This window comes from Echiichthys vipera (genome assembly GCF_963691815.1).
Source record: "Echiichthys vipera genome assembly, chromosome: 17".
Taxonomy (NCBI): Eukaryota; Metazoa; Chordata; class Actinopteri; order Perciformes; family Trachinidae; genus Echiichthys; species Echiichthys vipera.
In genome coordinates, this window is record NC_139842.1 from 25913660 (window position 1) to 25985748 (window position 72089).

The 72089-nt window shown below is 40.6% G+C and overlaps 3 protein-coding genes across 4 annotated transcripts; 1 reads left to right on the forward strand and 2 right to left on the reverse strand.

Annotated features, from left to right (window-relative positions):
- Window positions 1–355: 355 nt before the first annotated feature.
- On the reverse strand, window positions 356–11198 carry tnnt1 (troponin T type 1 (skeletal, slow)). Of its 2 annotated transcripts, XM_083932097.1 has the most exons (12): window positions 11147–11196; window positions 10813–10830; window positions 7389–7409; window positions 6856–6877; window positions 6688–6748; window positions 5875–5991; window positions 3563–3640; window positions 3256–3369; window positions 3067–3176; window positions 2018–2108; window positions 1153–1193; window positions 356–1069 (listed from the first exon to the last, which is right to left on the reverse strand). In XM_083932097.1, the coding sequence occupies exons 5-12, from the start codon at window positions 6739–6741 to the stop codon at window positions 1024–1026; spliced, it is 651 nt and encodes a 216-aa protein (XP_083788223.1). In that variant the 5' UTR covers window positions 6742–6748; window positions 6856–6877; window positions 7389–7409; window positions 10813–10830; window positions 11147–11196; the 3' UTR covers window positions 356–1023. The 2 variants fall into 2 exon arrangements, with proteins under 2 accessions (XP_083788223.1, XP_083788222.1); XM_083932096.1 differs by lacking the exon at window positions 7389–7409 and having other exon boundaries at window positions 11147–11198.
- A 9832-nt stretch (window positions 11199–21030) lies between these two features.
- On the reverse strand, window positions 21031–36377 carry pih1d1 (PIH1 domain containing 1). Its single transcript, XM_083932113.1, has 11 exons — window positions 36305–36377; window positions 35013–35095; window positions 32986–33043; window positions 32653–32841; window positions 30306–30367; window positions 28263–28344; window positions 27970–28066; window positions 27078–27104; window positions 25931–26009; window positions 23044–23187; window positions 21031–21151 (listed from the first exon to the last, which is right to left on the reverse strand). The coding sequence occupies exons 2-11, from the start codon at window positions 35088–35090 to the stop codon at window positions 21116–21118; spliced, it is 852 nt and encodes a 283-aa protein (XP_083788239.1). The 5' UTR covers window positions 35091–35095; window positions 36305–36377; the 3' UTR covers window positions 21031–21115.
- A 715-nt stretch (window positions 36378–37092) lies between these two features.
- On the forward strand, window positions 37093–55599 carry LOC310959336 (uncharacterized protein). Its single transcript, XM_083930641.1, has 8 exons — window positions 37093–37519; window positions 39873–39998; window positions 48294–48474; window positions 48588–48868; window positions 51015–51195; window positions 51309–51589; window positions 54908–55088; window positions 55202–55599. Exons 1-8 carry the CDS (start codon window positions 37223–37225, stop codon window positions 55471–55473), a joined length of 1800 nt encoding a protein of 599 aa, XP_083786767.1. The 5' UTR covers window positions 37093–37222; the 3' UTR covers window positions 55474–55599.
- The last annotated feature ends 16490 nt before the right edge of the window (window positions 55600–72089 follow it).

The following is a 72089-nucleotide window of genomic DNA, read 5'->3' on the forward strand; positions in this document are numbered from 1 at the left end:
CTGACAGCACTGAATCTGTTTGCTTTATGTCTCTTGTGCTACTATAACTACATTTCAGTGTGTTATAGACATAGACTGTACAAATAAAATAAATAAATAAGTCACTGTGACCGCCTCCCCTGATGTGGTCTGTAATAGACATGGACATACAGCAGGATAAAGTGAGAATACCATTACCTTCCTGTATCTGACTACAGCAGCAAATCGCAAATTCAGAACGGAACAGTGAGAGAAACTGTATCTAATGTAATACCGCCTTAGAGGTATACTTACTTCTTTCCCTGTGTTATATTTTTTACGGATAGGATAGACTCTGAACACAAAAATTCAATAAAAAATGACAATGTGGATGATCCAATAGGACAGCATTGTAAGGCAGCAATGATTGTTTATTAAGAGTTGAGCGTTTGTGGTCAGTTCCTTTACAGGTGACTCAGGTGACAGTCATGTGGCAACACTCTTCCAGAGAGACACTTTTTGGGAACTCGATGCAACATAAATCCAGACCTAAATAAGGACAGTGATTACAGATATTTCCTCTATGCATGAGAGCCTCAAGTTTGCTCTTATACACAAGTTTTCTTCAAAAACACTAGCTTTTGCTGTAAAATTAAAAAAAAATTGTAGTACCGTACAGCAGCTAAAACATATCAGTGACCAATTTTGGATCAGATCATAAACCCTCCACACTGAGTGCATGACATTTTATTATCAATACATCTGATCAGGAAGCATTTAATATCTTTCACACACACACACACACACACACACACACACACACACACACACACACACACACACACACACACACACACACACACACACACACACACACACACACACACACACACACACACACACACACACACACACACACACACACACACACACACCACAGGACAGGCCCACAGAGCAGCTCTGGCACTAGAAGACGATGGAGAGGAAATGTAGGATCCCTTCATTCCTATGCTGCCCCCACTTTTTCTCATCAATGTGTTTTCTCTTTTTCTTCTTTTCCCTCCTTTACTTCCAGCGACCGCCCACCTTCCCTTTGCCGTGGCCTTTTTTACTGTGCGAGCGAGAGAGGAGGACAGAAAGTAAGTCAGGATGTAACAGGGATATGCAGTTTATTATATTAATTTAACTACTCACAATTTCTGAGCATGTTGAATTCTGTTCAGCAGCACGGTGATCTGCAGGAGGCAAACCAAAGGAATTCAGAGGTTACGGGGAGAAATTGAAATCATTAGGAAACACATCAGTACTGCAGTACTCAATTTTTAAAAAATATTTATAAAATCTATAAAAAGTCAGAATAAAGTGAGCCCAAGCTAACATCTTCAAATAGTTTCACCAACAAACAGAAACCCAAAGAAATGATTGAAGTCACATTTCTCTGTGATTTCCCTTTTTCAAAACTCTTCCCAGGTTTTCTTACCAACATGCAGCTCATCACAACAGTTAACCTAACCTTCAAAATGCACCAATGCGACCTCAACACTTGATACACACCTCAGAATTAACTCTTGTACCAGAAACACTGAGAACATTTATCCCCCAAGAGAAACACTTTGTAACTCATTATATTATGACCTCATGAAACACTAATAATAGGTATCATTACAATTTGAACCAAGATTCCATTACAACTTCTTTATTACCTGGCTTGTGCTACCTCACAGTATGTCACAGACATGTTTTAGAAATGCTGCAATACCTCAATGTCACTCACTGTTTTTGTGTGTGTGTGACTTCTACAGAGTAATTACACACAGTGCACGCAATGAAAAGCAATGTAACAATGAAAACGCAGTGCAAAACATATTCTACTAGGCCCTATACATACTTGCACAGAACAGCTACAGATACATAGACTATAGAAGGACTATAAAGTGTGAACAGTGAGGTTCTGGAAAAATCCCATTCAAATCTGCATCAGGTGCCCGGTGGTGTAGTGGTTAGCACTGTGGCTCAGCTGCTAACTGTTATTATCCTGACCGTTTGTGTCTGCAGTCACCTCATATTTCTGGTGCTTCATGTTCTCCATGAAGTCAAACTTCTCAGACTCCAGCTCGTAGATACAGTTCCACATCTCCTGAGCCTGTTGCCTGGGAAACACAAAGACAGCATATAGAAAGGATTTGGACCTTTATTGAGTTACCAGCTGTGACAGCGACGGTATTGTTTTCACCTTGTGAGTCTGTGTTTGTATGTGTATCTAACTAAGTCTACCTTTGGGGACACAATTCAGACTCAAGACCAGTTCATTGGAGACAAAAGCTAATCTGAGGTCAGTGGGTAGAATAGGGTTAGGGTTAAGGTTAGGGTAAGGCAAGTAGTGGTTATGGTTATGGTTAGGGTAAGTCTACAGGGAATTAATGTAAGTCTATTTAATCAGAGGTTTAGTGCTGCAAGAGCGCTCCGGCACGTTTTACTCCAAATGATAAAAACAGAATAGTTTCATTTTGAATAATCTGTGTGATATTTACACAGTTTTTTTAAAGCACTTCAAGATCAGACCATTATTCAAGTTTATGTCATTCAAGAAAGACGATTTAAACAAATAGTTGGTTATCATTTTGACATTTAAGATGATCAACTCATGAACTAACATGAAAGAAAACACTCCACCTTAACGTTTTTGGTAGCTGTCAAAAAGCAGTAAAAGCCTGAATGATAATGGCGTGCGTGCATGCGTGCGTGCGTGGGTGCGTGCGTGCATGTGTGCGTGGGTGCGTGCGTGCCATCATAGCAAAATGTGGTCCTGGAGACTGTATTACTGTAGCGGGAACCACCACAGAGGAGGTTTGAAGTGTCAGAGAAAGCCAAAGCTTGTGTGACTATGGTTGCTGAGCAACTGTCGGGTCACTGCTTGGGAAAGGTCAATTAGTAAAGGCCATCCTGAATCCATCTTTGCTCTTTTTTTAACAAAAATCTACAATAGGATATACTATATCAATAAATGAATTAGTTGCATCGCCTGCCAGGTTATCAGTACTCATTTTGAAGCTGCTGTGACAGAGTAACATCATCAGCAAGCTGTCAGGAGACAAATTGAAGACTCACTTGAGCGCATCTTCCCTCATATTGTCGATGTTTAGCGACTGTCGTCTCTCAGACAGAGTCTTCTTCTTGATCTCTCTGCCTGTCAGACGCTTTCCCTTCCTCGACTCTGCCTGGGACAGAACACACACAGCCCACAGTCAGCCTGTGTTTCATCACTGTGATCATAATGTCCTGAGAACAGCAGCAGACCTTGGTCAGGAAGCCTCCAAAGTTCGCTCCCATGCCAGACAGCACTTTCTTCTTCTTGAGGTCATCATCAGCCTTCTTCTTGGCTTCCTCTTCCTCCTTTCTGTGACGTTCCTCCTGCCAGACAAAGATGGATGCTCAAATGTTGAATTGTGATGTTATGCACCTGAAGAGGTTTTATGCTGTGTCTTGTATTGAGAAACTTTTTTTTTATAAATGAACAGTGGTATCACAACAATGTGAGCCTGTTTACTCTCGGCAATAAATTTGTACATTTCTGTGAGTAGGAGAGTGTTTGTGTGTGTGTTACCGCAATCCTGTTCTGTCTGTCCTTCTCCTTCTCTGCTCTAACCCTCTGGATCTCAGCTCTCTCTGACCGACGACGCTCCTAATGGAAAGCAAAGCAATGAATCCAAAAATAATTTTAGCGCAATTAATTAAACATGAAGCAATTTTTGGATAAAAAAACAAAATACATGAAATCGCAATACAAAAGGGACTTTTGTATCTCATTTTTTAACTTATACGAATAAACTGACAAATATGTTTGCAACATCCATCCCTCACAGTCATACAGAAGTATTATCAGCAAATTGTACTTATAAAGGTCTTGCATGTAACATTTTACATGTATTAATCACTTGAATTGCCAATATGTGAACATAGAACAACAGTCCTTCCCCGACTTTCTCAGTTGCCTACAGTATAACAGCCTGTGGACTGACTTCTATCTATGGTTCCTATGAAGGGTAAGGAAACTCCAAAGGATGAGACGTTTTGCAGCAGTGGCCTGAAGATGGACCTAAGGTTGGAGACTCGGGGCGGTTCAGAATCAGACACCCGGTGCCAGGGTTTACATTGGCTGAGTGCCAGCTACTGCAAAGTGTGTGTAGTGGGGCACAGCATGTGTGGACTCAGGGTTGTGGTGGTACAACAAAACCCTTTTGTGCCGGTGCAGATAAAAAACCAAGATGAAACACTAACGTGAAATTTATTGTAGTTTAAGCTGGCTGATGTTAGCTAATGTTAGCTTACTTGCCAATGAGACGAATTGCTAGATAGCTGAAGTAGCAAAATACCGTCTTGTATGGATAATGTCAGCTAATTTATCATGACTCCCAGGGCTGATCTGGCTGGCTTATCACTTGCAAATACTTTTTCAGCTAACGTTTCAAAGCAATCATTGCCAGATCCATGCAGCTTAGCTAAGTTACAGCTACCTGGCTAATGTTAGCTTGCTTGCTAACTTTAGCTCATCAGAACCTAAGCTGGCTGCAACTTGGCTGGGCAGCATTAATTGGCTGGCGGGTTTGTGGCGTTGGCTCATGGAGTGATTTGCAAACAGCGAGGTAGTGTTATTGTAAATTTGATTGCAATTCATTTTACAGCATTATACAAATCGGGTCATCCCTATGTTCCTCGACCGTTTTTCCCAAAAAGGGTCCTATGCTCCCCAATCACATAAGCCTCTGCCTTCACTGATTTAATTCAGCATTTTGTTAGGGTTAGGGGTAATGGCTAGGGTTAGGATCAGTGTCAGGGTTAGGGGGTAGTGTTAGAGTCTACATAGGCCTATTTGCTGTGTAATTCAGTACTGATTGTGAAAAAAATAACAGGCTGGGGAACATAGGATCCTTTTTAGGGTCCTAGGTTCCCTGGTCACATACAAAGCGGGGAACAGAGGAACCGGGGAACATAGGACCTGAGGAACACAAGACCCAGGGAACATAGGTACGCTCCCATACAAACATGATGCCCATAAATTTAGTTCAGTGTCACTGTTTTGGCTAGTACTCACTCACTGCTATGGAGGGTGCGAGCAACGGGATGCTGACTGCAGTTCAGTCACTGGTGTCACTTATAACAACTGTTTTCTGAAAGTTACACAGAGAACCTTTTACTTATGAAAAAGTACACATTTTGCAAATTGGTACCTGTGACTGATATATTATCATGGTCTACTGTATTTGACATGACTACCCCCTAGTGATCGGGCCCCTCAAAATGGTTAGGAAATAAATTTGAGGGGTTTGTGAGATGATTAATGGATCAGTAAAGAAGAAAAATGTTTCTGCATCACAATTGTTTTTAAACTTCTCAATAGTCTTTGCTTTTTCAGTAAACTATTGGAGGTCTTGGGACGTCAAACAGTTACTTCAATGAAACCATCTACAACATAAGAAGTCTAGAGTGGAAATGTTTCTTTGATGGAACTGCTTATAACTCAAAGACATCTGCAACATGACAGGAAGCCCTGACTATACAGTGTAAGGGGCCACGAGCCAAAATGGTGGGGGACCTCTGATTTTTAAACTTACCATGGACTTAGTAGATCATAACTTAATATGTAAAGCACAGTAGTAACAATTTACACACAATAACTTAAAATATAAGTATTATATTAATATAAAGAGATTGAAAAAATTAAAGTAAAGTAGGTACTTGTATAGTACTTGATTAAATGCATATAGCAGCTCTTAACCACTGCTGTGAAGATACAAGCAGTAAACCATTTTCTCCTATTGCTGGCCAACTCCTGTTTCCACTGGATCATATGTTTAGTGTCCCATTCATGTTTCTACACCAGGAATCCAGAAAGTGTTAGCCTCTCTGTGAACATACGATTCGATCCTTGAGGCCGATGAGTTCTTCCTCATCCTTCTTCCTTTGATCAAAGTGGACATCGATCAGAGTATGCAGCTCCAGTAAGTCCTTCTCCATACGCTTTCTGTGGATGTCCTGGTGGAGAAAATGGAGTGATTATGGATATCTCTATCAAATTCACTAGGTTTGGCTCAACTACGAATGATCAGGGGTGTAAGAAGTATTAACATCAAAATGTTCTTAAAGTACAAAAAGTAAATAGGGTACTCACTATGTAGGATGGCCCGTATCAGAATACTATATTATTAGATTCAAATTATTGTTAGATTAAAGGTTAATATGGAGAATGAGCAGAACACCACCATCTAGTGTCTAAAGATCGTAGTCGCAACAACAAAAAATTATGACCGAGTGAAACGCCCCATGGGTGTATTATTTTAAAAAAATATATAGCTTTTAATATAGATTCTACATATTCAACCTTTAATGTGAATATCACTTTAATGTTGCAGCTGATAAAGGTGGGGCTTATGTTATTTGTGTAATGTAGAGTAGAAATATAAAGTAGCATTAAATTAAATTACTTGAGTAAAGTACAAGTACCTCAAGTACAGTGTGCTTAAGTACAGAAGTTGTAGTTGTAAATAGTAAATTTTCACCACCTTTACTTACGTATGTAACTTAAGTTACGTAACAAACATACATATTTTCTTATAATGTAGTTTTTATTCAAATCACAAAGCAAAACAGGAGATCTCTACAATCGGAACAGGACACAAAAAGGAAACAAAAGGGAAACAGATCTGGTTTGGTCCCCTTCTCAGGACTTACATCAAAATCCACCCTGTCCCCCTCAGGAATCTTAGGAGGGGCAAGTTGAGGCATCAAAGGTCTGAAGAAAATAGGAAGGAGAGAAAAGTTTGATCCAGAGTGATCAAAGATCCAAATAGGGGAATGTGACATTTTTGAAACAAACATAATCAAATACTGTGAACATACTTGGGTTTGGGGCGCTCCTCCTCTGTTGATGGAAGAGAGAAAGACAAGCAAAAGTAACGATTATATGATTGGACAAAAGTGTTCCCCCTAAGCACGTGGAAGGACGGTTTGGAAATCTGAAAGTTGTTAATGAAGTTATTAATGTGACTGAAAGCACAGCAAGCACAGGACTGACAAACAGTAATTAAGCAGTTTTTTATTAGTTATACTAGAAAAAAAGAACAAGGACATAATTTTTAAGTTATATGTTCCATACTGTCCAGGGCCTGGGTGAACGTCTATCATTCTGACAACATCTATTCTGTTTCTAAAAGATAAGACGGATTATAGTGTGGAAGGTGCAGCTGTAATTATTTAGGAGACCAAATTACTCCAGAAAATATTGCTTAAACTCTGTGGCTGCAAATCATTTCAATAGGTTAGATCATTTGGGGTAAAAAAAAAAAGAAAAAAAAAGCCAATGGGGTTTTGATTGTTTTTTGAAAATCAGGACTTTGAGCTCTTTAGAGAACCGCACGTGTACGTTTTCTCACCTTCCTCCTGGGCGTCTTGATCTGACGGACCAGCCACATGAAGACAGAATGAAAGATGGAAGGATAGTCACAAATATAACACATGGAGCAACAACGGAGTCATTGATGATGGGGGACAAGAACACATGAGGAAAGCAAGGGAATGGTAAAGGCAAGATGGAGGAGAGAGAACAAGGAAGAAAGGATGGAAAGAAAAACAGGGAAACAGGTGAAGGTGGAAATAGAAATTATACGGGACGGAAGGTAGCACAGAGTGGAGAGGAGAATGAAATACATAGAGAAATAACGCATGATGACGTAAAGAAAAAAGACGTAAAGGAAGGAGGAAATCCACACAGCGGATAATAGAGGAAAAAATGGAAAAACAAAGTGACAAATCAAAGATAGGGGGAAAAACTCATGAGGAGATAAGAAGGGAAGAGGTGTGGATGATTGAAAAAAAGTCCCAAGTTAATATACTGATACTGATACTGCATCAGCAGCAAGCTCAAAGAAAGAGTCAGACATTTTGATAAGCTGCTTCACTTTCTTGCCGAGAGTTAGATGAGAAGATGTCGTTTTGTGGAACAATCTGCCAATATTCATTATAACATAATGCACATACGGATCATTTTGTACATGCAGATGGCTTTTCACTGATTTCTCTGAGGTGGGATTATTCTAATTTGTTGAGTTCAAGGGTGTGGCCAAATGATAATAATCTTACTATATAGAGAGCCTCTTACCCTCCAGGACCATGGGTTTAATGGTCGTAAGTGCATTGAAAATCATTACCAGTCAACTATTTGTACATATATTTGCCCAAATGTGTGATATAAAACATAGTGATCCTGCTCACCCAGGTTAAAGTGGTTCTCGAGGACTTCCTCTAGAACTAAAACTCACATCTGGTATGTGCCTGGGTGTAATTACAAATGTCAGAAGCTGCATACCAGTATTTGATGATGATATTTGCACTGGTCATTTTACAATAGGCATGAACATGAACATGTCTCTTCAAAAGTTAGCCAAGACAGCTACAATTGTGTCATTCTTTATGACCTGAAGGTGCTCCACTGAAAATGTACAAGTAAAAGAAGCAGAGCTAGGACATATTCCACCATCTCACAAATGTACATCATTCAGTAGGCACGGAGCAACATCACCATTGGTTTGGTGTTCCTGGTACAGTATTCACTCTTCTTTCAGCTGATTTATCTGTTGTCAGCCAATTGAATGGGCATTGCTTATCACTGCCATAGATATGAGGCAGTATGGTCCTACTCTACCGCCTAGTTGACTCAGTAGGCTGTTGATCATAAATTCTATTGGTAAGCTTGATCACCCATCCGCGTCACTCTCAAGGGGGTTGAAAAGAGGAGAAGTCACTGCGCCATATCGTGCTATCTTTTCAGGGTACAACACGTGCAGTAAAATCTGGTCTGCAATTACCGAAAGGATCAACAGCAGGCGCACTATCGTGGATCGTGGGGATGATCGATTTGTCTCACTGAGGCGACCACAGTCAGCCTTGGGTCGGAATATATTGTATCTTATGCAAAATAAACATATGTATATACCTTTCATCCTTTTAAGTGTTACCAAAAAGTTCTGTCTGACTAAGTACAACCAAAGAGCACCTGAACAGAAACCATCTTTTTATTACTCACGCCATCTACTGTTACCCTCCAACAGTGCAGCTCTACTTAGATTGCGCATTTGTCATACCCCAAAGCTCAGAGACGTGTCCCAGCCTCTTTCAACCAGCCTTGCTGGCTCTCAACTGCTTGACAGTGGCATTATAAGATGCCAAAATGTAAAGTGCGACGTGGTAGGGAATATTAACTGACTGAAAACTCTGTTTAAAGAGGAAGGTTAGGGAGGTTGATGGTTCAAACACACGTGAAACCAAAAGTCAATTGACTTTAAAAATGTTAACTTTATTACATAACCCTGTGAATGCTCTCATTTGTCCAGGTCATCGTTATCCCCAAAGCAGTTTCAGTCAAAAGCAACTGGACTTGGTTATTTGTCTAGGGAGACGTTTCACCTCTCATCCAAGAGGCTTCATCAGTTCATGTACGCATCTGACCAGGCTGGGACTTATTACATAACATTCTTTAGTATTTTAACCCACAATCTTTTCCTAAACCTTAATATGTATTAGCATCATGAATCCATCCTGATCTCGTGAGCTCCAGTGTATTTTACTCAGTCTGGTAACGTGCAACGGAGAAAATTTGTAGAAGTTTGCCAAGCGACCGAACCAATCAGCGTTGGTTTTGAGGTGGGTTTAAGTCTGATGAAACACATGCAAATCTGACCTGATCTAGACACATTTTCAGACAGAGGTAGCCCTACTTCTTTCAGCCGCTCACTAATGCTTCTGCGGAAATTGGGCCTTTGATCAGTAAATTCACGTTACACAAACGGAAAATATCCTTTACCAACATGTTGTTTACTTTTTGAGCTTGGCCTTGACACTGTTAGTATGTCATAAGCTTTGTTAATCTGATTGGTTGATTTGGCCCGACTGTGACCTACATAGGTTGGGTTTATCCATCAGCAACCGGTATTTTCACCCCTTTACTTCCCAAAAGTTCTTCGAACTAGAGTTCCCACATGGATATGCTGAGCGAATTAGAATCATTCAAATCAATCCATCTGGCGGAGTCAGGTTAACTACAGAGCTTTAAAAAGTGACACCAAAGGGTGCTGACCAATTTGAAGGTCAACTTTACCATGTGAATAACAGCCTTCTGAACCTACTGGTATCTGTAGCAGGCTCCTAACCCACAGCCATTCAATGGAGTGAAAATTTCCGAAGCAGAGGCCTCTTTTAGCTTTATTTTGGTCTCCAAGATTCCTAGTCTTTAACTCTGTTTTCAACTTCGTCCTCTTTGGTGCTGGGCACGTAGTGTACCTTTATCCAGCTGCCTGCTGCTGCTGGTTGAGGAGAGAAATGTTTGAAAACCCAAACAACGCACTCCATGTTGCACTTACAAGCGCTCCTTCACAGAGCACCTGACCATTTACCCCTTTTTGATATAGAAAATATGATGTGCAGCTTTAAATATTAAGAAAACAACTGATTTTGGAATAAAACATTCGACCAAAAGCAGACAATTTCCTAAAATGATTCACATTTGATTTCTGTGTATAGCAGGCAATGACAAAGGCAGTCAAATATTAAACACAATCAATAGAAATTACATGATTTTATCCTTACATGTGGAAATGTACTGTACGAGTAATGGCAACTTAATTTACTTTAGTATTAAAATACAATGCAGGTCAAATATGTATCTAGACTTTCACATCTGCTGCAAACAGACTTCTTCTATTCAACAAATAAAGATATCTAGATATATTCCACCTGCATTGGATTATAGAGCTGGTCATAAATGATGAAGTGTGTGCGATGGCGGGCATGCTGTCTCCGTACCTTGGTACTCTTGCTGCTCTGGTAGCCCGAACCAGCAGTGTCAGCCAATGGGAGAGCAGGATAGGAGAGAAGTTAATAGGTCAGAGTTAGATCAGTGTCACCCATAGGTCACACAGTTATGAAGAAGACAGGCAACAACTGCCTGGCTCTTTGAGAGCCTATTCAGACAAGACATTTGATCATAATGACAACCTTTCAATCTGTCTCACTGTCTCAGTTTTGTGTTGTCTTTTGAATACATTTGACCAAACCAGCGTTTATCTCCAGACGTGCTCTATGACAGGCAGCTGTTCTTAATGTCTGCTTTGCATTCTGGAAGTCTTCCTGACCTTACCTCTTCCATCCTCCTCCTCCTCCTCAGGCTCGGCCTCCTGCTCCTCTTCAGCCTCTGGGAGAAAGGACACCCAGAGAATCGAATATATGTCTCATAAAAGGCCAAATTATTGTTGTTTATTGTGCTTGTGAGAGGCAAAAAGTATGTGACAAATATGGATGCATCCTACTGAACTTACCTTGCTCCCTGAAAAGATGAGGAAAAGGAACAGAGAAACATTTTTATGTGTTAGCATCACAGTAAAAATAAACATTTACACAGAAATAAACCACTGAAGGGTGCTCTACTCACTCGTACTCCTCTTCTACATCTGACATGGCTGCTGTAAAGAGAAACAAACGACAATCACAACAGAAAGATCATGAATTAATCAGTAGAGCAAAACTAGACACCCATAAGGAGAGGAGCACTGATGCAATGACATAAACATGAATAATGTATAAAGTGGCTATTCAGACAACTTGATTGGCCACAGGTGATAAATACCATATGGTGAATACAAATACCTTTGGGTTTTAGACTGTTGGTCAGACAAAACAAACATTTTGAAGGTGTCACTTTGGCTTCTGGGAAATGATCACTTGCATCATTGAAAGAGTAATGGAAGATTCAACAACCCAGCACAGTGACTCCCTGGTTGATTCAATCAGGAAGTTTATCCAGTAACGTTTTCTGTTAGCCTAGCTCCCGGGCAGTGGTGCTAAAGTGGCCAGTTCAGTAAACGTCACCCAGGCGGACATATCTCCCTCCCCCCAACGTCACATCCATGCCCTTTTTTGGTAAGAGGAAATGAGGAGGAGTCAAGTTTGCGCGGAACGGGTGCACTCACACTGCTTAAACGTACTAGGCTTTAGCTGAAAAAACGGTTTTGGCCCGGTACCTCGAAACCTGCCCCTAGTGGACACTCAGAGAACTTGGATCAACCAGGGAGTTGTTGTGGTGGGGGCTTGGTTCTATATAGTTTTGCTATAGCTAGCCCTTAAAGTTTGCTCAAATGCTGTGGGCAGGACTTAGATACTTATATAACAAAACATGTCAAGTCTCCTGACTGCTTTGTGCTCTCTAAGGAATCTCTATCTGTGTATGTGCGGATGTACAGTATAGGGCTTTTCACACAGATTCCACAACTGCCCCAGAAGGGAGGAACAACGGAACGACAGCTTTTTGATCATTCATACAGACCAAGCAAAGGCGGCGTAAGTTAAAGTGGCGTCAGCATCTAGTGTTTGAGTGAGCTGATCTGCATATTAATCAGCCACTCAAGCCGACCAGACCCACAATACACTATACATTACAGTAGCACAACTGTCCATAGAGAAGGACAGAGACGGACTGCAGCACTCTGCACACGCTTGTCTTTAAAAGAGGGAGAGAAAGGACAGAGGGCACTTAAGTAAAGTGGTATGTGCCATTTCATACTTGCACATACCACTTTACACTGTTTTTACAGGAAGTGCTTTACAGGAAGACAATTAAGTAAAAGCACAGAGAAATTAGATAAAATATCAGATTAAATGCATAAAAATAAAACAAATAGTTACGAAGTAGGCCTATATAATGGATAGTAAAAGAACCTTAAAATCAAATTTTTCAAATCAATTCAGGATCTGCGATATTCTTCTTCAGTCCCTTCCAAAGTTCACTAACTGTAGTGGGTTTCTTAGACATTGCTTTGTCATCAAGGATTTTCCAGAGATTCTCTATGGGGTACTTAATATTATCCTGTTAGACATTTGAGTGAAATGTTGTCATAGGAATTGTTGAGTTATGGTTTTATGAAGTCACAGTGACCGTGACCTTTGACCTCGAGGTCAGTTCATCCTTGAGTGGACATTTGTGCCAAATTTGAAGAAATTCCCTCCAAGCGCTTGTGCGATATCCCATTCACAAAAATGGGACAGATGGATAAAAAATAAAATATTAAAAATTTAAATGCCTCTGCGCTGGCGACAGCTGTGGCTGGAGGTATTATGTTTTTGAAAAGATAATGACTAGCTGGATCTTAAACCAGGTTTTTCTAAAATACTGCGCGCCCTGTGGGACGTAAATGCAGGCTATGCACAAGTCCATGAGTGAGTCATCAGTGCTAAATCACAGGTGGCCACAGTCCCTTTTATCCTGTGCTTAATCACTTTGGAGATAGAGAAACACACAGATATGCACAGTGAGACACTACGCACGCTGAGGTGGTTTTGGCTATAAATTGTCCCTCTGAGCTGCCATTGTCCTGGCATAAAATTACACACAGGGAGTGTGTGCTGACACCTTCCTGGCAGGGGATGCAGGGGATGCATGGAAGATTGATGGAGTGCCAACAGGTGAGAATGTGCCGAGGGTTAAAATCAGAAGGACTAGGGTAGATAGAGTTTCTCTCACTTTCTAGTTTTTGCCCCCATCTCTCTCTCCCTCCAACCTTTTGTCCTCACTCACCCTATTTACCTCTGTCCTGGTGTTTCTGACAAATTACATGAGATGATTTACTTTCAAACAGTCTACATTCATGTTGAGTGATGAACTACTTAAAAAGTGTACAATAACTTAACACGTCCATCTTTACAACTGGTTTCACAGTTTGACCTGTTCACCGAGCAACTGACAAGCTACTGATAAACTAAGGGAATCAGTTTGGCTGCAGTGCTTTGACAGCACAAAGGTCCCTTTCCCTCTATTATGTGGCCAAACATATATCTAGACTGTTAGACATTATTCAAAACCTCAAACAGAAAAAGATAAACCCAGTTGTTTGTAAGAGGCTGTTTCTATCAACATTAACCTCCCATTTCCTTCTTTTATCCCTCTACACCCTGCCATGTCCCATCTTCCCCTCCACTATCTCTGTCTCTCTTTCATCAGGAAGAATTTATAGTGGCCCTGTGACTGTGCACTTCAAATTACTGAGGTGCTAACTGTCGTCAAAAGCTCTGTCTTCTCTCACCCCTGTCTGTTGCCGTGCCCATTGCCATGCCAGACCCAGCAGTCCTTCCAACTGCAAATCAACAAGTCTCCAATCTTCCATGCGCTGTTAGAGGTCAATAAAGCAACCATTTCTAGCTTTCATAGTTTTTAACTTCAGTTTCAAAATTGTTAAGTTCCTTATCCATCATTTCTTCTGATTATCAAGTATCAGCAAAAAAGTATGAAATTAGGATCATAAAGAAATAGCATTTTGGGAAATAGCTCTTTCTTGCTGATACCACTCTACTGTCTGTATGGTATATATGGAGATACAGTCAGCAGCTAACTAGCTAAGCGGGTCCATGCCTGTGTTCCCACAGCCCTATGTTTCTGCATTTTGAGAATTATCACACAGTGCGATTGGGAATGCTTTTTAACCCTAACCCTAATACATGGGGTCTAATTTTGAAAATAAAATTTTTAAAGCCTCTGGTTTTCTATGTATTATAGCAGCTACAATCAATGTTTTACCAATGTATCAAATGACAATGTGAAAGGGATCTCTTGCAATGATGAACCGACATAGAAATATCACCTGAATCTGCAGCCCCTCTTGGCTTTACAGAGCTTTAAAGTGACTTTCAGCTAATTGTTTAGCAACCCAGTCGCCAGAATAAAATGTTGACATTGTAAGCACAACACAGATAAGTCATTCCCAAAGAAATCTAAGTCAAAAGAAACTGGACGTGGTTATTTGTCTTGGATGACGTTTCACCTCTCATCTAAGAGGATTCACCAGTTCATGTACGCAGTTGCGTGCATGAACTGGTTTTACATTAATCAGTTGAAAGCCCATTTCATACAGATGAAAGGGTGCCAAAAACATTTCATGGCGAGGCAAAGTTACTCCCTTTTTGCTTGAGCACAATGGGACCTAATTTCGCAAAAAACATATTTATGGTAGTGAACAGGAAGAAACAATTAATTTTTTGATCCCATAGAAATTGTGTCATTAATTAGAAACATGATGTGGTTCTAGTTAACTATAGACCTATATCTAACCTTCTTTTTCTCTCTAAGATCCTCAAGAAATTAGTCACTAATCAGCTGTGTGACTTTTTATATATTAAAAGTTATTTGAGGACTTCCAGTCATGATTTAGAATCAATCATAGCACTGAGACAGCACTGGTAAAAATTAGTTATGACCTTCTAATAGCTTCAGACAAAGGACTTGTCTCTGTACTTGTTTTACTAGATCTTAGTGCTGCCTTCGACACTATTGACCATCACATCCTGCTACAGAGACTGGAGCATCTAATTGGCATTAAAGGAACCGCACTGAGCTGAGTTATTTTTAAGCTGATTTTGTTCTGCTTAATGATGCTGCTATAGGCCTAGTCTGCTGGGGGATAATCCTGTTCCTGATACTGTGAGCTTCTCTCCTCTCTGTTTGTATCATTCATGTCTCATCAATGCATGTTACTAATTCAACTTCTTCCCTGGAGTTATTTGTGTTTTGCTCCCGGCATGCTCCTGTTGGCGACTAGCTTGTGAATATAATGGTGCATTTAGCAGCTAAAGAGCCAGTTATTTCCCTCTTGAGCAAAAACAGAGCTAAAAGACAAGATTTTTTTTTTTTTAGGTTGCAACAAACAAGATAACATGATAGTTAATGAGGTTTAGAGGAGCTGGTAGGTGTATTGTGTTACCTCAGAACAGGGCAAGTCTAGCTGTATCCCAGGTTCCAGTGTTTGCTAAGCTAGCCGGCTGCTGTAGCCTCATGTTTACACTGTGCAGATATGAGCGTGGTATTAATCTTTTTATCAACTGGCAGCAGAAACAGAAGAAAAGAAAACCAATATAGATATAAACCAACAGATGAGCAATACACTTAGGGACACAAAGTATCAAGTCATTCATGATAAAGGCACTTGATCATAAGAATCAGTTGGAGTTAAGTGCCTTGTTCAAAGGCAGTGTAAAGTTCAAAGGGGAGGCAAGGCTTTACTAAAAAGGTATATGACGGTAAGACCTATAAATAAGTACTGTACAGATGGATGGAGAAAAGGACGGAGGAGAGAAATGATGGATGGATGAATGAATGAGATGTGAACATTCAAACACCTCAGTCGGGACACCGCCCATTTGGAGCTGAGTGGAGAGAGGAACGGTGGGGGTGAACGAGCCAGGAGATTTGGGAGAGGAGTCAAGTTCCAACGGGCAACAGGCTCAGGCCTTAGCTTGGTTAATTTTAGTCAAGGGCAATTTGTGTGTGTGTGTGTGTGTGTGTGTGGAGTAAAAGAGTATGGGTGTGCAACAATACGGCATCAGTGCTGAAGAGAGAGCATTGTAGAATGCTCTATTAGTAGAGCAGAGTGAGAGAGCGCTGTACAGCTAGCTCAAGTAAGTGAAATTGTTGGTCAGAATTGGGTTTAAGTTGTGTAATGATTTTTTTATCACTGAGATAAACCATTTTGGAAAATAGCAGGTATTACTTGCCCTAAAAATAAATTTAGAAATGACTTAGCATGTCATTAAAGGTGTGGCAGGATGAACATAACATGCCGTCATTTTTAAAGCACTTTTTTATAACCAGATGACAAACAGGGAACTTGGCACTGACCTCACACACACACACACACACACACACACACACACACACACACACACACACACACACACACACACACACACACACACACACACACACACACACACACACACACACACACACACACACACACACACACACACACACACACACACAAACACACACACACACACACACACACACACACACACACACACACACACACACACTGAGCTACTGGACCACAGTACATGTAAAAAATCTACATCTCCTGTGATTAAAATGTGTGGTTTGTACACGTCAGTCTCAGTGCCTGCTATGCTATCAGACACACGGGTATATAGAAGTGTAGATGGTAAGTAAGAGGTGACAGTTAACACAAGGCATCCATATATCAACAAGCACATATGATTTTATATTGTATCTATCCTCAAAACATTAACCAGAGAAAATTAAAAAAAAAATTGATTTTTGAAAAATCAGCTTTGAAATTAAAACACAAGTAGACTATTAAAGGAAAGAAATGACAACAAATAAATAAATACAGGTGTCAGCTGGGATCGGCTCCAGCCCCCCTGCGACAAGCGGTTCAAGATAAATAATAATAATAAATAAAAATCATTAACACTGTCTTTTTGTGTTAGTGTGTGTGTGTGTGTTTGAGGGGGGGGGGGAATACCCTTTAAGTAGGGCCTACTTATCTTGAGACTGACTGGCTAAATGCAGTTGATTGTTTTAGAATTGTACGGATTTTCAAGAATAGAATCAGTATGGGACTAATAATAAGCATCAAGCAGATTACGGTGACAAGGATTTCTTCGACCGCGGTGCATTCAGGGACGCTCAGACATCCAAGAATTGAGACTGCTACTGAGAAGCAGCGTACTTACAAATCAACCAGAGCACTCTGTATTTTCCTGATTGGCTGGTGGGTCTCATGCTGAACCATAGAAGAGTACATAACAGAAAAACATGCATCATCCTCTATGATTGACAATACTCTGGTGAAAACAACAGCTGCCTGGAACAATCGTACATTAATCTAATTCTATTGTTTTCCTGGAAGAACAAGACTTAGAGAGGACATATTAAAGGACAGACTGACATACCTGTACGGAGCTGTGGTATCAGCAGACACAAGAGACAGGCAGAGGGACCAGGACAGACAGAATGGCTATTGTACAGACAGACTGAGTTTTATACAGAGGTGGAAGGGCACTGTGTGTGTGTGTGTGTGTGTGTGTGTGTGTTTGTCTGTGTGTGTCTGTGTGTGTGTGTGTGTATATAAATATGTGTGTGCATGCTGTGAGAATTACTGAGTGTCTGAGTATACAATACAAGAATAACTGAGAATGTGTGCAAATGTGTAGATTTGTGTGTGTATTTGTGTGTTTGTGTGTTTGTGTGTGTGTGGTCAGGGCTGGGGGCCACAGGCGGATTAAGCGGAGGCAGAAAGACGAGCACCTCACAGGATTAGGGAGAACAGAGGGATGACCTCACTGGACAAATGGAGGGGTGATGCAGGGTGGAGAGGGGGATGATGACAAATAAAGATGGAGGGTGTGACAGATGGAAGGAGAGAAAGCTGGCAGAGGAGAACGGGCAGGGGGAGAGGCAACGGAGGAGAAGCAGTTTGTTAAAAGACAATGGTTTTTTGGGGGGGGTGGGGGCAATGGAATGCTCCCCCATGAAGATTGTTTTCCCATATACGGCAGCTACTGTATATGCACTATTGCCAAGCAACTTTAGATAATAGAAGGCCTAAATTATCTTTAAAAAAGATGGTTGCCAAAGAAAGTATCCTCCTGTAAACATCCTCTTTGGTATTGAATTGTTCTCCAACTGTCTTCATCTTTCTGAAACCAGAACACAACAAATGTTGAGGATGACTCATTTTCACTCCTGACACAGAAAAAGAGGCAACAATTGTCTGATGATACTATTATAAAGTCACATTGTAGGGTTGGAATTTGGAGCATAACTAACCTTGAAACTTGTTTTTGTTATACTGTGTTGGGGAGTTCACAGAATAAATGATTAAAGGTTGAATAAGTAGATTATTTATTAAAATGTATATATTTAAAAAAAAATAATACTACCATGGGGCGCTTTGAGGGGTGCAGAATAAAAGTATTGCTTTTTTACATTAAAAAAATGAATATTTTAAATTTTTGACAGGGTTGACAATGACTTTCTGTCCCGTTCTGTTGCCATGGTAGCAGCCAATAGCGTTGGGCGTTGCTGGTTGCCAGGGTTGTCTGTTGTTGGGTGCAGCTACTGTAGGCTGGCACTGGGTGAAATGGAGTTTTCCAATCCTGCAGCCGCTTCGGAGCCTCAGTGAAGGGGGCGTTATTTGTCCCAGCAGCTGAGTGAGCGGAGACGGGCAAAAACCAGAGTCAATATAGGCCGAGCATTCACTCCATGGACTGAGAGAAAGGAGAGAAACGCCATTCAAACGCACGCCCAAATGGCTACGCTTATCCTTGATCGCTAACATCACTTTCAAGCTAATGCTAACTGTCAGTCAAACTCCTCTAATACTTGTTTTTACGGTGTGATTTTCTGGAGGGGATGGGTTCAAATTGGCCCAAACAGACTGATCTCCTGTCTCGCTGCTTGAGACACTCGGCAACGAACCTGGCAACCCGACGGCAGGATTTATTTTTTGTTGTTGCGACTACGATCTTGAGACACTAAATGGCGGTGTTCTGCTCATTCTCCATATTCGACCTTTAACTGACAAATCTGCTACATTTAAATCCATCCAAAATGACTCTGGGCTGCTCTCAATGCAAATTGAGGATCTCCAACAATGCCAAGAAAATGTGGTCTTAAATACTCATATTCACTGTGAAGAATATTAGAAAAGAAAATGATATAAGGAGCAGCAGTAGACTCATAGAACAACCCCCCATGAGAATGACAGGGCGGACGTATAGATGACAGCCATATTTCCCCCGTAATAGAACTTTTGCTCTGTTGATTTGCCGGTCCAGTCAGAGACTGAGGGGAGATGACACAATGTTGAAGGTAAGAATTCAAATGTTCGGGGCCAGAGTCCTGGCTCTGTCCAAAGGTAACAAATTCTGACTGCTGGCACATCTAAAGCTCACTAATTAATGTTTGATTTCATCCAACAACCATCCTTTTTTACAAAAACCAATCACTGTCAATCTAAAAACCGACCACGTCAAAAGTGCCTGTGGGAGAAATGAATGATGTTATTTTACTCTGAAGCACACAAAGCGTGGGCAGGGTGGGGCCAACAGATGTGGATGCTCAGCAGAAGTAGGAAGAGGGAGAGATAAAAAGAGGAGTGAGGGAGGGCAGCGACAGGCGGATGAATGATCCAGAAATAGAAGAGTGACTCTTTCCATGAAAGAGGAGGTTTCTAGTTCACACACAGGTCCAGTTCCAAACCTAAGCACACTGCAAAACACACTGACTGTAGTTTGAGCTGCATCCAGAACGGGTATGACCTCATGCTGTGGAGGTCACCACAGCATTGTTAAAGGAAAGTGTTGAAGGGAGAGCATTCAAATGTCCCTCTGTTAATATCTTTGGTCAAATACAGTATTTACTGAAGACATTGTTCAAAGTTGCAAGTGGCTACATACTGAAAATGTACAGTAAAGTATGAACAAGAAAAGCTAGTCCAAGGCACTTTTGCCAAATGCAGCCATGCAATCTTAGTATTTATTACACAGACTCAAGGGGGTGAGTTTCTCTACTGACCCTTGACTCCACAGAGCACAACTTAACTCATGTCCACTCATTACAGTATCTCATGACCTTCACCAGGTGCTTCAATCTACTGCACCTAAGGCCAAGAATAAAATTTCACACTATTTAAGACTATTTACTGTACCAAACTGTACAGAACTCCAGTTTCTGGATAGTTTCAGCTCTGGTGAATCCAGCAAATCTGATACATTTGCATTGGGGCCGCTGAAAACACGGGGCCTGTAGGGTGCTTTACCTCTGCTGATTCTGGCTGCTGAAGGCTGAAACTTGAACAAAATCTGAGCGTGGAACATGAAACGCTCTCCCCTCCCTCCACAGCTACAGTATCGCTGACATTCTGCAGGGCTCCAGTAGAGCTGCTCAGTGGCCAACTGGTCAACAGCAGATGAGAGGAAACCTTCAACTGTCACTGAAGGAATGTAAGGTGTGCTGTAAAAATTGGCAAATGTTTATTTGTGGCCTTCATATTGTCTTATTAACACATCAAAGTATGCAAACATTTGGATTTGACTGCTTTTAAGTGTCATTCCTCGTGTTAGTTATGTTTACTTTACCAGAACAATCTACTCAGAGATTTCAAACTGCCAAACAGACACTTCTGATGCTCCCAACAACTGGGATTTAACTCATGAATCAAATGACACAGAGAAATGTGGCTTTACAAAAACAAACACTTTTATTATCACAGCATCATTTTTTGGACAAAAAAATAAATAACTGAACATTATTTCAGTAGTTTCAAGAAGATACCACGGACATAGTGACTGTAAGGATCTGGGAAAGAGAAAGAAGAACAACATGTAAGTATGTTGAAGAAATAATGTGTTAGAGACACGTGTGTGTGTGTGTGTGTGTGTGTGTGTGTGTGTGTGTGTGTGTGTGTGTGTGTGTGTGTGTGTGTGTGTATACAGTGCCTATAGAAAGTTATGATGCCCTTTTGAAATAGTCACTTTTTTTGATTTACAGCCTGAAATGATAATACGTAATACGTTCATTGTTATTTACACATTTTGGTCATTCAACATTCAAGTGAAGTAGTTTTCAAAATTTCTGAAAATTAAAAAAAAATGAAAAACTAGAATAGCAGGGATGGAAAAGTGATGAATCCCCAGATTTAATCCTTTGTGGAGGCACCTTTTGCTTAATTACAGCCATCAGTCTGTTTGGATCTGTCTCTACCAGCTTTGTGCACCTACGTAGATTGGCAATATTCCCCCATTCTTCCTGCAGAACTGTTGGAGTTCAGTCAGATTCTGTGGTGAGCGCTGATGGACTGCACTCTTCAAGTCCATCCACAGATGTTCTGTAGGATTCAGGTCCGGGCTCTGACTGGGCCACTCTAGGACATTCACCTTCCTGTCCTTTAGCCACTGTGTTGTTTTATGGAGGTGTGTTTTGGGTCAATGTCATGCTGGGAGGTGAACCGCCTGCCCATTTTCAAGTGATTTCCTCAAGAATGTGGGTTCATTGACAGCATCCATTTTCCCTTCAATCCTGACCAACTGCCCAGTCCCTGCTGAAGAACACAACATAATGCTGCCACCATCATGCTTCACTGTAGGGATGCTGTGTTTTGGGTGGTGTGCTGGGTTTGGTTTCTGACAAACATAGAGCTTAGAGTTCAGCCCAAAAAGTTCCATTTTGGTCTCACCTGACTGTATAACATTTAACACATGGCATCAGAATCTTCAGTATGTTTTTTTTATGAGACTCAGTGTGACATTTTTTCAGAAGAGGCTTCTTTTTTCCACCCTACCAAACATGTAGAACTTGTGAAATTGTTGTCACATGCACAGATTGGAGGGGCGGCCCGATCTAGGCCAGGTCTTGGTGGATCCATATGCCTTCCACTTCTGGACAATACTCTGAACGGTCCTCAGAGGGAGAGTTAAAGCCTTTGAAATCTTTTTAGATCCTTCTCCTAACTTGTGCCTATCCACAACCTAATCCCAGAGCTCTTCTGAAAGCATCTTTCCAACCATGGTGAATTCTTTGTGTTACCATGCAAGACTAGGAGAGGAATCCTCAAGGAACAGCTGATTTTATTCTGAAGTCAAATCAACAGCTGATTTTATTCTGAAGTCAAATCAAAAACACCAGAGTTGATGTCAGGTGGAGGCCAGTTAACTTGGTGTGTAATCTGGAAGGTGATTGGTTAAACCTGAGAATGTTTAGAATGGTTATTCTAAAGGGACTCATCACTTTTACAACACTGATATTCTAGTTTTCATTTTGTATTCATTTTCAGAAATGTTGGAAAAAAAATTCACTTGAATGTTGTAAGGCAAAAAAGTGTAAATCACGCTGGAAAAATAATTTTTTTTATCAGTTCATGCTGTAAAACAAAGAAAGCTACTATTTCAAAATGGTATCATGACTTTCTATAGGCACTGTGTGGTTGTTTACCAACTTTACCTATGTTTTGAAGTGGTGTGAATTTAGAGTTACTGTGTGTCTAACCTGTTTTAACCCATGTGTTAATGCCAGACTGTATTTGTATAGTGTGTGCCTTTAACTGTGCGCTGCATAACTACAAGTACTATAATCTGATTAGTATGAAGTCTGAATGTGTGTTTTATCCAAGTGGCAATGTAGAGTTCAATTGAACAGTCTCAGTCTCACAGTCTATGTGCAGTATAAACTATATGGATGTGTGTGTTGTGTACCTGAGTGCTGCTGTTGTACTGTGCCACACTGTTGTCCTGGTCGATGAGGAAGGGATGGAAGATGTCGAGATAGAAGAGTGAGGGCCGAGCAGTCAACACCAGTCGGTCCTCACCGATGTCCAGGACCAGAGAGCGAGCCGACCGCTGCACAGAAGACAGAATCACTCAGCTGAGACTCTACTACACTGACGGCCTCTGCGTTTATCAATCACATACTGTATAAGATGCAATGGGATGATGTAACTCGATGACATTATATGATGAAGCCGTTTGACTGACTACACTGATCAATGCTGTCTGGGTTGACAATGACAAGACTCAGAACTGATAGTACGTTATTAAAATTAGATATGCACAATAACGTCAGTATATATTAATTCATCCATGATCTGTAACCAGTGCCAGCCATGGTCACAGGGAGTGGGCGAAGGCGGGCTGACACACAGAGACAGACAACAACTGACAGGCAATTCACTAATTAACCTTTAACACCTGCATGTCTTTGGAGTGTGGGAGGAAGCCGGACTACATTGAGAAAACCTCACTACATCTTAGCCCTTTTTACCTTCAGGTGTGCTTAAACTACAGGTAATGAACTTGAAAAATTGCAAAAAATTTAAAACGATCAATTACAGGCTTCCTACACCTTTTCAAAGTCAAATTCAAGCACTTTTCAAGCATTTCAAGGTGCATTTTCATGCTATTCCCGCACCTTACAGCTGGGGAAAACTACATATTTGTATACAGTACAATACTCAGTAATAAGTTTAGTTATTATTGCACTTGTTTATCACATTAAATTAGATATTATTTTCCTATAAACAACCAACATGATGTTTTGAGACAGCTTTCTACAGAGGGGTGACAAATTAAAGGAAAACTAACTCCACATAAAATATAATCACCAGCTATTTTTATAATCTATCTTAAATATGGAGATGTTCTTCTCTCTGTGTTAAATCATACTTTCCATCCTATATTGTGCAGTTTCAAGCACTTTATTCAAAATCCAAGCCCTTTTCAAACCTTGAAAACACCACACTGAAATTCAAGTTTTTTTCAACCTGTACGAGTCCTGCAGTTATCCTATTGGGGTAGGCCATGAGAAGAGGGTAATTATTGGTTATTGTATCAGCTGAAAAAAAATCCACATCGTGCATCCCTAATTCAAATGGGATTCTGAATGCATGTACAAATGTCTTTGTTATTCTGGATTACAGAGGATAGATATACTGTCCTTTGAGCCTCAGAATGGATTTTCTGCCCTGAAAAGAATAAAAGTCAGAGTGAATCTCAGACTGGGGGCTCTACAGTATGATGGAGTACTGATGTAGTATCACCTGTTAATATTGGCCATACCTCTGAGAGACACCGAGAGAGAGTAATAAAATCATTGGAAATCAGAAAAAACATCTCCCAAATTGGCTGCATATCTTTTTGTCCTTTAATGTTTTTTTGGTATTAGATATTTTCCATTTCTATCCTGCTTCTGAGTCGTATTTCCCTAACAGTAGTGTTGTTTTTGGCGGCCTGTTTTACTTTTAGTCTAGTTTTAGTCGACGAAAAGTCTGAGCATTTTAATCTAGTTTTAGTCGACGAAAAGTCTGAGAGTTCTAGTCTAGTTTTAGTCAACGGAAATGTATATTAGTCTCTTTTTAGTAATGCAATTGTATTTAACAAAAGTACCTAGTAGTATTGACAAAACCAACATTTCCTTTTAGCCAAACCCATGCACATATCTTAAGTTTACAGCATGTACAGGTCTAGAATAAGTAATCCAATTTATGTTGATGCCAAATTCAGTTCAGTGTGATTTGCTCTGTGAAATACAAAACTAGTGAAAGTATTTGGCCAACAAGGGGAAGTTTAGTGCACTTATAGAGTGAGTCAGTCTCTCAGGTAGGAACTAAAAACACACACACACACACACACACACACACACACACACACACACACACACACACACACACACACACACACACACACACACACACACACACACACACACACACACACACACACACACACACACACACACACACACACACACACACACACACACACACACACACACACACACACACACACACACACACTTGGTCGCAACTCCAGTGGCTAACGTCTAAAGCTAGCGTTAAAACCCGACTTAGCTAAATGTCATTATGGGATGCTCTGAGGTGTCTCTTTTCCTGTGATTTTGTGGTCGCATTTCTCCAAACACGAGCCCTGCCTGGTGTCAGACTTTGTTCTCATGTTTCTTTAGTTGTCGTTAACGCTAACACTAACGTTAACAATGACCCACAGCAGCGGCATCTTCAGAATCTAAATAATGCGCGTGTAGGGATTGAGGAAGTGACGTCGCCCAGACGCGAGACTGGGAGAAAACTTCGAAATAATAATAATAATAACGTGACTAAATGAGACGAAACAACGTTATTTCGTCTCGTTTTCGTCAACGAAATTGCATTATATATTTCTTCTTAGTCGTCGTCACATGCCCAGCATTTTCGTTTCACCTCATCTAATTTTCGTCACGTGATAAAGGTTCGTTGACGACATTATTTCGTCATCATTTTCGTTGACGAAAACAACACTACCTAACAGGATGGTTATGGTTAAAAGAAAGTAAAAAAGGCAGAAGAAAGTGGGAGAGAAAAAGAGCGTGTTTATGTACACTGGAGGTCAAAGTTAGAGATTAAATGATTAATACTTGATTTGTTCTGGAACACTTATGTTTTTATTGTTCAGAATTAGATAGTATATCCGCTGTGACTATACCACTGCTGTACTAGCATGTTTTTTAAATTACCAAGGCAAAATAAATCAAGTATTAATCATTTGTTCTCTAACTTTGATCTCCATGTTATGTGTGTATTGTATGTCTCACCACTCCGGGCAGCTTTATTTCTGCAATGAGGTACTCTGGGTAACCAGCAGGGGGCTCCACCAGCAACGTGAACTCTGGCCTGGAGACAGAGAGTAAAAAAGAGAGTGGAAAAGATTAAAAGAAAAAACAGACAGAATGAATGAGAAACAAAGGACCAGAGAATAAGTGAGATAAAATACAAACAGGTCTGGCAGAGCTGGGTAATAATTCAACATGATGACATTTAGGGCTGTAGCCATACACTAATCTCATGATACGATACAATACTATACATAATTTTCTGAAATATTTTAAAGGGGCAGTGTGATTTTGATGACATCTTGTGAGTGTTCCATTGACTGGGATTGAATTAATAAAAACTGAAAGAATCAATTACACAATATATGGCTCTAACTGGACAACAGAGATGGTAACAAGTCACTTTTTGCAAGTCCAAGTCAAGTCTCAAGTCTCTGAGGGAAGCAGCAAGTCCTAATCAAGTCTCTTATGGTTTTAATAAATAATAAAATAGAGTTTAAGTGCAACTGTATTGTATAATTACACAACGTCCCAACTAATGACATCTTATAACCTAGTGTAAATAAACAAAGTCTGCTGCTCTCTTTACCTGAACTAATTAGAGACACACCTGAAACTCCAAAGGGCTGTTGCATGAAGGCAGATATAAGACATCCGGGATGAATAAAAAAGCCTTGAATTAGTCTGGTCTGATCATCCTGGATTAATCAGGATGATAATGTATATTTGTATATTTGCTGTTTTACTTGTTATTAGGGTTATTCAACCAAACATTGATTTCTGAACTGTCAAAACATTAGTATTGTGTTATTTTAAAATGAATATGAACTTGGTTTATTTGCATTATTTGAGACGTGAAAACACTGCAACATTTTGTTATTTTGACCATTTGTCATTTTCTGCAAATACATGCTCTAAATGACAGTTTTTTATTTGGAATTTGGGAGAAATGTTGTCAGTAGTTGATAGAATAAACCAAAACTGTTCATTTTACTCCGACACATACCTATAAATAGTAACATCAGATAATCTGATCATTTTGCAGTGGTCTCTTAATTTATTCCAGAGCTGTCTGGTTTTGCCCTGTCTTTGAATATAACATATAACAGGCAGACACAAAGAGGTTTACCTTCTGGGTGGATCAGTGGAGCTCTCCCTGTAGGTAAAGGGACATAGAGTGGGAGATATGATATGAATATCTGATAGAAATCATAAACTCATAGGAAAACACCCTGCCCCCATGCATTTTTTAAGTCATAAAATGAAGAGAAATGTAATTGTTTCAATCTTTGGCTTTAGTGAATATACTTGAAATACATAGTAGCAGTAGTTGTAGTACTAGTAAACATAGTAATAATCTAATATCGTCTTCAAATTGTTGAAAAACTTTTAGATGACTGCCAGGCCATTGAAAGGAGTCACCATAAAAACCAGCTTTGGGGAATGACACCTGCAGGAAAATCGGGTCTGCAATTGCAGAGAGACTCAATAACTGGCACACTATCATAGAACATTGGGATGATTGATTCATTTCACTGAGGCGTCCACAGTCTAAACATGTGTACAATAAATAAATAAAAAATATTTCCACCATCCATTAGATGTTTTGTTTTTTTGGTGACTCTCCCTCTTTTCAATGGTCTTGGATTACTGGAGCCCTGAAGGAAATAAACTACAAGTATATAAATGCAAGAAGGTCATACTGACAGGTGTAACATGCATTTTATGAGCTCTTAGAAACTAATAGAAAATAATCGGTTTTTCTAAGAAATGTGTGTCTGATTAAGCGTCATCAAGACATTTTTCAAGAGAAAGAAACACCGCTCTCTATAATGTTTCCATATTTGAAAAGTTGGACAGTTGACTTTGTCTTTGTCATAAAACTGTGAAACTCAAAGATGTCAGTCGGCATATGTGTTCACACGCATCTGTGAGATTCCTTGAATTGCCTTTCTGGGAACAATAACATTCCTTGAACTGAACAGACAGAGGGAGGGAGAGAAAGAGTCAGACGGACGTACTGAGGCTGCAGCTCCTGAATCACTGGCCTGCTTTTCGTCCGGATGTTCTGCTCAATAACAGAACCCAAGAACTTTCTGTTCTTCAGCACCTTCCAGTCTGTAGAAACACAAACAACAATCTCAACATCTGCTCCCAATGTGACACACACGCACACGCACACGCACACGCACACACACACACACACACACACACACACACACACACACACACACACACACACACACACACACACACACACACACACACACACACACACACACACACACACACACACACACACACACACACAGACCTCTACTCAGCTCCAGATTGTATTTGTTCTCCAATCCCTCTAAAGACACCAGGATAATAAACTGCTGGAACAAGGGATCTTTCTACAAGACACAAGAATACATTTTATGCTGTGACACATTTTCAGTTTGTTTTCACTTAGTATTTATATCATGAACAATGGCATTTCCATTCACATATCCTTAAGTTACTGCTTAGGAATACAATGAGTAGAAGTATAAAACTGGCATATTCTACAAGAAAATAATAGGAATATATGATCCATCATGAATAATTAGTGACGATATAACAGTGCACAAGAGTGGTCTTAAAATTGACCCACTGACAGTGGAAAAGGGGTTTGGCAAAAAGTCAGGTCAACCATGATTCCGATTTAATGATAGGGTAGGTCATTTTCACATGGTTCAGCTGCACTTTTAAACCACTGATCAGCTTTACATTAACTGGACTGTGTTGAAGTAAGTCATATTAAACTGGTTCCTTCAGTTTTGTCAGATAATAAATACACTTGTAGCTTTCTAAAACAGTTTAGACGGATGTGATGCATTTGAAATACATAATGTTGTTGAAGTTAACGTGATAACATGATTTTGACGCGCGATTAACACATGCACGTTCTGAAGAAACAAAGCTCCTTGAGCAGAAATGGTTAAAGAGGCTCTTTTGAATGTCAAGTTGAGCTTCAAAGCTCTGGCAGTTTCTCAGGTCAAGACCAAAGTTGTCTGATTTACTGTCCGTGTGAACTGAGTTCCCCCCGGAGCAAGTCCACTCTCAGATACCACCTGCTGGCCGAGAGAACAGCTGATACACAAAGCTCTCCTCCCCTCACCAAAAGCAGACGTGTCATATTTGTCCACTCCCATGTGGATAAGATTATTAAAACTTGAAAAATATCTTTTTAAGGCACATTTAGAACAGAGAAGAAAAATGTGTGATTCATTTGTGATTAGTTGAGAGTTGGAAATGGACATTTTATTTATCTGTTTATTTGGGGCATGTCAGTTAAATAATTTATCATCCCATATTATCTTAGTTTAAATCATAAAATTCCGAAAGGGAAAGCGGGAGAAGCAAAAGCTTCTCTAGTCCTGCCCCCGTTACCACATTAACACATTACACTGACATAACATGTTTCGTCAGCAGGTAGTAATCAGAGCTGCAGTCCAGCTTTAGACAGTCAAACAAGACAAAAAACATCTTGCTTACGCAAAAGTTGATATTTGCCTCGTACTGTGCTTTTCAGTGTCAGCTATTGTTTTGGTACAAGTGGTTTTTCGTTTTACTCCCATTTCAGTGTCTGCTGACTCCTGCCTCTGACCTTTATCAACCCTCATTCTGAGTCATTCTGTAATGATTAATAGTCATATTTACATACTTCTTTATGAAGACACTCAGTTTTTATGATTTTTTGACTTCCTCATCTAGATCATTCCACTGCCTGACACCCTGACATGACATGGTGAAGGATTTTAAGGTAGTCCGTACTTTTCTCTGCCTGAACATCATGTTCCCTCACAGACTGTGTCCCTCCTCTCTGTCTGGAATAGGATTTGCAGGTTGTGGGGGAAGCTTTTGTTGGCAGCCTTGTGCATCATCTGTACTGAGCAATAGTTTAATAAATCATATATTTTGAGTATTTTCGATTTGATAAATAATTGATTTGTATGTGCCCTATAACTGGCATGATGTAGAATTCTCAAAGCTCTTTTATTGAGTATAAGCAGGTGATGTGTCTTGCCTCTATAAGTGGGTCCCCACACCTTCCCACAGTATTGCAGGTGTGGAGATTAATCATGTGATTAATCATGATTAAATGTTTTAATCGATTGACCTAATTATTACACAGTATTAACCAACTCTGAAATAACCATCTCTGAAATTAGACATATGTGCACTTAAAACACACACACACACACACACACACACACACACACACACACACACACACACACACACACACACACACACACACACACACACACACACACACACACACACACACACACACACACACACACACACACACACACACACACACACCTACCTGGCACTTTTGGAAGAAGTTCTGGTTGATGACCACATCATATGCTGTGCAACCCTGAGAGTCTGTTAAGAGAGAAAGACATGAATTCAATCTGAGCATGGGAAATTGGGGACTCAGGTCAAACTCATTCCTTCAAACGCTTCCCTTCTGTGAGCATAGAAACGGTGGAGCTCTGTCTAACATGTAGCTTTGGAACACACAAATACTCTATTCAATTTATTTAATTCAATTCAATTTTATTTATAGTGTCAAATCATAACAAAAGTTATCTCAGGACACTTTACAGAGTAGGTAAAGACCACACTCAATACTCTACTAAGATTAATATAGAAAAGGTTATTTCTTTCTTATCAGAGAACTTGGCATTGGTGTTAACCTTATATAGTGCCTTAATAAAGACCAGCAATTGAGCAGTCTTACACACAGACAAAACTAACTCAAAGATCCAGCACAGCTGTTCCGATCTTGGAAAAAAGAGTGATGAATTTGATGCAGGGGCAAATGTAGGATTTTTGTAAATCAGTTGAAAAGAATCAGGTCAGGAACTGTCTGCTGCCTGCACCGTCCTTTTTTCCAAATCTACCGTACATTCACCATCGTTTCTGAGTCTGTCCATGCTAATAATTCTATAATTCAGCGACACATAATCCAGCAAAGAGTACTCTGTTCTACCCTGGTATTCACGCTCTTCTTCTCACCACACCTCTGTGTTTCTCATGAACATGAAATGGACAGACATTCTCTTCTCCAAAACCAGTTTAGTTTCTGTAGAACTTCTCACAGAACTTGATCACAATTATTTTTGTCTTTTTGTGTTTTTTTTGTTTTGGAATCCCTTCAGTCTCCTGTGCTGCAGTACCACTCGCTGCCTGAACTGTATGATGCTGTTTTTCCAAAACACAAATAGAACTAAAACCAAGTACAATAGAGTGCTGGATGAGCACTTTTGCGTTCCCTCCTCTCCAAGTCGGTGTTTTTTTTTTTTTATGGGTTTTCGGTTGGATGCCTTAAATAGAGTCTGTGATAAAACACCAGCTTAAAGCAATTTTTACTTTTCTGGCATTTTTTACACTTGTCTTTTGTAATCTTAAAGTGTTCCTCCCAATAAGCGTATGGCTCATTAGAATGTAAAAGGAACCCACCAGGTGTTGAAACTCATCAATTCTCATATATTTATGATAAAAGTCTGACCCAGGATTCCCGCCTGTCATCCGTCGCTCCGTTTCACTTGCACTGCTCACTTTCTCAACGCATGGGTCCGGGGAAGAGGGAGCTTCAGAGGTCAGGCAGAGGGAAGAGGGTGGGACTCTGGAGGGAGGCCGAGATGTTCATGTTCAAATTTTTACTAAGTGCTATGTGACATGCCAGAAGGGTAAGAATAGCTTTAAAAGATTTGAATGTTTTGTTTTAGCTGGAAGCTAGTGAGTGGTTAGCTGGAAGCTAGTGGGTGGTTTGTTAACAGCCTAACATTCGCTTTTTACTTCTAGCGACCTCATTTACCCTTCAATAATCATAAGTGAGGTGTTCATTTGGGAAGGTTATCTTGCTGAATAAACGTGAAAGTAACATAAACGTTTGTTCGCCACGGATCTTATTTTCTGCAATGATCCAAAATCCTATGGACAAACCCCACTGATTTTTTGTAGAGGTGGAGCCTACAAAAATTCGTCATTCCCACTCTATACTTAAGTTAGTCATTTCTTGCATCTGTGAAGTGCCTCTGGGGGGATTTACGCCTAAGATTACTGTGACTACAGATGAATATGTCCAGCCAAAACTCTATAACCTCCTGTGCCAGTAGTTCAATGCCATCATTAAAGAGGTACTGAACACTAAATTATATAATTGTACTGTGATGAAACAAAATGCTGGTGTTTATATTGGCATTTCTCACCAAATGTACAAAAATCAGCATTTTGAGTTGAAAATGGCTCAACCCCCCCTACTGTTTTAAATCAGCCCTCCCCTGCAATGCTGAGGTAGAATCGAGAGCCGTGTTGAGCCATTTATAACACATGAAATGCTGTTTTTTTTTTATACATTTGGTGAGAAACGGCAATATTAACACCAGCATTGATATGTTTCATCATGGTACAGTCATATAATTTAGTTTACATCTAAAAAAACACAACAGTGTGCAGTACCTCTTGAACACAGATGTCTAAACAAAGAAGCTTTTTTTTTTTTTTTTAAAGCATTATGAAAACAATCGCCCTCTGTCATATCTCAATGAAGGCATGAATGCAACAAAAATCTTTAAAACATTAATTAAATTAATTTCTGCATGAGCACAGGTCAAACTCGAATAACACCTTGGTCAAAGGCATCTGCTGCTTTAGTCACATACTGTTGTCTAATTCTGTGTGTGGCTCGCCGAGGCTCATGGGAACTCTGTAGCCACTGGGATCTTCTGATTGGAGCAGCTCTACAAGCTCCTCTTTGGACAGTTCTGGTGGTAGTGGGACTGAGTTTGACTGACAGATGTTGACGAAGACCTTTTGCTTTCCTGGCTCTGAGAGAGTCTTCACACACATGCCTGAGAGGGCGGAGAGGAGAAAGGGAGAGAGAAATAAAGGGGGAAAGAAAAAAAAGAAAAAAGACAAACAAAAAAGCATAAATCATATCGATGAACAAACACTCTTCCAAATTTAAAGGCTTGATGTAAGTTATAGCTACTTACCAGGTTGTGGTCGGATTACTTTGGATTCTGGATTTTCAGTCTGCATCTTTCCCATCGTCTAAAGATAACCAGCAGTCCATTTAAGTTTATGAATGCAGATGGGAGTTTTACACATATTCAACTACATCAAAAGAAAAATTCTTGAGTGTCAAAGTTTATATATAACATGAAGTATTTGAAAAATTGAAAGAGAATGAATTCAAGACAAACTAACTTGTGTGTATAGTGTATACAGTCTCTTATTTCTGATGCCCCAATTGGGCTTGTGTGTGCATATGCATCATAAGTGTCTTTATTACGTGATATGGGTCTTGGGCTTGTGTGTGTTAAATTGGCTTGAAAGTCACTGCTCCCACCTTTAAATTTGACGTAGATGTAGAAAATATGGAAGACAGATGTAAAGTATGGAGACTTTAAAAAATCCTTTTGGAGCCATGCCCTAAAGTCCAACAAGAAGCCGGCCATTTTTAATTCACTGTGGCATTTTTCCACAAAGTTGGAAGGTTGCATCTAAAGACCTTTATAATGTTAAATTGTGAAGCTTTTGAGGATTCATGGAACACCCTTGATGTGGCGTGGTGGTGAATTTTGCTCAGAACATGAAAAAGGAAGTTGTCGTAACTCGCCTTTCACATTATCCAATCTGCCCCAAATTTCACATTCTGGATGAGAGCACTGCTGTAGCTGCAATAACTGGGCTCCATTACGCCCCCAAAAACACGCTATGGTTGGAAAAAGTTAGTTTGAAATTTGGTGAAATTGTTGCTCTCATCTTAAAGAACATGGTGACATTATTTATTTATTTTTTTCGGCTGCCAAAGTTTTGTGTGTTCATTTTCATTTTACGAACGCATATTTGAGACTTTCAGGATGCACTAAGATGCAACAAACTAAGCACGCATGTTCAAACCAACTATATTTTTGATTTGATTTTATAATGTGGCTTGGGTGTGGAATCAATAATTTGCATTGCCCATGCCGAAAATCCTGTCTTGAGTCATGCACGCAGTGTGTGATGGTTGAATGTATGATTGGGTCTGCCAGCATCCCACCAGCCCTCCCGACACATCTGGGGTGCAAGGGCCCGCTTAATGTTGCTTGCAGCTTTAATTTGTTATTTACAGTTTTTGCTCTAAATAAATGCACACTAATGCGCTGATGATGTGGCAGGGTGAACTAGAGAAAAGACTGTCTGTGTTTGAAATGCTTTTTGCATGGTGTAGTATTATCTTGTGTTTCTCTTGACATTTCCAGTAAATCTAGTGTAATCCAGCAGAGGACAAAAGAGTAACACAACAAGTTCCCTGACTGAACTTAAAACTGGCCTAACTCAAAATATTTAATAAATCGATGCAATGATCAAAAATCAAATCAGAATTAGCAGCTTAGAAAATACAAAATCCTTGTTACTATTTGTGCTTTATACACAATATACATGAGTATTTTTGCAGAATGTCACAAGCCCTCTGTTTATATGAAGGCTTGGCTCACTCAGCTCACTCTCAGGCCAAATGGATTTTGGACAGCTACAGAGCAGAGGTCTGGTTATGTAAGCAACCACAATCACAATCACAAGACAAAACTGTATCCAAATGACACTAAAGGAAATTCAATGAAAAGATTGAAACTCAGACATGACAGTGGTATCAACCTGTTCATGTCACTAACTGCAATAAAGCAAATGCACATATTACCCAACATGTTCAAATATTCCTTTAAAGCCTTGTGACTTTTGAAAGAAGAAATATCACAGTGTTCCTCTTCATCAGCAGCCATGAAATGAGCTCTTTCTCAGTTCTATATATTCCCAAATTTTTGCTGTTCTGGTAGTAGTAGTAGCTTATGAATGATAAGGTTTTGAAGGATACTGCTGTGTAACTGCCATTGCTGAGTCATTAACTGCTTGCTTATTCTGTACTTTTGCTATTGTCACACTATATTTTACCCTTCACCATCCTGCAATTGTCACTTGTGGTCAAAACGTTACCTGTTAATCAAAAACTACATACACTTTAAATCAATATTACCTCTAACAGCAGCTGTTGATACAGCTCCTCTTGCTGCTGTAACTCCAGCTCAGAGTTGAGGAGTGACGAGTCCGTCATAATGGCTACAGGTAAAAACAGGATTTTGAGAAGGTGGTTAGAAATCACCCAACAGCCAAAGCTAGCCCGGACGGCCGGTGTTATATTTTTTTAATAGCAGAACAATTGATGAGCTTCCAAAAAATCCCCCTTCATATTCCTGTTAACATCATCAGGGTAACTTTTTTTTAAAAACTTTGACAATCTCTTCTTGAACTATAGAACACATTGTATATAGTTTACACGCTGAGTAATACTCGTGACAAGTAAACTATGTGTGTGTGTGTGTGTGAGTGAGAGAGAGAAATCTGGGAAAGCCATTGAAACAGCTTATTTACAAGTAGGAAAGAACAGATCTACTTGTATCACCTGCTGCTTGTACTACATGCAACCTGAAGCTGCGTATTAAACAGCAAATGCTTCTAACCCTAAAACGTATGTCTCCATTTTTAACTGGCCTGCATGCAGCCAGTTACATTTGATTGTGTGCAGCCTGTCGTGTATTGTTTATTGCAAAATGTGTTGATGTATACTGTAACTTCAGTGTGTTTACATTGTTTTGAAAAATAATATTGCAAAAGAGAGCTTGCTTTCAATGGACTTTTCCCCTGTTTAAATACAGGTTTAATGATTCAATACATAGAGTAATGTCATGACAAATTCACAATACACCTTTAGCTGGACTAGCTAGCATAATCCCAGGTGGACTCGGAAAACTGGACAGAAAGTAAACGTGATATTAATGAATAACTTACAACATTTAGTTTTAGATGCAGACAGTGTAAATAATAAGATAAGCCTGCAGTCCTCGCCTGGGTTTCTTTTTAACACGCATGTGCGAAAATACGCTTACTTCATAATAAAGTTGAATTGTACTACTCAGGAGGTCTTCTTAGACAGGCGGGTATGGTATTGGGCTTTAGATGTCTCTACAACTGTAAGGAGTATAAATAGTTAGCCTCAGTCTGGCTTTACTACTTTTCCTATCAAAGCTCATTGACACTGGCAAGTGAAAGTCGTCGCCTGGCAACATGTCTCATACAGTCTATGCTCATGAGGTGTTCTCTCCCGTTCGGTTCAGAGAAGTTAGCATAGCTTTAGCTTCCTAGTAGTGCATATATTATCAGACTGGCGTCTTGCTTTGTCTTCTAACGTAACACCAGACAGTTCCACTCTGCTGTGTGTACTGCGTGTTTTCATCTCTACACTCGTCATTACACATGTGTTTAAGTTACCTTTCTACCCGTTCCGGTTATTGCTGTGAGATGTGGCGGCTGTATACAGTCTAAGGTATGGGTTCACTGCATCATCAACGCAGCAGAAACACTTCCGATGCGGAACCTTCAAAATAAAAGCGCCATCTACCCGCGCATATATACCGATGCATACGTAGAAATAAACGTCTTTATTTATATGGCCTGCCTTCTGCATCTGCTTCTTCTTTAGTGTTTTACGGCAGCTGCATTCCTGCCGGAGTACAGGGTGAGAGTATTGCTTTACCATCAAAAAATATATTTAGTCTGAATTAATATTTACATTTTTTTGACAGGTTTGATAATGACTTTCTGTCGCGTTCTTTTTCCATTGTAGCAGCCAATAGTGGCCGACATTGCGGGCTGGCACCTCTATATTAAATCTGTGAATGTTCTCATTTGTCCAGGTCATCGTTATCCCCAAAGCAATTTCAGTCAAAAGCAACTGGACTTGGTTATCTGTCTAGGAATTGCTTTGGGGACACCTCTATATACATTCTCACAACGCCACTGCCTCACAATCTTTGGCTATGGGAATGATTAGGAAATAAAGTGTGATTTAACTTATTCATTATACACACTTTTAAAAAATGTTGATAATAATAATACTAATTATTATTATTATTATCATTACTATTATTTAAACCCATAATTCCACACTCCGACACAGTAGGTGGCGGTATGCATCTTTAAAGCTGCTTTGCGACCCTCCAATAACCACAGAAGAAGAAGTAACGCTAGAAGAAAAACTCGGGTTTTAAAATGGCTGACTCCCCGCAAAAGGTAGCAGTTGGGTGTCAGAAAACGCCTTCAAACACATTGAACGACGTTTGTCGAGTGTGTGATAACGCCTTTACTGAGAAAAAAGACAAACATAATTTGATCATTGGTGCCGAAGAGATGAAGCCTGCCTACACTCTAGCTCTGGAGCAGCTCACCGGACTTGTGGTTGAAACCACAGACGACGTCATAGCGGTGTGCGGCTCCTGCAGAACCTTACTAAACCGATACCACAGGAGCTCGTGTGAAGCTGAACGGATCAGTACATTAGTCAGGTCAATGTCAGTAGCGCATACCAGAGTTCAAAGATGTGCCAAGGCAACTCCGACTGACGGGAAACGGAAATCAACCGACGACGCCCGTGTCACAAAACGGATCAAAATCGAGAGTCTTGTGAGACGTCTGGGCTTTTCCGAGGTGCGTTCACCAGCTTTTGTGGTCGTGTGATCCGATACACGGATAAGCTAAATGTAACACACTGATGATTAAAACGGTTTAATGAAACCTTAAATACAGAGGTAAAATGGAACACCAACATGGTTTACATTTTCTACTCCCTTGTCATTTACAAGTGCCTTCATCATTTGAAGTGTTAACTTCAAACAGAAATGGCATAAATTAACATAAACAACATGTCCAGAGGCGGATCAATGCAGCCTAGACTGCAGCCTAGGGGCCCCAGATGTGCAGGGATTGGCCAGACCATTTGAAATGTTTTAATATTTACCTCACTAGGAAAAGTTGTTCTCCTATTGGGGCCCTTAGAAACATTAAAACCAATTAAGTCGCTGATTGGATAGATATGGGACATGTTTATCCAACCAGCTGTATTCATGTGGCCGGGTTCATAAGGTCATTTTTGTTGTCAAAGGATACGTCACTCAAGTAGAGCCGCAAAATGTCAGAAAGGAAATGTGATAGTGGAGCACGAAAAAGAAAAGCACAGCCACTGAAAGCAGCTGGACCAAGATCTACTGAAGAAAATTCCTTAATTGACAGGATTTTTTAAGGTTTCAGACTCTTCTTCTGTTCTAGCAGGGGATTTTTTTTCTTTCTGATAAAGCATGATTAATAATGTGGAGGGCCAAAACAAACAAGTTTATCTACAACAGTTTATCTGTAGCTACATTTACCGCCATTCATATTTCTGACTGAAACAATACTATGCTCTCTCAATATCTGACGGTAGAGATGAACAGTGATCTATGAGGAGCTGCCTAGACCAAAATGTAATACTTCAGTTACATATAGGCCTTCATACACTGGAGATCAAAATTAGAGAACAAATTATTAATACTTAATATTTATTCTGAAATTTTTATTTTTATTGTTCAGACTTTGATAGAATATCAGCTGTGTCTATACCACTGCTGTACTAGCATGTTTCTAAATAACCAAGGGACTTCACCAAAAACCTTTATTTTGTGGAAAAAATGTGATCAGAATTAGAGAACAGTAACCACTGTGTCAGAAGAGAAGATTTCAACAATGTTTTTTTTCTCTAGGATTCAAAAATGAACAGGAAGTGTAGAGGCCACAGCTTTGAATGACTTCAGCACATCTGCTCCCACAGGACATCACTAGTTTCTCACACTGCTCTGATCTGCGTCCATTCTGACTCACTCTCTTCCACAGTTCACTAACTGGAGTGGGTTTCTTACACATTACTTTGTCGCCAAGGATTTTCCAGAGATTCTCTGTGGGGTTTAGATCTGGATTCTTTGCTTCAGTGAACTGCTTCACCTGTTTTACAGTGTGACAGGGGGGATTGTCTTGCATGAAAATTGCAGCTGATTGGGAGACAGTTGCAGTGAAGGTGTTGCATGTTGCTGAATATTCACATGGAAATGGTAAATGGATTTGTACTTATATAACGCCTTTCTAATCTTCTGACTACTCAAGGCGCTTTCACAGTGTTTGTCACATTCACCCATTCACACAGACATTCACACTGATGGCAGTGGACATCTACATACCATCTAATCTAACCATTCACACCACAATCAGTGCGTTTTTGTAAACATCTTACCTGGAGTATTATCGTGTTTCTCGTCTGGACATGTGCCAGGGTTAGAACTCCCCCCTCTGCTGCAGTGGCTTTTGACCTGGAAATAAAATAAACCAGGAAGCAACGGCGTCGAAAACAACGTGAAAAAAGCAACAATAGAGCATTACCTTTAAACCGAGGGAGGGCTTCGCACGGCAACTAACATCACTACCAAGAAGACCTGTTTCTGGCGTTATTCTGTCCAAAAGTCGGCCATTTCCCCACGCTTGTGATTTTGACAATGGTGAACTGTTAAAAAAAGCCACATTCAGTCCAGCTGTATGTTGGCGGAGCGCCACCTACTGTACCTGAGGAAGAGTTATTTTCCCATTCAACCCCCTCTCATGCATACTGAAAGACTGAACCCAAAGTGTGTAAAGAAGTCAGTTAAGGTAGTGCAGAAATAAACCCCATGGAGAATCTCTGGAAAATCTTAGGCACATATTTTTACACTAATACAGTGCGTACATACATATCAATAGGCATGCAATCACATACAATTGCATCGATATTAGATAAATAAATATGAAATTTAAGTTGGTACTTGAAAGTTATGGAAGCAAGGGGTTTCACAACACATGTAGAAATCTTGCAAAAAATGTGGTAATGTTAATGTATGTATTCTCACCATCTCAGTTAAAGTAAAATGCCATGGAAAGTGGTCTCAACAGTCAAGGCCAAGTTAAAATGTGTCACCATCTCTTGTCTCTCATCCTGTCTCAGCCACAGCCTCAGTCCCAGCTCCAGTCCAAACAGCTACCTCAGCCATTTGCCCAGCTGTCTGATGAAGGAGCAGGGAGGAAGAAACTTGTCAACATTGCCCCAGCACTGCATTCACAGCCAATTCTGGTTTGTTAACTTTACTTTAAAATTACCATTCTGTCACGACCTCTGTTCTCTCAGCTACTGAGGTCTGTGTGTCATCGTAATAAATAGTGAGTTAGTGAGTTGAACTCTTTCTCAGCCTATCTCAATGTGACGCGTCGATGCAGTGCATCATGGGTACTGACGGCGGAGCGGTTAGTTTATTTAAGTTATTGTCTTTTAGCCTACTTTGACTGCAGTATACGAAGAAATGGGGAGGAGTTGCTGCCTTGTGAACATTGAACATTAACATTCATAACAGTGACTGAGTGCTTAACACGCCAGCAGCAGCAGCAGCAGCAGCAGCAACAACAAAAACAACACAGTGTTTGGCTGGAAAGGAAATTAAGTAAGAACAAATTCTAGCCTAATATAAGTCAAACAAATGCAATTAAATATCTAACAGCAGTTCCGTGTCAGCTTTTCATGCTTCAGCTTCCTGACTCTGTTCAGAGGAGGAGACACTTTTATTTTGTCTACTGGTCAAAGTCTCCGGAGTAAACTTCGGTCACTTCACTCAGCAGGAAAAATAACACATAGCTCCCCCTGAGCTGCTGTGAATACAACAGGTGTGAATATACTGCCGCTGTCATACAGTCTTTCTCCAATATCATTCTGTTTTTTACCACGTTTTTTTCATGTTAGTTCCTGAGTTGAGGTTGCGAATAAATCGGGCCACCTTAAATGTCAAAATGACAACAAACTATTTGTTTTCATTGTCTTTCTAGAATGAGATACACTTTAATAATGGTCAGATCTTGATGTTCTCAAAAAACTGTATCAATGTACAAAATAGGGGTGGGTGATATGGCAAAAATATCATATCACAATTATTTTACAGTAAAATCACGATCACAATTTTATCACGGTTTTCTACATTTATTTTTAATTATTATGCAAGTTACTGAACAGTGCAACCAAATCATTTCTCTATGTACAAATAGGCTATAGCCCTGAAAGAGAAACTATATAACAGAGCATTTAGGCCAAAGAACCTTTCTGAACAGACTTTAATCAGTTTGTGAAATTTTGCCAAATTTACTTGTGCCAATGGACCAGTTACCCAAGGCTACCTGTTTCCTCTGCTTGCTGCAGTGTGGCTGCTCTCCTCCCCGTTTCTCTCTTAGCCGACTGTTAAGGATGCTGTCTCTTTATGCGCTTGAAAAGGTTTGTTTTGTTACCATCTGATCTGCGCACCTTGTTTGACTGTGTGTGTGGCAGGTTTGGGCAGAAGGGCGGCCTCTGTAGTGTTGGCACTTGTTTCTTAAAAATATTAGGAGACTGCGGTTGCACAGGACATTTAACAGTTTTTAGGCACATATTTAAGCGCATATTTAGCTTTTTCCACACATTCTATGATTAATTGCGGACAGACAGCGCTGATGCGATGCAACAGTCTGACGCTCACGTGCTGTCAGGACACAGTAGTTTAGTTTTCACTTTTTCAGCCATCACTTCCCGCTACTCTCTGCCTGTAGTTTGCTATGATTGGTTGATCATAGCAAAGGGGGTGCTTTTTGGGGCGGTGCTTGAGGTGGACTAGCCAATAGTGTGATTTGGCTGAGGAAAAGAAAACCTGATTCCTCTGTGCAGAGCAGAGAACAGCAGTGGATTGAATGTGCCCTACAGACGATAATACGATCTCTCTGCTTTGGCAGATCGTCAACATGTTCTGATCCTTCACCTTCTTATATCGTCATATCGCCCAGCCCTAGTACAAACTGCGAATATTCTGCTCTTTCTTACTTTCTCACTTGGAGAAAGAAGTGCCGGAGCGCTCCAGCAGCACTGAGACTACAGGTAAAGCCTGAGATGCCATCACGCCCCAAAATGCATTGCTTGTTGATCCTGTGGTCTGGCGAGCTCAATTGCCATTCATTTTTCTGCGTAGAAAACAAAGCTAAGCTGTCCAGAGATAAAGGTGGCTGTCTTGATTTAACTTGTATGTAGTGATCTGAGAGTAAACCTCAGGCTGAATGTGAGTACTTGCAAATAAGTACTGGTACTAAGCAATTGCACATACATGTTTACTCTCATGCATTAACAAACATATATACTATACGCATACACATTAGGGAAACCAATTCACTTAAGCATGATTTTTTTTTCAAAACTATATTTTTATTTTTATTTTTAAAATGCCTGAATTGATAAAATTAGATTTCTTAATTATCGGCGATCCAGAGGTAGAAGGAACAAGTTAGTGCTGTTATTGTTGTAGCCTAGAAGTTTTGAGATCTCATATCTGTATTCAAACAAAACCAAAGTTAGAAAGCCGAAAGTACCAGACAGTTTATGATCTGTAAGGGAAACAAATTGAACCATCACAATTTAAATCCAAAGTATGGGAAACACGACACACATACAGTAAACCATAGAAACACTGGGTTTCACACAGGAACAGGCAGAGCTAGACACTTAATAATAGAATAGAATAGAAATACTTTATTGATCCCAAATGGGGAAATTGCTTGCAAACTCTGTCATGGACAGGTTTCATATTGTGGTGACAGAAATAGGACACATAGGAGTGCCCATCATGATCAGCTGCGGTCAAGCCGGCTGTCACTCGCATCTCAGTGGTCAAATCAACTACAACTGAAGCTCACACATGTTGACAAAAAGGCCCTGATTGACACAAACAACTAATGGATGAAACGACAGACATTTCTAAAGTAAAATCCTCTGTGATTGGACAGCAAATCCATCACTTATTAGTCACCTTTGGGACATATTGTCATTTGCCCCTCCCATTTTTATAATTATAATAATTATAATAATAAAGGCTACCACTAATAATAATAATAAAAATCTGAATAATAAGAATACTTCTACTACTAATTGTCATTATTGCTATTAATATTGCCATTATTATTATTATTATATTAATAAGTGAAGTAGTTCAACAGGGAGTTTAAAACAAAACACTGGAGGTGTAAATGAAAACAATATTTTTCTGACTTTTAATCTCATAAATTTACGACTTTTTTCTCATAGATTTGCTACTTTAATCTCATAAATCTGCAACTTTTTTCTCGAAATATTACCCCTCACGCGGGTCCATAAGTGATTTAATTTTTTTTCTCATTATTGGCCCTAATACTCCATCATACTTTCCACTGTTCACCAAGAATAGACATTTCATCTTGAAAGGCAATTTAAAATAAAAATAGAATAGAGAACAACAGGCTGAATAAGTGTACGTTATATGACGCATAAACAACGGACTGAGAACGTGCATGGTGTAACGTAACATATTACAATAAGAGTCATTCAAATAACTATAACATATAGAACATGCTATACGTTTACCAAACAATCTGTCACTAATCACTAAATCCAATGAACTCTTCTTCCTCGCGGTCACTTCTGAACAACTCCGCCAACTCCAAAGGTAGACAATGCGCCGCTTAGCTCAAGCATTAGCAGGTAGTGTTGTGGTTTTATGTTATTGCATGACTATTGTAGTGCGCATTGTGGGTGTCTATGATAAATATCATAAACGGAGGAGAGGCTGTAACATGTGCTCTTTTAGTAGCCGCACAACTTCATAACACACATACAGAAACAATCAATCACCGCACACACCGAGTGACACAGTCATGAACAGTCAAGCACCGAGTGCTTGATCAGATACACCACAGGTAGCATCTTTATTTCACAATGCACCTTTGCCATGACTCGCCCCTGCCGAATTTTGACTGGTTGATGTGTGTGTGTGACGATTGCTGATATACGACTAGTCTCTTACGTGACTGAGATAAATAATAGCCCGGGCTATTATTTGATATTTTACGTTAATGTGTTAATAATTTTACACATAAGTCGCTCCAGAGTATAAGTCGCACCCCCGGCCAAACTATGAAAAAAACTGCGACTTATAATCCGAAAAATACGGTAATGTGAGTCAAGGCTTACTCAAAGAAGCCACATTTTAATAGAATCAAAGATTATGAGTGCTGAAGCAGCCTTATGGAGACGGTGCTCAGCTGTCCGACCCAGTGTGAGTTGGAGAGGGTGGAGAGGATTATCCATGATGGATAACAGTTTTTTCAGTGTCCTCCTCTCCACCACAGCCTCCAGAGTGTCCTGTTTGCAGCCAATCACAGAGCCAGCCTTCCCGATCAGTTTGTTGAGTCTGTTGGTGTCGCTGGCTCCAATGCTGCTTCCCCAACAAACCACAGCAAAGAAAAGTACACTGGCCACCACAGACTGATAAAAGATCTCCAACATCCTGCTGCACACGTTGAAGGATCTCAGCTTCCTCAGGAAGTAAAGTCTGCCTGCTCATCCCCTTCTTGTAAACAGCTTCAGTGTAAGTTCTCCAGTCCAGTCTGTGGTTGATGGTAACACCCAGGTACTTGTAATCCTCCACTGCCTCCATATCATTTCCCAGAATGCACAGAGGTTGGAAAGCCGTCTTCCTTTTCTTCCTAAGATCTATCACCATCTCTCTGGTCTTGCTGATGTTCAGCCGCAGGTGATTCTGTCGAGTCCACTTCACAAAGTTGTCGACCAGTGCCCTGTACTCCTCCTCCTGTCCCTCACTTATACACCCAACAACAGCCAAGTTGTCAGAAAACTTTTGCAGGTGACACGACTCAGTGTTGTACTGAAAGTCAGTGGTGTATAAGGTGAACAGGAAGGAAGACAGTACAGTCCCCTGATGAGCTCCTGTATCACTAACCATTACATCAGACTGAACACTGCCCATACGGACAAACTGTGGCCTGCCTGTCAGGTAGTCAGTAATCCAGGAGATCATTGTGTCGTCTACTCCCATCACCCGCAGTTTCTCCCCCAGTAGCAGTGGCTGAATGGTGTTAAAAGCACTAGAGAAATCAAAGAATGTGATTCTCACAGTACCTCCTCCACCATCCAGGTGCAAATGGGCTCGTTGCAGCAGGTTGATGACAGCGTCACCCCCAAGTGGGGCTGGTAAGCAAATTGCAGAGGATCTAGCAGGGCTCTCACCTGCGGCCTCAGGTTGACCAAAACCAATCTCTCCAGCACCTTAATGACGTAAGATGTGATGGCCACTGGTCGATAGTCATTGAGGTCTGATGGTGTCTACTTCTTTGGAACAGGAACCAGGCAGGAAGTCTTCCAAAGCACTGGTATTCTCTCCTGACCTCTCCTGACCAAGGCTCAGGTTGTAGAGGTGCTCAGTGTAAGCATTGCAGTCTTCCTTCTTCATCACAAAGAGCTCAAAACGCTCCGTTAGAACAGGAGATAGCTAGCTGGCACATGTCTTCAGGATCCTGGGGCTGATACCGTCAGGGCCTGCAGCCTTATGCTGGTGGAGTCTCTCCAGCTGTCTCCTAACCTGGCCTGCAGTCACAGTCATGTGGAGGATGAGGAGGCGGAGGAGGAGGAGGCAGAGGAGGAGGAGGCAGAGGAGGAGGAGGAGGTGGAGGAGGAAGACGTGGAGGAGGAGGAGCGGTGCGGCACAGGAGAGCTCACAGCAGTGGATTGAGGGGGGAGGGGAGAAAGCATTTGGGGCAGTGAGGGTGTGTGGAGGTCTGAAGGTGTCATGGAGACGACAGAAGGCTGTGAGCTGAACCTATTGAATCTGTTCAGCTCGTTTGCCCTCTCCAGGCTGCCTGATGACTGTCTGCCGCTCACCTTACACCCAGTGATCTGCTTCATACCAGTCCACACATACCTCACATTGTTCTGCTGGAGTTTGGCCTCCAGCTTCCTCCTGTAGACGTCTTTACAGGTCATCAGCATATCCCTGAGTTCATGCTGCACTCTCCTCAGTTCTTCCCTGTCTCCAGACCTGAACGCCCTCTTCTTCTTGTTAAGAAGGGCTTTCAGGTCATTGGTGATCCACGGCTTATTATTAGAGAAGCAGCTCACAGTCCGGGTTGGCATGGTGGTGCATTCACAGAACCTGATGTATTCTGTGATGCAGTCGGTCATGCTGTCCAGATCCTCTCCATGTGGCTCAACAAGTGCTTCCCAGTCTGTCGACTCAAAGCAGTCCTGTAGTGCGTCGGCAGCCTCCTGAGTCCACCTCCTCATGCTCCTAGTGTGGACAGGCTGCCACTGAACAAGGGAAATATACTTAGGGGTCAGCAGAACCAGGTTGTGGTCAGATCTTCCAAGAGGGGGGAGGGCTGTGGGACTGTATGCATCCTTAGCATTTGCATACAACAGATCCAGTGTGTTACAGTCTCTGGTGGGGCAGTCAACATACTGGTGAAATGTTGGAAGGGTTTTATCCAGTGAGACGTGATTAAAATCCCCAGTGATGACAATAAATGCGTTAGGATGCAGCGTCTGTATCTGGGCAACAGCGGAGTGGATGACGTCACAGCCCAGCGCTGCATCAGCTGAAGGAGGAACGTACACACCGATAATGATGGCAGACGTGAATTCCCAGGGCAAATAATAAGGCCTCATCCCCACAGTCAACAGTTCAATGTCCGGGGTACAGAGACGTTTCTTCACGTGAACGTGTCCGGGATTACACCACCTCTCACTCACGTACAGTGCAATCCCTCCTCCTTTTTTCTTTCCGCTGCTTGTCACGTCCCTGTCCGCCCGAATAGTGCTGAAGCCGGGAATCGCCATGCTGTGTTCCGGGATGTGTGAATGCAGCCATGTCTTTGTGAAACACAACACACTGCACATATTCCCTCTGAGCCTTTATCAGCACGACGAGCTCGTCCGTCTTGTTCCCCAGAGACCTCACGTTTCCCATGACGATCTCCGGTACAGCAGGCCTCTGTCTCCTCCTCTTCACCCTCTGTTTTACTCCAGCTCTGCAGCCACGGCTTCTCCTCCGCAGCTCCTTCAGGACCTCAGGTCTGGCTCCGGGCAGCAGTACAGGTTTACACAGCGCAATCAGCTGGTCGCGTTTGTAAACAATGCGCTCAGTGATGCGCTCCTGACCCTCCATTGCTAGGGTTAGCACAACCATCACAAAAACAAAAACATCACAAAAAGTGCCGTAAAAGTTAAAAAAAGAAGAAAAAAAGAAAGGTGTTCGTCCTCTCCCAGTCTCCGGAGAAGAGTCGCCAAAAATTCAGCAAAAACCAGAACACAAACACAACAAAAACTTTTTAAAAACTTAAAAACCCACGGCAGCTGCTGTTACAGGCTGCCGCCTAGTACGGCGCCATAGTAACATTAAGGTGAATAGAATCGGTCCAAAGACAGAACCCTGTGGAACTGGCAACTCATTTCTCAAGGATTTTAGAGAGAAAAGGAAGGTTAGATATAGGTCTATAGTTGGCTAGAACCTCTGGATCAAGACTCGGCTTTTTAGGAAGAGGTATAATTATAGCTACTTTAAATGACTGTGGTACATAACCTGCTAGTAAAGACATGTTAATCATATCTAGTACAGGGGGGCTCTAAGGTTGATGTTTGAAACAAACATCAACCTTGGAAGTACGTGAGACTGTCCATATGCTTATTATATCAAGTAATATTTATGTTAAAGCTGTGCTGTGGTTTATTTTCTTTTTGCTAAATTAGAATACAGCACGCCTTTTAAATAACATTGACATTTTTTAAATTAAATAACAACTAAGATAAATTCACAAAAAAAATTGAAAATAAGAATAAGTTGGTCCCCAAGTGTGTTTATCTTAGAGTGTAAATACAGCGTCTTTTTCAGCAATAACATTAATTAAATAAGTCATCGAGTAAGTTTTTTAGGTGTAAAAACTATTAACGGAAAATTCCGGAGAGTCGCTCATAAATCATCAATGGGCTCCTTCCTTTTGGATTGACTTTGGTAATGGACTTGAATGGACTTTACTACGAGAGGAGCTGGTACAGGGGCCAGTAGGTAAGTCTTTAAAACACTCTTCTAATAAACTCTGGGTTGACTAACTACGTTGTTGGTGCTTTGTTTTCTGTGTAGGGACTCTTCTCATGCTGCTGCAGAGGTTTGCTGTTATTTTGAGCAGTATTAGTGGTTAAAAGAGACGTTTTAATGCCTTCACTGTGCTGCCCCGGGCTAATCAGTGTTAGCCACATCCAGGCTCTTAGTGACTCTCCAGGGGTTTCTCTGTTAATAGCTTATACACAACTGTCTCGATGGCTTATTTGATGGTTGAATTGCCCAAAAAGACGGTGGGAGGATTTTAAGCCGTAATTACACTTTAAACCAAAGCAGTCATGTCTACTCAAAGCCATGACTTTGGAAGATTGATACATATAATGACAAGATAAGCTTCCCTATATCAGGTTATGGGTAGTATTTAAATACATTGATAGTAACTTTTATTTTCTTGCCCAACTTTACCATCTCTGTTATTCCAGTCTACCAACAGGCACATCACCATCCAGGTGACAGGTGTCACCCCTTCACTGCAGAAATGCACAGACTGCTGCAACAGGATCCATTGTCCATTCTGCATTCCAAAGATTTTTCAGCCAGCTACGAAGTCCAAGGTCCTGAAACATCTGGAGGCCCACAAGAGAAAGGCAGTGAAGCACAACGGTAATTCCTGTTGTATTCGTTGACCACTGACACATTAAGCTGTTTTTAGTAATTCACCAAGATGTGGAAACAAAAACGTTTCTGTTTGACATTTGAATGTGTTTACTTTCCAGAGCTCACAATCTTCAAATGCAATCTTAATTGCAACAAGATTGCTCATTTCCACTGTCCCTCCTGCCAAGACATATGTTCCAGAAGAGACAGGTTTCTAGCTCATCTTCTTATTTGTGCTGAGAAGATGGAGGAGCAGGGTGACAGTGGTACCCTGACAACTGCATCCAATGAAGAAGTAATCACCACTGAAGAAATTAAACCAACCAACGTGGACATCACTAGTGCGACAGCCACAGAAGTCAAAACATCCTGTGTCAAGCAAACAAAGAATTCAGCCAAAGTAAGCAAGGCCAAATTGATATTAGTTAATTGCCTCCATTGTGCTTTATCATTCAACAAAGAAAATTTAAAATGTCACATTCACAGGAAACATTCTGAACATCCAATTGAAATAAGCCCAACATCAACTCTAGACTATGAATATTGAGATCACAACAATGGTCTGCATGCTGTTGTTAAAACATCACAAGGATCTAGTGTCCCACGACATGTGGCACAGAAGACATGGGGTCAATCCCATTTTGATGTGAGTCCATCCACTGTCAGACAAATGCAGAGATTGAGAAGAAACTTTGGTGTGGTTATTCCTCAATATATATTTATATCCAATAACAATGATATCCTCAACCAAAAATAAAAATCGATTCTATTAGACATAGTAATAAAATTACTTAATTCTAATGGTCAATTGTTGTGGTGTTGTCGCACCAGGGTGATGTTCTCTGGGGCTGCAGCTGGATACTATTGCTTGTGGCTGCTTCTGATTCTTTTTATGTTCAGGCTCAATCTGCTCAGAGTTGATTGAAGTAACCCTGATCAGCTCTTCTGGAACAGAAAACAGAGTTTCTCGTCTCAGGTTGGATCAAATCAGAGGCTTAGGCTCAGAGTTTGTTGAGCCTACATTCGGAAATGGGGTCCCGTGGGTTTCATTATCTTTGATGGCGAAGATTTTTCCCAGGCCCCTTCTAGTTTGTTCTGTACCTCTGACGAGGATCATACTCCATAGTTAATGTTGATATTAAGAGGTTATAATGTTCTGTTTATTCAAGCTCGGTGTTTTATAAAATGGCCGTCACAACATTTACGTTGCTCTTGTTTGTCACGATAACCTCGCCCCCAGCCCCTGACATTCTAGTCTTGTGGAAAGTAGAGTCCAGCTGCAGCCCCTTGTGCAAAAAAAACACCCAGGTGAGGTGGAAGTACCCTGGTTGGACAGAAGCGATTTAAAAAATAAAAACGGTTAAACACCTCCCTCAGAAACCGATAGCTTTATGAAGGAAGGAAGAAAGGATGTTTTTTTGCTGTTTGAAAAAAACATTAACCTTGGAAGTAAGTGAGATTGTCCATATGCTTATTATCTCAAGTAATATTTATGTTAAAGCTGTGCCTTGGTTTATTTTCTTTTTGCTAAAGTAGAATACAAAAATTTAAAATTAGCCACACTTTAGCCTTAGTCATGAAAGTAAGTGAGCTTTTCATCGTAATTATTTAACAAATGTTTTCTCTGGAAGTGTAGGTGTAACTGATGTGAATGGCGTTTAGGAAGGCCCTACAGAAGTGTTCTTTCCAACATTTATTGGCTTTCAGTCGCTTCTTTCCTGCATATCAGATACAATAGGATTGAAGGCAACTTTGTAGGTACAGAAAAAACAATGTGCTGCAAGATCATTTCCATAAGGAACTTAAATCAAAATGACATTCAATAAAATAATAACTAAGGTAAAATTCACCAAAAAAGAAGAAATTGGTCCCCAAGTGTGTTTATCTTATGGAGCCTTCCGTCCTATGGAAAATTGGTAAATACCAAAATCCAAACTGAAAATTTCACATGAACATGCGGTAATTTCCCCTGGGAAACTCGTAGAATACTTTGATTCACAATTTGCCGAGATGAGATAACCTTTGACCTTTTCAACATGGCGGCGCGCAAGAGTCTACTTTATTACAACAACACTGTTTTTGAGCTGGAAGATTATGTGCTTCAGATTATAGTAGACCAAGCTTATGTAGCTAAAACAGAAAGATTAGCTATGACTTTTGTGATTTTTGACTGAAATTGCTTTGAGGATCACTTTTGTCCTTTAAAAAATCTTCTATTCATGTTCTATAAAAAATACAGTACATTATTTACCGTTTGTCTTCTGATACATCCTCTTTTTACTGCAGCTGATGAATTAGACAGTTTAAAATGGTTTCCCCCAAGTAACAGGTCAGGATTTGTGGGTCCGCCATGTTTGATTTAACTACCACAACAAACGCACTTGAACACAACACACTGGTAATGTCCAGTTTACAAGTGGAAAGGATCATCTGTTCCATAGCACGTGAAGGCAGTATTAAAGTGAAAATATTGCGTAACATCCCATTAAATACATTGATGGTAACTTTTATTTTCTTGCCCAACTTTACCATCTCTGTTATTCCAGTCTACCAACAGGCACATCACCATCCAGGTGACAGGTGTCACCCCTTCACTGCAGAAATGCACAGACTGCTGCAACAGGATCCATTGTCCATTCTGCAGTCCAAAGATCTTTCAGCCAGCTATGAAGTCCAAGGTCCTGAAACATCTGGAGGCCCACAAGAGAAAGGCAGTGAAGCACAACGGTAATACCTGTTGTATTCGTTGACCTCTGACACATTAAGCTACTTTCAGTAATGCACCAAGATGTGGAAACAAAAACGTTTCTGTTTGACATTTGAATGTGTTTACTTTCCAGAGCTCACAATCTTCAAATGCAATCTTAATTGCAACAAGATTGCTCATTTCCACTGTCCCTCCTGCCAAGACATATGTTCCAGAAGAGACAGGTTTCTAGCTCATCTTCTTATTTGTGCTGAGAAGATGGAGGAGCAGGGTGACAGTGGTACCCTAACAACTGCATCCAATGAAGAAGTAATCACCCCTGAAGAAATTAAACCAACCAACATGGACATCACTAGTGCGACAGCCACAGAAGTCAAAACATCCTGTGTCAAGCAAACAAAGAATTCAGCCAAAGTAAGCAAGGCCAAATTGATATTAGTTAATTGCCTCCATTGTGCTTTATCATTAAACAAAGAAAATTTAAAATGTCACATTCACAGGAAACATTCTGAACATCCAATTGAAATAAGCCCAACATCAACTTTAGGCTGTGAATATTGAGATCACAACAATGGTCTGCATGCTGTTGTTAAAACATCACAAGGATCTAGTGTCCCACGACATGTGGCACAGAAGACATGGGGTCAATCCCAGGTCTGATGTGAGTCCATCCACTGTCAGACAAATGCAGAGATAGAGAAGAAACTTTGGTGTGGTTATTCCTCGATATATATTTATATCCAATAACGATGATATCCTTAACTAAAAATAAAAATCGATTCTATTAGACATAGTAATAAAATTACCTAATTCTAATGGTCAATTGTTGTCGTGTTGTCGCACCAGGGTGTTGTTCTCTGGGGCTGCAGCTGGATACTATTGCTTGTGGCTGCTTCCAGGGAAACAGACTATTACCTGCCAAATGACAGAGCTGACACAAGCCTGTTTGGTATGAACAAAGAGGTTATAATATTTTATAATTATTATAACCTCTGGTGTAAATATGAAACCTCACCCAGTCGGGCCTGCTGAGATGAAGACGATGTGGGTGAGCTGCAGTCCAGTGGCTGTAGCTCCAAGGCCCTGTTTCAGAAAGCAGGGTGATTTTTCAGTAGTTAGTAGATAGTTTTAAAACCTCAACTATATTTTTAAATTATGAATTAAAGGAGAACACAAAACGCAACTTCCTTGTGTTAACTTATTGACACTTTTTCCTCCTCTGACTCGGGCTCTTTTCTTTAAAGATAAATGTGTACAGGTGCATATACATGCATTTATAGCTCTACATCCAAAGGATTAAAATGGAGGCTCTGCCTTTTATTTACCTGTTGCCATGGTGAATGGTAGTATCAGAGCTCCATTGATGATGCTTTTTATGTTCAGGCTCAATCTGCTCAGAGTTGATTGAAGTAACCCTGATCAGCTCTTCTGGAACAGAAAACAGAGTTTCCCATCTCAGGTTGGATCAAATCAGAGGCTTAGGCTCAGAGTTTGTTGAGCCAACGTTCGGAAATAGGGTCCCGGGGGTTTCATTATCTTCGATGGCGAAGATTTTTCCCAGGCCCCTTCTGGTTTGTTCTGTACCTCTGACGAGGATCATACTCCATAGTTAATGTTGATATTAAGAGGTTATAATGTTCTGTTTATTCAAGCTCGGTGTTTTATAAAATGGCCGTCACAACATTTACGTTGCTCTTGTTTGTCACGATAACCTCGCCCCCAGCCACTGACATTCTAGTCTTGTGGAAAGTAGAATCCAGCTGCACCCCCTTGTGCAACAAAAACACCCAGGTGAGGTGGAAGTACCCCGGTTGGACAGAAGCGATTTAAAAAATAAAAACGGTTAAACACCTCCCTCAGAAACCGATAGCTTTATGAAGGAAGGAAGAAAGGATGTTTTTTTGCTGTTTGAAAAAAACATTAACCTTGGAAGTAAGTGAGACTGTCCATATGCTTATTATCTCAAGTAATATTTATGTTAAAGCTGTGCCTTGGTTTATTATCTTTTTGCTAAAGTAGAATACCGCACGCCTTTTGAAAAATTAGCCGCACTTTAGCCTTAGTCATGAAAGTAAGTGAGCTTTTCATCGTAATTATTTAACAAATGTTTTCTCTGGAAGTGTAGGTGTAACTGATGTGAATGGCGTTTAGGAAGGCCCTACAGAAGTGTTCTTTCCAACATTTATTGGCTTTCAGTCGCTTCTTTCCTGCATATCAGATACAATAGGATTGAAGGCAACTTTGTAGGTACAGAAAAAACAATGTGCTGCAAGATCATTTCCATAAGGAACTTAAATCAAAATGACATTCAATAAAATAATTCATTCATCTTCAACCGCTTATCCCGGGGTCGGGGTTGCGGGGGTGCTGGAGCCGATCCCAGCTGACATCGGGCGTAAGGCAAAATTCACCAAAAAAGAAGAAATTGGTCCCCAAGTGTGTTTATCTTATGGAGCCTTCCGTCCTATGGAAAATTGGTAAATACCAAAATCCAAACTGAAAATTTCACATGAACATGCGGTAATTTCCCCTGGGAAACTCGTAGAATACTTTGATTCACAATTTGCCGAGATGAGATAACCTTTGACCTTTTCAACATGGCGGCGCGCAAGAGTCTACTTTATTACAACAACACTGTTTTTGAGCTGGAAGATTATGTGCTTCAGATTATAGTAGACCAAGCTTATGTAGCTAAAACAGAAAGATTAGCTATGACTTTTGTGATTTTTGACTGAAATTGCTTTGAGGATCACTTTTGTCCTTCTATTCATGTTCTATAAAAAATACAGTACATTATTTACCGTTTGTCTTCTGATACATCCTCTTTTTGTTGCAGCTGATGAATTAGATAGTTTAAAATGGTTTCCCCCAAGTAACAGGTCAGGATTTGTGGGTCCGCCATGTTTGATTTAACTACCACAACAAACGCACTTGAACACAACACACTGGTAATGTCCAGTTTACAAGTGGAAAGGAACATCTGTTCCATAGCACATGAAGGCAGTATTAAAGTGAAAATATGGCGTAACATCCCAAGTAGTCTTTTTCAGCAATTACATTCATCGAATAAGCCATCGAGACAGTTGTTTAGGTGTATAAACTATTAACGGAGAAATCCCTGAGAGTTACTTATAAATTGGAAGAGACGACAGACTCATTCCAATCATTAATGGGCTCCTTCCCTTTGGATTGACTTTGGTAATCTACTTGAAAGGACTTTACTATGAGAGGAGCTGGTACAGGGGCCAGTAGGTAAGTCTTTAAAACACACTTTTAATAAACTCTGGGTTCACTAACTACGTTGTTGGTGCTTTGTTTTATGTGTAGAGACTCTTCTCATGCTACTGTAGAGGTTTGCTGTTATTTTGAGCAGTATTAGTGATTTAAAGACGTTTTAATGCCTTCACTGTGCTGCCCCGAGCTAATCAGTGATAGCCACATCCGGGCTCTTAGTGACTCTCCGGGGGTTTCTCTGTTAATAGCTAATACACAAAGAAAACTGCCTCGATGGCTTATTTGATGGTCAAATTGCCCAAAAAGACGGTGGGAGGATTTTAAGCCGTAATTACACTTTAAACCAAAGCAGTCATGTCTACTCAAAGCCATGACTTTGGAAGATTGATACATATAATGACAAGATAAGCTTCCCTATATCAGGTTATGGGTAGTATTTAAATACATTGATAGTAACTTTTATTTTCTTGCCCAACTTTACCATCTCTGTTATTCCAGTCTACCAACAGGCACATCACCATCCAGGTGACAGGTGTCACCCCTTCACTGCAGAAATGCACAGACTGCTGCAACAGGATCCATTGTCCATTCTGCATTCCAAAGATTTTTCAGCCAGCTACGAAGTCCAAGGTCCTGAAACATCTGGAGGCCCACAAGAGAAAGGCAGTGAAGCACAACGGTAATTCCTGTTGTATTCGTTGACCACTGACACATTAAGCTGTTTTTAGTAATTCACCAAGATGTGGAAACAAAAACGTTTCTGTTTGACATTTGAATGTGTTTCCTTTCCAGAGCTCACAATCTTCAAATGCAATCTTAATTGCAACAAGATTGCTCATTTCCACTGTCCCTCCTGCCAAGTCATATTTTCCAGAAGAGACAGGTTTCTAGCTCATCTTCTTATTTGTGCTGAGAAGATGGAGGAGCAGGGTGACAGTGGTACCCTGACAACTGCATCCAATGAAGAAGTAATCACCACTGAAGAAATTAAACCAACCAACATGGACATCACTAGTGCGACAGCCACAAAAACAGTCCAAATGTTACAAGTTTATTTTATGTGATTGCACATTTCATACACAATAGTAAATATAAGCCATAGTGTAAAGCACTCAACTTTTTTTTGCTGTATACAGTATATAGATATTGCTATACTTTCATACATGTACCTAATGGACGTTATCGTTGTTAGTCATTCTATTAAAGATACCATGCACAGATGGTAAAATACACAAGATGTTGATACATGTCATCACTGAGTATAAAGGTGGTGGAGTATATTTCAGTTTCCAACCGCATAATAAAAGTCAATAATGCTTTAGTTCAACTAACTCATGCCTCTGCAATTTTTCAAATAAATACTGCCTCTTCAAAATCGGTTGCGATTGCTCTCAGACTGCAAGGGAAGCTCGTCTCCCCCTAAAATGTCACCAAAAAAAAAAGAAAAAGTGTTGAAATATGTACTGCTGTGTGTACATTTCATTGACTAAATAGGCGCTAGAAAGTCTTCATCTTTTGTTCAGAATCAGCTCCTTATCACAGGTAACCGGAGCAACTTCCTTCTCATTCATCCCCACAGCACCACAGCTCTTTACACAGTCCGACGCTCAGCTTCTACTGACTTTAATGGGTAAGCAAAGAGCGGGTTGTTCCACTGCAGCCAAACTAGACGCTCATTGGATAAATGCTGGGCTTTGTGCCGCCAATCGTATAGAAGAGAGCAACCCTACGTCACGTAAAAGGCCGCACCTCCTCTCTGGTGAAGACCTCAATGTTCCATAGGCACTAATAGGAAAAACAGGAATGAGTACTGAGTTTATAAGAACAAATCCAATTATATTTGAGAAAAATACAAGTAATATTTCCATATTTGTTGATAGAATGATGGCAGAAAGATGACAGAAAGATGGCAGTGAGTGTGAGTGTCAGAGAGAGAAAGATCATTTAACCTCAGGTGGACAAAGCCTTGGCTGTTTGTTTTCTTTCACTGAGCTAAACTAAAACCACAGTATATTAAGGACAGAGAAAGGGATCGTTGTCATCGTTCTGCATTACCTGCTGATTCAGTGAGGTAGGATAAATGTGTGGGGATGTCACCTCTGGACACTGAGTGGCTCCTTTACCCACTTCTCCTCTGGTAATCTGGACAAACATTCTCTAACTCTTTGATTTTTTTCCATATAACGCAGATCATCGCTCTGCAACAACGTAATATATCGGTCTGCCTGACTAACGTTAGCCACCAAAGGAGGTTTCCAGACCGGTTAACCTAAAATAGGCAAAACCAGGACAGATTACAGCAGGATTTGTATTTACCACCAGTCAAAGCCAGTTTGTTTTCACCCAAATGGGGGCGTGGCCTCGTGTGTTTATCTCTTCTAAGTGACAGTGGGCTGGCCCTGACACTCGGCTTCTGCATGATGATTGGATGAGTTGTCTGAGGCGGAATCCTTTTTTGATTGACAGCTAAATGAGCAACTCAGCGATCTTGAAGAATAAACATCCAGCGGAGCCTTTTCCAAGTTTTCCATTCCATTGTTCTGAACTGATCAGTGACTTTACCGATCCCCAGAGACTTTGTCTTTGTTAAAAACGACTAGCGTTGTGTTTGGAGACTCTGTTCTGTCACTCTGCGGTTTCTTTTCCCAACGATCAGCGGCAGCTGCAGAGCTTCTCCCCCCCGTCACAATCACTCACACTCACAGGCAGTCACACTTCACAGTAGCCTGGCACAGCAGCTCCAGCTGGGCCAAGGCTGTTTAAGCAGCCTAGCTCTGCTGCCATTGAGAGGAAACTGGTCACGTCCCTAGAAAAGACGCCTTGTTGGTAGGACTAGGTCACAGATCATTTTCTTGAAAAGGAACAAAGGGTAGAATTTACATAGAAATAAACAAACACATTTACGATGTAGGCTGTAAAAATTGAGCTTCCCCTCCCCAGCCACCAATGTTCAAAAAGTAAACTGAAATTCCTGAAGGAAGTAAAGGCTTTTGAGAGTGTAAACTAGTCTAATGTACTGATACCTATGTATCTGATTAGACTATATATAAATTTCCTTACTTTCCTTTACATGTGAAAACCTTACCCAGTCCTAGGAGCTGGGGCCCAGTTGACTAAGATACATACAGTATATACATATAACACACTGGAGATCAAAATCAGAGAACGAAGTATAAATTCTTCTTGCAGTCTCTTCCACGGTTCAGTAACTGTAGTGGGTTTTTTTAGACATTACTTTGTTGCCAAGGATTTTCCAGAGATTCTCTATGAGGTTAATATCTGGACTGGGCTAAGAATATTGACACAATGAAATGGCCAGCCCAGGGTCTAGATGGGCACAGCAAAACTAATAATGCTGATGCTAATATTGATAATTCATCAAACCTTGACTTGGAAAAGTTAGCGAAAGGATATATGTATAATTATGTCTGGTTTTCAAAATGGTATCAATTCAATTCAAAGCACTTTATTCATCCCCACAGGGCAATTTAAAAGGATGCATTACAGTAGCTTTAGAAATCAACAAACATAAGCAGCACACATACTGCACTATTAACCAACACCAGCATTTCACAGACACACAATCACACAACACATTCAACACATAGAAAAACGTTTTTAAAGTGCTACCTTGGTGCTTAAGTTAAAAGTGCATGTAAAGGTAATTCCATGAGTCAGTGATCAGCATTAAGAAGCTGGACAGCCCTGGGCATGAAGGTTGCCTTTCTCCTCTATGTCCGGCAACCCGGACAACGGAGTCACTCAAACTCAGGAAACAGGATGTGAGAGAGCTCCTGAAAAATCCTGGGTGATAACTTTACAGTCTGTTGGTCACATTAGGGCAGTGAGTGATAAAGCGTATATACACAATAATATGAAAATAAGTAGGACTGAGCGATAAAATCATATCTTTGTATTGAAGACATAAAACATAATTGACTATATTCTGTGGTTTAACACAAGCACTTGTATTGTGTGCTTTTTCATGTATTATGCTTACACACCAGCTCTAATTTGCTCCCAACTTCAATCGTACACCCAGCCCTAAGTAGTTTTAAAGGCCTCTGTAGCAGTTGTGTTGTATCATTTTGAAAGAAGTGCATACATACAAAATAACAAAAGAAAGTGGCCAATCTCATATAAATTTCCCCTGTGCCACACTGACAAGCAAATATGGTATAGGATGAGATAACTTTCTGATTATCTTTACTGATTTAACGGTTTGCTAGTGTAGGCTATCATTCTGTTTGTCATGTCATTACCCTATGCTTTGTCCTAGTTTACATACCATTTTCTTGTTCTTCATTGATTAACATTAGCTATTTTTAGCCCCTAACCCCTTTGCTATTGCATAGCAAAGTGTTCGACAATTGGGCACAAGAGACCACATCAGCGTTTCCTGTATGTACATTTGGTTGCGGCCCCTACATGTGAATCACATCTGCAGCTGCTTTAGAATTGTATGAAATATCACAAAGTCGCAATTACACATTCTGGCAATTTTAATTGCCTTTAGAAATGAGCAAAAAAATCCATTTGTATACTGTAGAAAGTTTGGCTTAATTTCAAAAGACAAACAGAATTCAGAGCAAAAAATAGTTATTTTACAGTTGGGTCAGAGCTCCTACACCAGGGGTCCCCAATCCTGCTCCTGGAGAGCTACTGCCCTGCATGTTTTAGGTTTCTGTCTGCTCCAACACACCTGAGTCTAATGATGTGCTTGTTATCAAGCAGCTGAAGCTGGTCACAGGTTTGATAATCATTAGAGTCAGGTGTGTTAGAGCAGGGAGAAACCTAAAACATGCAAGGCAGTAGCTCTCCAGGAGCAGGATTGGGCAGCCCTATCACACATAGCATACACAGGTTAACACAAGATGAGTAGGTAACAAGGACAGAGGCTCAGCATCAAAGAAAAAACAGGATCCACATGATCAACCAAATGCATTGTTTTCATGACAGTGCAAATCACTGCACATGTGGCTGAAGGTTTACCATGCAGTCTGTGTAATTTAACTATTTCCTTTTGTCAGCTGATAGGGAAAAACATCCATCACCAACATACAAACTCTCTAGAATCTGAGAGACGCACACCGAGGAGAGGCAGGGAGAGAGAGTAAGTCCTTTACATACCGGGGGGCGTGTCTTTAGTGAGATTAATTTGCATGTTGTGGCGTCGGTGGCTCAGTGGTTAGAGTGGCCCATATACAGAGGCTTTTACGAATCAAGGTCGATTTTTATGAGCTTTCGCGCCGCAAATAAAGACATCAACCCATCACGTTGTGTTTTTTACTGATGAGGATTATAAGACAACAGAGGTCTGCCACTAGACCCCATACATCCATGGATCAGACGGAAAACTATTTTACTTTAAACCTTGACAAAGGCAACCTTGCTTCACTTCTTCCATTCATACCTTTCACAATAAAAGCTCTAGACAAACCCTACGTAGTTAACTGTTTACCAGAGGGAACTTGAATTCATTCAGCACATTTCTCTAAAAGGAAACTCACCTCGATATCTGACAGGAACTTAGTGTTTATGTTTCCTGCTTCAGCTGCCACTGACAGAAATCACAGGAGGAGACGCTTTTATTTTGTCTCCTCCTGGTCTTTATTTGATCTCAAATTGAAATCTAGCTACTGTACATTCCCTTGATATCTTCACATATATCTTGATATCTTTGACTTAATTTCTCCTCTGCTCTAATCGCTCTCTTTGTCCACTTACAACACTTCTCCTTTCACTCTCCCCTCTCTCTTCAGCAGCGTCTCCAGAAGAGTTAAGTTAGATAGATTATACAGTTTAAAAGAACAACAAACAAACAACATTATAAACAACTAATCATAGTCTAGCAGTCCACAGTATATAAGTATTGGTTCTAAGTATAAGAAAGTAAAAATAGCAAGTAAGTACAACTAACTTAATTCCAACATTAGGTTTACTATGCTTGCACAACTTTTTTATGTGTTTTTTTTTTTATTGCTTTTCACTGATTTGCCACAAGAAGCAACAACATATTAGTGTTGCCTTTACGCTAGAGTAGCTAAGATGAACCTTGCATCTCCATCTTGCAACCAAACCATCGACACAGCTTGAGTATCAAACTAACTTTAATGAACATATCGTTTAGTGTTGACCCTGCACCCTATTGTAACTTAATCAGGAACTTATACACAACTGGTGCAACAGGCATCTCTGAATACACGTTTTTAATAGTATCGTGAGAAAAGCATATCATTTGAAATTTAAGTTGGTGCGTGGAAGTTATTGAAGCAAACCATTTCACCATGTAAAAGTCTTGCAGAGAGATGAGTAAATGGTAACTTTTCCCCAAATTTCTGCTCATCTATCTCGGTTCAAATAAATTGCCAGGAAAAGTGGTATCAGCAGCAAGTTAAAATGTGTCACCATTTCTTGTCTGTCATCTTGTCTACTGTAGTCTGCTGTCTGTAGTCTGAAACCTGGGCCTCAGCCACAGCCTCAGTCCCAGCTCCAGTCCAAACATCTACCTCAGCCATCTGCCCAGCTGTCTGATGAAGGAGCAGGGAGGAAAAAACTTGTCACCATTGCCCCAGCACTGCATTCACAGCCAATTCTGGTTTGTTAACTTTATTTATTTAACTATTAACCACACTGTATATTAAGTAGTAAAATTAAGTAACCATCACCTCATCATGGTGGAGAGGTTTATGTGTCCCTATGAACCTGGAAGCTGTGTTGTCTGGATCCTGGTGCTCCTGGTAGGGTCTCCCATGTCAGAGTGGTCTCAGGCGAGGGGCCAGACTAAGAATGTTTCACAAAGAGGAAGAGTTACCCTGCCCGGATGAAGCCCGGGGTCCCCATCTGGAGCCAGGAGTATTCTGCCCTCTTGGAGACCCTGAATGGAGTCCTCCAGTAGGGGACTCCATAGTTCTGCTGGAAGACTTCAACACCCATGTGGGCAAAGATTGAGACAACTGGAGAGGCGTGATTGTGAGGAATGGCCTCCATGATCTAAACCTGAGTTATCATTTGTTATTAGATTTCTGTGGTAGTCATGGATTGTCTCTAACGAACACCATATTCGAATATGAGGATGCTCAAGTGTACACCAGTTCAAAGCTTGCATTGCTGAAGCTGGGGTGGTGAGTTGTGGTCTCGAGGTCTTAGGTGCATCAGGGGGCGGTAACCCTCCAACACCGTGGTGGAGAAAGGTGGTCAGGGGGAAGCTGCATGAATGAGGCAGCTCCAGCAGGGGACCACAAACTTCCCTCTCCCTGTCCACATTAACCAGCTCTGACTGGGAGATCCAGAGGCATTCCCAGGCCAATTTGGAGATATAATCTCTCCACCTAGTCCTGGGTCTTACCCAAGGCCTCCTCCTAGCTGGACAGCTTAGCTCTCTTTTCATCACAACAATACAAACGCAATACCGTCCCCACTGCTCCGATTCTCCGGCCAAACTCACGCTCCATCGTACCCTCACTCGTGAACATGATCCAGAGGTACTCCTTCACTTGGGGTAAGACTCATTCCCTACCCGGAATAACAATCCACCGGTTTCCTGCTGAGAGCCATGGCCTCAGATTGAGAGGTGCTGACCACCCACCATGACTGTGCCTTGATATCACACAAATGAGCTTTTATCCTAATTTTTTTTTTTTTTTGTAAAATGTTATGTATTTTATTTCACAGGAAAGCTCTAAGTTGCCAATAATCAAACACATACTGCTATGGTTTAAGTTATTAAAGCTATTAGAGAGAGGTGAATCTCCCTACAAATGTACAAAAAATATTGATTTTTCAATTCATATCGATTTTGAATATAAGTGTTTTCACTACTCATTTGCTTGTTTTCTTGCCTGCTCTTTAATTCGCTTTGAGTGACACAGCTGGAAACAAAGGAAAAACCTGCTTAACAAGGTTTCTCACCGGTATGTTGCTGAGTAGGCAGAACAAGTTAGAAATATGAACTGGTTGGTGGTGAATCCCCTTCTAATCAGCTGCTCCAGAGCTGCTAACCAGCTCACTCTAATATGTATTACATGTGCCATAATCACTAATGGAGGCAGAGGAAGAGTTAAATATTTGACACACCAAGCCAGAGGGCAGGAGAATCGCTAACCGCTAAGCTTAAAGGAGAAATTTGGCATTTTTCAACCTTGACCCTATTTCCCCATGTATTTCTGTGTAAGTGACTAATGGCAACAACAAAATGTGTGGAGTGCTGCAGACTGGCTGCTGTGAACTGAGCTGCATGTAATCAAACAGGGCACCTGAACACCAACAATATACATCAGCAGTATTGGTTATTGCCACTGACAGTCTCAGATTGTTATAATAAGTGTCTGACTGCTTTATGGAAAAATGGAGAAGTTGGTGTTCTCCTCCCATGCTTTGGTGTGTAGCTGCTGATGCAGGTCAAAACAGTCACTTTAGCTAATAGCATTAGCCTCCCTCCACTCTGTCTGCAGCAAGTGTGTCCACTCTTGGAGCAGCATGTTTCTGTAGTCAAATTGTCTTTGGTCGGATGTCTACTCCTCTTTGTCTGGTAGTAGTGTCCGGATCCAACTGCAGACCTGATGCTCTGTAAGGAGCAGTGCATCTGGAGTTATTAGGATCCATTTGGAGCACAACTACACACAACTTCTGCCTGTCCTATCCAGCATGAATGTTAGTGTGTAGCTCCATGTTTTGTTGGCACAATTCCTAAATGAGCAAACACAAACTATTGTTTTCATTAAAAATCCTTTAGCCACGCTTCGCAACAAACTCATCTTGCCGGCGCTGCTCTCTCTGAAGTTCCACTAAGGGCCTGTCCACACGGAGACGCGTTTTTCTGTAACCGCACAACTTTAGTCTGGTTTCCAGACTAGTGGATCCAGACTCTGGACCATCCACACATAGCAGGTGTTATCGGAGCCTGAGAACAGTGTCTTTTCTTTTTTCTTCTATCTGGCACGGAATCAGTCTGAATGCAGCCTCCGACCCCTGGACTTCATCTCGTTTGCCATCCCGTCAGTCCGTACTGAGCTTGGCAAGAAGGCGTTTTCCTACGCTGCGCCTGCGACCTGGAACCAGCTCCAGCAGAGGCTGAAGCTGTCCAGCTTTATTTCTTTAGGGGACTTCAAACTGCTTGTAGGAAGGCCGTGAGACAGTTTGTGGGGGTCTGCACTTGTACTTAACTTAACTTGTACTTAACTTGTTCTTTGCCCTTTGCAGTTTGTACTGTATTATTTGACTGTTTTACTCTTTGTATTCTGTGTTGAGTCTCCTGTATGTTCAGTTAGTCTGTTACTTTGTGTTTTGCTGCTGCCTACCTGAACAGGTCTCTCTTGCAAATGAGACCCTGTGTCTCAATGAGATTTAACCTGTATAAATAAAGGTTAATAAAAAAAAATAAAACCAGGTCCAAGAGTAGGGAGATCTGAAAACGCCCCCCATGGCGTTGTCGTCTGGACGGTGAAACCTTATACTTTGTTACACAGTGGCGTCATCGCCTCACCTTGGACCTCTAACCCCGCGGTGTCACATAACAAAAACAGTGCTGCTGCGTGAGAGGAGAGAGACGGACCCATAGACTGTTAACTGAACTGGAGCCACATGCATGGGAATGAATTAGGCCGAGCATAGATTTCTCCCTTTTCCCTGATGATCTTAATAAGGAGCCAAATCGGTGACTAGTAGCTTTCTATATATAAAGTTGCTAAGAAAGTGGGGAAAGTGTCTGAATGTAGTGAGAAAGTGGCGCCTGTGACTGCTTTGGGACGGGGAAGGGGCTCCCGGCAGCACCCTCTGCTCGTTGAGGACACTAACTGCAGAGTGAATGGTGCATCAGAGTCCAAAACAGCACAAAAGTCTCCACTAACACCAGAAACAGTGACACATTTCTCTCTAGGATGGAGGAGGATTTGGAAAGTCTCCAGATTCGGAGAGAAACTCTCCGGTGTTTGTATTCTCCACAGCATCTCCCCGTTTCTTCTTCTCCATTGTTGGTGTATTTCTGTGGCAGTTACAGCTCCACATTCAGGCCTGGCATGTGTACTACAGCGTTTTGAGTCGGTTTTCCTGGTTTCTTGTGGACGCAGACATTTTCTCGAGTCGAGTCCGTGTGGGCGGAAAACTTTTTAAGAACGACAGAGGAAAAAAAAGGTCGTTTTTGATCGTGTAGACGTACCCTAAGTCATCTCACAAGATTGCAGACCACACTTCAACATCAGTATAATGTTGTCAGACACTTATAATAACAATCTGAGCCAGTGTTATCATCTTAACATATACCTTATCACTTATCATTTTTTCTATGCTAAAGTTCTTCTTTTGTAAATTGTAGGCACCTGTTAGCCAGACAGCAGGATATTCAGCAGTTGAGACGAGCAATAGCGGGCCACAGTCTCACTCCCAGCTCCAGCCAGAGTCCGATCATGCACCTCAGCCCACTGTCCAGGCTTCTAATGATGGAGCAGTGAAGAGGAAACCTGCCACTACAGTGCCAGTAGTTTGGTCTGCACATTCAGTTCAGGTTAGCAAACGGTTTCACAACAACAACAACAACACATAGAACATGTGGAAATCTTGCAGAGAGATGTGGTAATGGTAGGTTCACCTTAAATTGCTGCTAAACCATCTCAGCTGAAGTAAAATGGAGAGTCGTATCAGCATTCAAGGCCAAGTTAAAATGTGTCACTATTTCTTGTCTTTCATCTTGTCTACTGTAGTCTGCTGTCTGTAGTCTGAAACCTGGGCCTCAGCCACAGCCTCAGTCCCAGCTCCAGTCCAAACATCTACCTCAGCCATCTGCCCACCTGTCTGATGAAGGAGCAGGGAGGAAGAAACTTGTCACCATTGCCCCGACACTGCATTCACACTCAATTCTGGTTTGTTAACTTTACTTTAAAATGACCATTCTGTCATGATCTACTCACCCCCATGTCAGTTGAAACTCTAGTAGGGTTTCTGTGTCATTGTAACAATCAGCGAGTTAGCGAACGGAACTCTATCTTGACCTTTTCCCAAACCAGTTAGTCACAGCCCTATATGAAACACAACCTTCTCAACTACGGGCTGCTCAGGCCAACACTGCCATCAATGACTGTCAGGCCCTGGGTTAGTAAGCCAATAAATAGTTCATAGTGGGACAACTGCTCGTTTCCGAGGTGGGCGTTTTCAACACTGACTGCTTTCATTACTGTTCATTTAAGACTTCTGTGCCTCCATCACTAGCGTGCAGAAGAGCAGCCTGCCCGTAAGATGATATACAGACCCCTCCCTCCTTGGCGCAGATTTCCTATGCACTTATGGATTCCTGCTGGATGACAAAAACCACAGCTCCATGGATACTGCCACCTTCTGTTAATATGCATATAAACTACATAGTGCAGACTGCCACGGATGCCACGGATGAGTTTCTCTGCCTCCTCCTTGAGTTTCCAGAACTCAGGCAGTCCAACTACTCATTGTCTGCCACCAAGCATGGAGAGGAACTCGGCATCTGTACCACTAGCCCACCAGTCTACGCTCATGTTCAATGCCTGAATCCAGCCAAAGTAGGGGTGGAACGGTATACCGAAAAAAACGTTCCGCTACGCTCTTCTTCGGGGGTTTCTGAATCATATTGGCAGCAGCTCGCTAAGCTCCACTCTGTTTGTTCGTTTCTGTCTGGTTAAATCCGTGGTTAAATCACCACATCAACGTCTCTTTCAACTCTGAAAAAAGAAAGATTGTCACAAAAAAAAAGGTTAGTTCACCAGAGAATGGACACAGAAGTTTTTGTTTCTGTCACAGTGAAGAATGTGGTGTATCTGATCGAGCACTCGGTATCGACTGTTCATGACTGTGTCACTCCTTGTGTGCAGTGATTGATTGTTCCTGTATGTGTGTTATCAAGTTGTGCGGCTACTAAAAGAGCACATGTTACAGCCTCGCCCGTGATATTTATCATAGAGACCCACAATGCGCACTATAATAGTCACGCAATAACATAAAACCACAACAGGGTGTCAGAAGTGTTTTCTCTGCAGCCATATCTGAGTGTAAAAAGGATAAGTTGAGAAGGCATTTTCAGAAAAATCATGTTACTCTGCATTTATCAAATCAAATCAAATCAACCTTTAGGTATATGGCGCTTTTCATACAGAAAAGATGTACAGAGAAAGAGAAACATCAAATAAAATCAGGAGAAGAAAGTTAAAAGAACCCAACCCTTCCACAGTCATGCACAGAGACATACACAAATATATATATATACGTTCATACACACATTCACACATACACACACAGCCACGTTAACACACAGACACACACACACACACCTACACAAACACTAGCTGTCACTACAGAGACATGGCCGGGCAGCAAGACCTGAGGTACAGAGGAGGCTAGAGGAAGCTACCTTTGGGGGGCCAGCCACACCGGGAGAGATCCCAGTCCAAGGTCACAGGGAGCACCGCCACCGAGACCGACCAAACCCGGGCAGACAGGAGCCTCCGCACCAAGGTGCAGAGCCCTCTAGTGGCCCGGGTCGGAACTGTCCATGGGACAGCACCCTCGCGGCCAGACCAGAGACAACTCCCAAACTGGCAGGCCCCCTGAGGAAACACTGGAGATAAAAAACTGTGGCCTAAAACAGTAAAGAGTTAAAATATAGAGGCTAAAAACATGAGGGACTAGAACATAAAAGCATGGAGTAAAAAGTAGAATATTTCCATTGATTTATAGTGGAGTAGAAGTATAAAGTAGCATGTAAATAAAATACTCAAGTAAAGGACAAGAGCCTCAAACTTTACTTTAGTCCAATAATTGAGTGAAAACCCTGGTTAACAGGTTTGTTCATTCAACAAGGATTGTTTTTGACAAGTTTGTTGCACTTTGACTTCATGACTAATATTTATATTGATAAAATAAAGACAATATATGCACTCCTATGTCGCTGCATTGTTTTACAATATCCATAAATATGATGCTCATATTTTTACAGCCCCTCATTTAGGATAATTTTCGTCAACCGGCCTCAATTTCAAATGAATTGAATAACCCTGATGCCTTTATGCCGTTCAGTGATTGCTGTTTGTGTGTATTTTAATGAAAGAAAACCTAATTTCTTCATTTTTTCTAAGATTTGATAAAGATTTGATAAATGTAGTGATTATCTTCTTACCTAGAAGGCAAACAATTGTTTACCTTTTTGCCAAATAGATATATAAACGCATAAATGCAGTAATGTCTCTCCTACTGTTTAAAAATCTCACTTCACTTTCATTTAAGATTGTTACAGTAATCCCTAAACAAGCTGCCTCATTATTTCAGTGTTTGCATGATTGCATGACATGTCCTTAAGAAAATCTGATTACATTTTTTTTAATTATTAGGCTACAAATCTTATACATGGTATTTTTAGAATCTAAAAGAAATGGAAAAAAAAAACCGAACCAAACCGAAAAACCGTGACCCGAAAACCGTGATATGAACCGAACAGTGGATTTTGTGAACCGTTCCACCCCTAAGCCAAACTCACCATTTCCAAGGCAGAATTTGAAATTATGGAGCACCTGTGGTTTCACCCCTCTAACCCTCCGCTGCAAAGTCTGGAGGCACGTGGCACCCATACGGCAACAGCGCCTCACAATGCCTGACCATTATGCAATCCTTTACATGCAGAACTTTTTCACCCGTGTGGCTGAAAGAAGTAATCTTTTACAAAGTGGACCTCATTGATGGATACCTGCTCACTTGTGGTGAGCACATCGTTCAGGCTGTTCGAGTTCCTGCACATATAGTTCAAACTTAGAATGCATTACAAACCTTCCATTGCCTCATGGCATCAGGACCTGCCCTCTCTTCTCATTGTATACTTGGACGACGACGTCACCACCAGCACTGCATTCACAGCCACTTCTGGTTTGTTAAATTCACTTTAAAACAAATATTCTTAAAAATGAAACTGACAAAGCGAACTGAAAAAAAAACAGTCACTGAATGAAGGACCTCCACTCGGCAATAGCTTTTTTATAGGAAGCGGTTAAATCTGGGTCATGGAGGGAGTCCTGGAGAACCTGTTTGCAAAAAGTTATAGAAATATTATGGAAAGGTTTGGAATAATTCATAAATGTATAATTTATGAATTATTCAACCGTGGCTTTTCTAGACTAATTAATCCAATTCTGATAACATGATTCATTTAGCGGGGGTTGTGACACTCGAAAAAATGTATCCATGGATTTACAGTCTCTTTCACCATGTAGGCCAATAGGAAAAAGTATTTTGGGCCACATAGCATCACATGACCTACCCGGTAGTTGCAATTCCACCGTTTGCCCACTTTGTCAAATTGGAGAGAGAGAGCGCAGAAAGCTGACGTTACATATACAAATAGTTTTATCATGTGATTAATGATTCACAAGTGTATTCTCTGAGTTACAAGTGTAATTTAAAACACAAGTCGGATGATCACGCTGTTGTTTTAACTTTAAACATAAGTTGTTTCAAATGCCCGCCTAGTCGGGACAAATGAAACACCATACTTTAAACAGAAACTATTGATCTTACTCATGATTTTATGCTACACACCGGTTAACATACTAGTGTACTGGTCATTGCTAAAATTTCACATCATTTCTCAGAATATAAATAGGTCGAAAACATATTTTTGTCCTGTGCGTCATAGTCAAGATTTGGATAAAACTCCCCTTTCTTCTTTTATCCCAGTTGGACGACTCCATTTTCATTTCATTGACCTATTTAACCCCCCAAGTCGTGTTTAGTGAAACACAGTTGGACATCCTGTTATTTATTGGCATTTTTTTTCTTTCTTTGGTGATTCATCTGTTGATGCATGTTATAAACATGTTTGGTTCATCAAAAGTATCTCATTTAAAGCAGTTGTCATTCATTGCAAAACATTTATTAATTTGTTTATTAATTTATTAATTCAGTGATTTATGCAGGTTTTGATCAACGTGACCGCAATTACACATTGTCTTTTATAGTCATATTATTATGACATGTTTAATATAATTCATCTGTTGTATAGTCAAATTATAATAACATGTTTAAGTATTAATTCGTCTGTTGTATAGTCATAATATTATAACATGTTTAATATAATTCGTCTGTTGTATAGTCATATTATGACATGTTTAATATAATGAATCTGTTGTATAGTCATATTATTATGACATGTTTAATATAATTCATCTGTTGTATAGTCATATTATTATAACATGTTTAATATAATTCATCTGTTGTATAGTCATATTATTATGACATGTTTAATATAATTCATCTGTTGTAAAGTCATATTATTATAACATGTTTAATATAATTCATCTGTTGTAAAGTCATATTATTATGACATGTTTAATATAATTCATCTGTTGTATAGTCATATTATTATAACATGTTTAATATAATTCATCTGTTGTAAAGTCATATTATTATGACATGTTTAATATAATTCATCTGTTGTATAGTCATATTATTATAACATGTTTAATATAATTCATCTGTTGTAAAGTCATATTATTATGACATGTTTAATATAATTCATCTGTTGTATAGTCATATTATTATGATATGTTTAATATAATTCATCTGTTGTAAAGTCATATTATTATGACATGTTTAATATAATTCATCTGTTGTAAAGTCATATTATTATGACATGTTTAATATAATTCATCTGTTGTATAGTCATATTATTATGATATGTTTAATATAATTCATCTGTTGTAAAGTCATATTATTATGACATGTTTAATATAATTCATCTGTTGTATAGTCATATTATTATGACATGTTTAATATAATTCATCTGTTGTATAGTCATATTATTATGACATGAAATGAAAAACACAACTGTTCTCTGATTCTGAGAATGTTCTTCTTTTGTAAATTGTAGGCAGTTATAAGCCAGACAGCAGGAAATTCAGCAGTTGAGAAGAGAAGTGGCGGGCCACAATCTCAATCCCAGCTCCACCCTGAGTTCCATGCACCTCAGCCAAATGATGGAGCATTGAAGAGAAAACCTTCGATTACAGTTCCCGTAGTTTGGTCTGCACATTCAGTTCAGGTCAGCAAACAGTTTCACAAAACATGTAAACAACTTGCAGAGAAATGTGTTAATGATATTGGTAACTTATTTTCCAATTTGCTACAAGGCCAACAGCAGTCAAGGCCAAGTTAAAATGTGTCACTATTTCTTGTCTTTCATCTTATCTACTGTAGTCTGCTGTCTGTAGTCTGAAACCTGGGCCTCAGCCACAGCCTCAGTCCCAGCTCCAGTCCAAACATCTACCTCAGCCATCTGCCCAGCTGTCTGATGAAGGAGCAGGGAGGAAGAAACTTGTCACCATTGCTCCGGCACTGAATTCACACCCAATTCTGGTTTGTTATCTTCACTTTAAAATGACCATTCTGTCATGATCTACTCACCACCAGTGAGTCTATGTCGGCCTTCTCCAAAACCAGTCGAAGCAAACAGTTTCCGTGTCTTTAGAGTTCTAGCCATAGAAATGAAGTTGGATGGAAAGGACATTGATTCATTTTCAATGGTAATTTGACTTGTATAAAGAAAATGTTGATTTTTGTAAGTTGTCATGGTGACAACATACGTCACTGGAGGCCATAAAGAGTGTTGCAACTAACTCCACCACGCCACAGTGGTCACAGAAAACAACGTTGTTTCATGTGACGATAGCAGTGTGCTTCCCTACACTGTGACAAGAGATTGCGGAGGAAGCATAAGTTTTGTAACTTATTTAGTGGCTGGATCTCTGCCGCAAGTCTTTTCATATGGAAGTTTATACCAAAGTTAATCCGTTTTTTGGCATCGGTACACATAAGAATGGCCATCTCACTGATTATTCTGCTCGATTGATTTGAATAGAAATGTCAATACAAACCAAACTGTTCTTCAAACGATAAAATTTAAGTTGGTTAGTGGAAATCATACTTTTGCTCAAGTCCCATCCATGTTGGGGAAAAATGATGGAATGGCACCGGCTGTGATGCCAAATGGTGCCCTTTCCCTTGACAATAAGCACTTTGTGTTGACCGGTCTTATCTCTGCCCCTATAACATGATTGTACATTAATGCTGCATGCTGTCATCAATCAATGGCTGTTGTGCTTTCTTTCAGTCGGCTTCAACGATCCAGGAATGTGTGACCAGGCTCCAAACTGAGCCTCAGCTTCAAACACAGGCAAAGCCCACTACCCATTCTTCTGCTGGTGGAGCACTTACAAAAGTACTTGCTAATGAAACTCCAGCTCTGTCTACACAACCACTGTTGGTTTGTATCATTTCATCCCCATCATATGAAGTTATATTATAAGATTTGACTGTAAACTTAGCCTGCACTTTAATTTTACCATTCCCATGATAGTCTAATTGCAGTCTTCAATACTCAGATTAATCTGGATGGCAGCTATACCGCAACAAAACCGAGTTATAGCACACCATCGTTTAGCCCTGCACTGACTGCAGTGGAGCCATTGGGACATGATGCATCAACACTGTCTGCGAGCAAGAGAGTTCCACTGAGAAAACAATCAAAGGTGTGTTGTTAAAAGGAAACCCAGAAACAATACTTAGGCTCCGTTCACACTGCAGTTCCAAATGACCTGAATCCATTTTATTCTCTCATATGTGACCCATATCTGATTCTCTTTTGACAGTGTCAACAGCACAAGTCACACTGAATCTG

What these genes read in the sequence shown, in the direction of transcription:
- tnnt1 (XM_083932096.1), bottom strand. Translation starts at nt 6,741, where the DNA reads ATGCCTCAACTTGCCCCTCCTAAGATTCCTGAGGGGGACAGGGTGGAT. An exon ending in GGGACAGGGTGGATTTTGAT is followed by an intron (nt 5,992 to 6,687) that starts GTAAGTCCTGAG and finishes TTTCTCCACCAG; the next exon opens with GACATCCACAGAAAGCGTAT. An exon ending in TCGGCCTCAAGGATCGAATC is followed by an intron (nt 3,641 to 5,874) that starts GTATGTTCACAG and finishes GCTTTCCATTAG; the next exon opens with GAGCGTCGTCGGTCAGAGAG.
- pih1d1 (XM_083932113.1), bottom strand. Translation starts at nt 35,090, where the DNA reads ATGACGGACTCGTCACTCCTCAACTCTGAGCTGGAGTTACAGCAGCAA. An exon ending in ATTCAGGAGCTGCAGCCTCA is followed by an intron (nt 27,105 to 27,969) that starts GTACGTCCGTCT and finishes CTTTACCTACAG; the next exon opens with GGAGAGCTCCACTGATCCAC. An exon ending in AAATAAAGCTGCCCGGAGTG is followed by an intron (nt 23,188 to 25,930) that starts GTGAGACATACA and finishes TCTTCTGTGCAG; the next exon opens with CGGTCGGCTCGCTCTCTGGT.
- LOC310959336 (XM_083930641.1), top strand. Translation starts at nt 37,223, where the DNA reads ATGAAGCCTGCCTACACTCTAGCTCTGGAGCAGCTCACCGGACTTGTG. An exon ending in AAAGGCAGTGAAGCACAACG is followed by an intron (nt 48,475 to 48,587) that starts GTAATTCCTGTT and finishes TTTACTTTCCAG; the next exon opens with AGCTCACAATCTTCAAATGC. An exon ending in AAAGGCAGTGAAGCACAACG is followed by an intron (nt 55,089 to 55,201) that starts GTAATTCCTGTT and finishes TTTCCTTTCCAG; the next exon opens with AGCTCACAATCTTCAAATGC.